Source organism: Dermacentor andersoni, chromosome 8, assembly GCF_023375885.2.
Source record: "Dermacentor andersoni chromosome 8, qqDerAnde1_hic_scaffold, whole genome shotgun sequence".
Classification (NCBI taxonomy): domain Eukaryota; kingdom Metazoa; phylum Arthropoda; class Arachnida; order Ixodida; family Ixodidae; genus Dermacentor; species Dermacentor andersoni.
Window position 1 is genome coordinate 102,652,511 of NC_092821.1, and position 67,602 is coordinate 102,720,112.

The 67,602-nt window shown below is 46.5% G+C and overlaps 1 protein-coding gene across 1 annotated transcript; it reads left to right on the forward strand.

Moving 5' to 3' along the window:
- Positions 1–2,027: 2,027 nt before the first annotated feature.
- On the forward strand, positions 2,028–26,624 carry LOC140212979 (uncharacterized). Its single transcript, XM_072284108.1, has 5 exons — positions 2,028–2,098; positions 5,712–5,858; positions 13,422–13,513; positions 23,107–23,261; positions 26,594–26,624. The coding sequence occupies exons 2-5, from the start codon at positions 5,723–5,725 to the stop codon at positions 26,622–26,624; spliced, it is 414 nt and encodes a 137-aa protein (XP_072140209.1). The 5' UTR covers positions 2,028–2,098; positions 5,712–5,722.
- Positions 26,625–67,602: the final 40,978 nt, after the last annotated feature.

The window sequence follows — 67,602 nt, forward strand, 5'->3', positions numbered from 1 at the left end:
CTTCTATCCCGTGGATTACTCCCCGCGTCGTCGCTTCTCCTGCCGTAACATACGCATTTACCAGGTGTGGTCATCCATTGATGTTGAAGGCTTTATTGGCTTGCATGACTTTGGCCGTATCGCGATTAGGGGTGGATAGCCTTGCAATTTCGGAACCGAACTTGATCCTTAGAATAAAATTGTTGTTGGTGGTTCTGTCCTGGCGTGCCTCCATGACGGCTCTTGCCAGGGACTGACTGGTAACATTCTTGAGTGTAAGCCCTTGGTATGGTCTGATGACCCCTTTCAGGTCACTCTTCGGTAGCGGTGGAAGACGCTTGCGTCGTGGGCGCCCGCGATGCGCCATGGGTGTGGATGAGCTGGTAATCGGACCTGATAGCAGCAGGCTTCCTTGCGTGGAGCCTTGCTCGTGAGCGAGATTTTTATTTTTCTTCGTGGAAAGAAGACGCTCCCATCCTGGCTTCTGCTTTCCTTTCGTCGACCACGGTAGCGATTTCCATGTTGTTGCTGATCGTAGCTGCCTTATTGCAGTCGTGGTGGCGTGTTGCATCACCCACTTCAGATGCATTGAAATCCACCTCTTCTTGCAGTCGCGACGTTGTAAAAAGTCGAGGGTTCAATGTCGCAGCCGGAGCTCTTAAGGCCGCAATGCTCGAGTGCGTGCCCGCGCGACGGTGCCGGCGCTGCTCCCCTACTCGAATGTAGGCTTAGCAGCCCGATGCGTTTTGAAGGTGGAAATTGGGCACGCCGAGATATTGTCCAACTGACCTTTAGTTGGTCTCCACAGGTGCCAGACCACTCCTTGGAGATGGCGGTGATTGTTTCGGGCCGGTCCAAGAAGGTGGTCCACCCGAAAAACCAAACATGCGGATCCCTTTGTGGGAGCAGCCGTTTCGAACGGTGTCTTCTTCTTCAACTGCGTCGGAGTGAAAGGAGCGTCTATGGCACCATGACAAGAGTACGATGATGAAGATAGAATGATGAACGCATGATGACAGAATGATAGAGCGACCACGGTGAGCAGACCATGATGGTATCACCATGGCGGTGTGACAACGAATGCATGACCGGTGTATGACTTCGAAGGCGTAACGACGACGGCATGACCAGTGTTGGATTCCAATCATATATTGACGGTACTGCAACGACCACAACGGCATCATGACGACGTGTCCATACCAGATTTAACAAGCTATAAGTATTATTGTGCCAATGGGTCAGGATAGAAGGCGTGACGACGTGGTGCATGACGAGAATAACACATCAGGTAGTTCGATTGACAGCGGAATGACCACAATGACATCACAACTAGGAATACATATCTAGTGGGCCAGGCACTTGGGAACTTGGCCTACTGCGTCGGCGTGTGAGGATAGATAGATAGATAGATAGATAGATAGATAGATAGATAGATAGATAGATAGATAGATAGATAGATAGATAGATAGATAGATAGATAGATAGATAGATAGATAGATAGATAGATAGATAGATAGATAGATGGATAGATATATATATATAGATAGATAGATAGATAGATAGATAGATAGATAGATAGATAGATAGATAGATAGATAGATAGATAGATAGATAGATAGATAGATAGATAGATAGATAGATAGATAGATTGATTGATTGATTGATTGATTGATTGATTGATTGATTGATAGGCAGGCAGGCAGGCAGGCAGGCTCTAAACGGTTGAATAAGGCAAAGCATGCTATTCGTAATAGCAGAAAATTGTTTACGTGCACCACACATATACGAAAATTTTTAACCATTTCATTTGTATATTTTTTGAGCCAGTCCTATTTGTCTCGCACTTTCAGATATATAAAATACCTACCACGATAACGATCAGCATAATCACCGCAAGCTGCTGCCTTTCTTAGTTCTTAATGTAGGATTCTGTTGCGATATTTTTGGTAAAAACAATATAAACCTGCTGCTTTTGCCAGTAGCAGTAAGCAAACTTGTTTCCTAAATGTTCCAGTGAAGCCTCTTGTGGGGTCAAGTGAGCCTGACTTGCGAGAGAAATTTGCCCTTTTAGACGTTACAGAGGATTGCTTGCTTGTGGCATTCGGTTCATGGAGCAGCAGTGAGTATGGTCACATTAACCAAACTGGTAGAGTCTCAAACAGTGTTTTAGATGCTCTATTACATGTAGGTATAACATGTCGTATGTAGCCACCTCGCCAGTATTATACATAGCTTATGTGTATTGGGAACAAATGAAATTTCTCTTTTATCTAAAAAAATGCTGCAGATCAAATGTGCCATGTTGGAATCTTTATACAGCCATGCTTTCTGTAAATGCATAAGGGTGGCTGAAACTTCTGTTTATGCTTATTTAATATGAGTGCAAAGAGAAATCACATGCTTTTTTCATGTAGATGGCGCGCCGTTCCGCAGCCGAGTATAAGCTATTCGGCAGAAAGCACGAACAGCATCAACAGGCATCCACAGTCAACAGGAGAGGCCCAAGGGTGTTCACAAATAACACTTCGCTTTGAAGTATAGACCCCGTGGAACTATTATTTAATTATATATAAATGAATAATACATAACTATACGTTGTGGTATAAAAGTCGTAAAGAGGGATTATTTACCTGAGAAAGGCTGGCTAACGTATTGATAGGAGAATGTATCTCCCTCAAACGCTCCCTTGTCCTCTGCCGGTTAATTGAGCAAGTTGGTTGGTTTGCGTCACTTGTGGTTATTGTCGGTGGCGACTGGCTTGGAGGGAAACGAATGAAAAAAAATTAGGCGTCGTCGCTTCACGTCTCAAGGAGTGCTTGCTATTTTTTGTCATTTTCTGTTATCAACTTGGTATCTTTTGTTAACATAACCATATTTTTTTTTACAATTCAATGTCACTGTAACATCTTTATGAATGGCTATGCCAGCTTCGTTCTTTTTTCTGCGTTTTTGCGTAGGCTCAGCGTATCTTTCTTTCCCATCAACAAGTTAAAAAATTTACAGAGCAATATTATCACAAGAATTCTTCAGTTTACTAGCATTTTGAAGGAGATCCAGTTTCCCCAAATGCAAAATTTGGGCGCATCTCGATTCGGGTTTTCATTTCGTGCCGTAGTGCGGCAAATAATTTGAGACCAAGAAAAAGCGAAAACACTTATTTGCAATGAGATTGGGTGACTTCCTCGTAGGGTGGAGACCTTAGTTCAGGGGCCCATAGGCTCGCGGCACTCCGCGTGGCCGCTGGATCAGCCGTCGCTGCATTTCCGGGTCTGAGCTGGTCAATGCAATCTCCCAGGTGGAAGGTGAAGGTGAATAAATGGGCGAGTAACCTGGAGGGTCTGGGCACTCCCAGGTACAATGATACACTGTGGGCTTTGCTCTACAATTGGGACAGTATGAGGGATATTGTGTGGGGTGGAAGAGGTAAAGATAAAAGAGGCAGGGAAATGAATTAGTTCGAAGCTGTCGCCACGCAACGGCGTCTTCTCGGTTAAGGCAATTATGTGGTGAAGGGGAGTGTCTCCTGGGGTCTTTGTATTATTGTGGAGTTTCAGTGTAGTTCAGTGGTTCTGTCGGTGCGTCCTATGGGTTCGACGGGTCTTCCAATGACGTCCGGTTAGCAAGCTCTCGGGCTACCGCATTAGGGCGCTTATTACCATGCAGAGAGGCGTGTCCAGGTGTCCAGACAATACGCACCCTGTGTAATGCTGTGGGTGTAATGATGTAAGGATGCGGTGTGTGTAGGTTGTCACCCTCCCTTTTGCAAAGTCTTGCAGGCGGTTTCTGAATCAGTGATCACTGTGACGGGTCCATGTGGTGCCGGCCTGGTTGAAGCGTGTACGATGGCTAGGGCGATAGCAGCCTCTTCTGCCGCGCCACTGTCCACAAGGTTGAACGTGGCCGAAGCGCTCAGAATGTCTGTACTATCCAGTACGACTAGACATAGCGCACGTTTCTGTAGGTAGTGGGCCACGTCGGTATATAGAACCGGTGCGTTCGATGTGTCACCGCCAAAGAGTCGAGCCAGGGCTTGTGCTCTTGCCTTTATTCGGCCTTTATGACGGTCAGGGTGCATATACCAGGGGATTGGGGTCACGTGAATTTTGTTGTTAATGCTGAGCGCAAGAAGTGTGCGGTTTTCCTGTTGTGTTTTTTTTTTGTGTTAGGTAACCTAGCCGGGATAGAATGTGGAACCCTGTAAGTATGCTTCTCATGTTAAATGCTCCCAGTCGATTTTCTCCTAGAACTTTGTACTTTCTTACAGGAGTACGAGTATTTAGGTTAACACTTGTCCACTGGAATATGTGCAGAGGTACCGCTTTCTAGGTCAATTACTCAAAGAGCACAATTATCATGAGCAGATGATGATTGCCGTATACGCGCTGTTTTTGGCACATCCCTTTGCTTAAACTGATAAGATATCCTGGCATGAGTGGAAGCCAGGACTATGGTATTTAATTCATGCCAGTTGCTAAAGTTATTTTGCGCGTTCGGCATGCGTGCAGCACCGATCATTCGTACGTGGCTTGTTTGAAGGTTCTGATGTGATTGCGCGTAAGCGCTTTCTCACATACTTTCAGAAATCTCGCGCGCTTTCTCTATACCGTGCAAAACGAATTGCCAACGATTACGATACTCCCTCATGCTAAAATTTAGTGCTGCCTTATACGTGTTTTCACTTCGAAGTATATTGGTTGGTGAGGACAATCTGTCTCGTGTCGCACGTTACAAACACACCGAAGTGTAGTGCGAGTGCGTCACTAATCGAGAGATCACGAGGCGCTTAGCGTGGGGGATGCTTGGGGGCGGATCATGGCAGCCACCTCAGACAGACCTCCGCTCACGCAGCGCTCTGTTTCCATATATGGTATCGGTAGACGCGCTCGTCCCATGTCATTGGTCAAGAGATGACGCCGCGCTACTCTGGCGCCATCTCGTAGCAATTGTCGCTGCAGGAGACGTCTTGCGCGGCAATACACTTTTCTCCTCTCGCTTTCGCCATACCTTCCTCCTCCGTTTTCCGCCTCATCGTTCTACTCCACCCTCCTCATATTCCCTCATCGCGCTCTCGTCGCTATCGCTGCCTTTGAACCCGTGCTGCTTTCCGTGTTCGTTCTTTCATCTTTCGCTGTGCTTGTTGTTTCGGCTACGCCGAGGGACGCCGACGCTCAAGGCAGGAATGGTCGCATAAAGATGCATTATAAAACTTAGGACATTTCTCAATAAGCTCTACGACTTTTTCCCTAAACGCTTCGCTTTCACATAAAAATTTATTAGTTGTTTATATAGTAGGTGTAATTATTTAACCAAAGTTAATGTGGCTCAATGAATCAGGAACAATATTAAGTTGGTTGCATTCTCGTAACTCACGCGTAATCTTTCTTCTTTTTAATTTCGCCCGCCTTATGAAATAGCATGTATGTATGTGTGTGTGTTGTACATGGCAATATAATTTGTATAGCCTAGTGTAAAATTTTAATAATTTTTATTTCTTCACTTTACTACCCTAAAGTCTCTAGTTAGCGTTGCATAAGGAGGTGACTTTCAGGTGATTACGTGAACCTCAATTATGAACAATGTAAACTGAAGAGAAAGATACCAAAAGAAAAAAAAGGAAAAAGAAAAAGAGATTGTTCATTTACACCAAGGTGTCCCGAATATCAGTGCTAAAAAGTTATGCAGGAATGTGCACACTTGTTCACAAGGTTTTTTTTGTCTTTTTCTTCTATTAGATTTGAAGTGTATGTTGTGGGGTTTCGATCCCGAGAAAACCAGACAGACCCGGTGTCACAAAACCGCGAAAGAGATGTCCTGTTCGGATATGGAAGAATTGTGGAAAAAAGGTGGTTCTTGCATTCCCTCTGACATGCCGGAAAGAGGTAAGAAACGATACACACAAAATCAGAGCAAGCGTTCTGAACATCTTTCACTCAGTCTCACTTTGTCATTGTACTTTTCTGCAGGAACATTATTGGTTCACAGAGTTCCTGTAACCTTTTTGACGTAGCTATGTGTAAATATTAAGGGTAATATTTTGACATGAAGTTATTTGCGGCGATGTTTCCTTTGTCAACATCATTATGCCTCTTGCCTACTTGTCTACATCTTGAACAGTTTTTCACTGTTCCCATCGTTCGCCTACCATGACGACAACCCGCTAATTGGAAGCAGAGAAATAAGGGATCTTCATAATTTTTTTCTAATAATGTCATAAACATATTTTCATAAGCACATTGTTTTGTGGGTGCAGACTTATCAGTCGCTTTGGCCTCTGCATGTCTATAACAAGGGATAACAAATTTCGCAAAATTTACTTTTGTACCCCGGAGTATGAGGGATTCGATTTTTTTCGCAAACTGGTGTATAAGAACAAATGTATGATAATAAAGCCACATGGCTAACCTGTTGCAAATGATATACTCAGAGACTGTATTGGAAAAAACTCTTGGATGTCAATAAGATGTAAATAAAAAAAAGCAACGTCTAAATTTACAAAAAGACGTTCGCCGACGATGACGTTACTTCGCAATGCAAACTTTGCGCGCAGCTCGATGCGTATTTTCAATTCGCGATATATTGGCTGGCGTGCCCAATCTCTCTTGCGCAGATGTTGAAAAGGGAGTCAAGTGTGGTGCAACTTTCTCGGTAATGTGAGGATCGGCAGAGCAAGCGCGTTGGCGACGCGTGGGTGCGACTCACAACAGACGACGTGCGCTACTCTGGCGCCCTCTCGTAGCCGTCATCGCTGCACTACACTCAACTTTTCGCCACAACCTCCTATTTCGCTTTGCCCTCGCGTCTGTCATCTCCGGCTACGCTCTGCGTACGCTTGCATCTTTCCCTCTGCTCGTTCGCTCGATAGCACCGGCACCGGCGCTCGCTGAAAGAACGGGCGTGGAAAGCTTCGCTCTAAAATTGCCCGTTTCGCCTGAGGAATGCAGTAGTGACATCAACATTAGTGGTAACCGTAGAGCTTGGACTTATCGGAATGTGTTCCAACTATTAGCGGCATCAACAATCTGCCATGATGCAGCACGCAAGGTCACTTTTCCAAGCAGAATAAACAACGCGCTGGCAGCTACCACGAATCGCAGAAAGCTGACGCAATCATGAACGCCTTCGGTGGAGTTTGCGAAGTCCCATTATGATGGCGTACGAGAAGACATCGATGACACACCGCCGGCGTTTTGCAGCGCCCATTTAAATATCAGATAAGGTCACCTTATCATTTACCGTCCAATCCACTGAACACAAAGTAGACAAATATCAGTTCAGTATGCTCGTTATATCATGCTGTATTCATGGTGCGCCTTTTGATATAGAACTAATGATGATGATAACAATAATAAAATAGTCTCTTCATCACAGTTTTTTATCTAGGCTGTAAATTTTTTTTATTGCGATAAAGACTTCTCGTTAAGGCATAATTCGTGATGCGTATATGTGTATTAGATGTGTGCTGTGAGGCCTGTGTTGTGTATGAATTGAAGCAGTGTTTTGTGGAATCTGTTGTCATGTATCCAGCGGTCATAGCTGCTTGTCACACTGTAGCGGAGGCCGGCTTGCAGTAGGAGACGCGAGCGCTCCGATTTTATACCAGTACGTGTCCATATTAGGTGGTATGCATCTGCTTCCATCACAGGAACGGAGCAGTATGAACACGTAGCACCCAGTGGTAAATGCGACCAGTTCCACCTTGCGATAAGCCGGTGTAAGGGCCACCCCGGCCTGAAGCCTCCTAAGCACAACTTCCTCCGCCCTAGTAAGGTGAAGGGGGAGGGAGCAGACACACGGTGGGGTAAGAGCGCGTGTGTCCCGCCGGAGAAAGTTTTTATGGGCTCGGAGCGAGTTAAGGGATTGAGGTGGGAGGGAAATAGGCGGAAGATTAGGATTAGGAGGGCAGTGTGCCTGCTGGTCAGCAGAAATGTTGTGAGGGTTCGCTGAATGACCTTGAATCCAGTGTACCTTGACGCAGGTAGCTGTTTCACTATTCATCGTGCGTATTGTCTCGCAAATTTCCATCGCCTTATCAACCTTCTTGAGTTCCTGAATAGCCGCTAAAGAATCAGTGAAGATATCTAGTTGCTTGATGGTAGGTAGCTTAGATGTCGCATCTTGCACAGCGTCGTGGATGGCTTGAAGTTCCATTACAAGAGCGCTGGCTTCCGTAGATAAATAGCGCTGGTGGCCGCTGATGAAATTATGCGTAGTACTCAGGAATGATGTCCTTTCGCCGTCTGGGAGAATGGCAGCATCCGTATAGACTTTGAAGGTGTTAGCGCATGATGCATCGACGATATTGTATTCGTCAATAATACATGTTGTATCGCTGCGTCGTAACTTCGTTGGCTTATTAGTTGTGATGCTGGTGAATTCCCAGGGAGGCATTGGATAGGGCTGATTGTCAATCCGAGAGCCGCGGTGAAAATGAGCATGCAACGCAGCAACAGCCGGAATAAGTTGCTTTTTTATTTCACGTGCTTTTTCACGTTGCAAAATTAGCTCTGCAATTGTGTTGAGCTGGGCATGTTCCTGTAAGGTTGGTGTCGGAGTTATGCGGGGCAGTGCTGTGATTGTGCGCATAGCATCGCGTTTAATCGTCTCCAACTGTGCCAGCTGTGCCAAAGTGAGCCGTTGAAATTGTGCCTGATATAAAATTCGTGGCTGCAAGACTGCACGCACCAACCGTCGAGCTACGTCAGTACGAGCTCCATCTGCTTTTTCTGCAGTGCGACGAATAAGGTGAAGTGTTTTTGTCGAACTCTGTCTGGTTTTATGGAGCCGTGTCCACCACTGACGGAGTGGTGAATATCGAGACCCAGTATGCGGACCTCAGAAGCCTCATGGATCCTCACTGCGCCGAGTCTAAATGTAAAGGGGTGCTGCGTGATTCTCGTGCGTCCTTTCTTGTTGGCCACCACAACATAGCTTGATTTTTGGGCGGAAATGTCCAACCCTGCTTTCCGAGCGTACTTGTTCAGCACATCAAGGGCTTCTTGAAGCTTTTGAGTTTGTCTAGATATATTTTTATGCACGGACCACAAAGTGACGTCATCTGCATAGATTAAGAACCTCACGTCTGGAATCCGATGTAGTTGCCAGGCTAGATGTATTAGAGCAACGTTGAAGAGAAGAGGAGCCAAAACCGAACCTTGTGGGACTCCTCTGTTCGATGTGAAGTATCCTTCTTGCCTTCCATCTACTCTAGTCGCAAATGTGCGATTCTGAAGGAATGAGTAGATGAATCTTATCACCCGCGATGGAACTCCCAGGTCGATGAGGTTGGCTATAATGATTTCATGGTCTATATTGTCATAAGCTTTTGTTATGTCGGTTGCTACTACCGTGCGCACAGCGTGACTGTGTGGTGAAACCTGTAAAACATCGTCTGATTAGATAGAAAGTCCGTCTTCAGTTCGCGAGTAAGAACGGAATCTAATTTGTGCAGGATGATATTTATCGTGGTGTTCAAGCCACCAGGAAACTCGTGTGGCCAGCATCTTTTCAGCGAGCTTGCAGACAGTTGAGGTTAGTGAAATTGGGCGTAAGGACTGCAGGCTATTTGGAGACTTTCCTGGTTTCGTAATCGCGACAACAATTGAATGCTTCCAATCAGGTGGAACGTTTCCAGTCTCCCATACTTTATTAATAGCCTGAAGAAGTGCGTCGAGAGCTGCTCCTTCCATGTTCTTGAAAACCTCATAAGGAATACCATCGGGACCAGGTGTTGTTCGTTGCTTCGAAGTTTCAATCGCCGCTATTAATTCGGCCATGCAGAAAGTGCTGGATATTTCGGATTTGGAAGTTGTGTCAGACTCATCAATTTCGGGGCATTTTATAGGTGATGCTTGATCGTATTTCGGGAAAAACGCTCTAGCAGCGTGTGCTGCAAATTGACGTGGCGAACTCTGCATCGCTAACCTAACGCTCGCTGCAGGGTCAGGTTGCTCATTACCGCGTTCCATTGACCGGAACGCACGCCAAAGTGCTGTTTTCAATGCCCGATCCAAGATTCTCGCACCACTCATACCATCGTCGTCGAGAAAGTTGCGTTTCGTTCCGACGCGCCTTCGCCGCTGTATGGTTAGCACGTGCACGGCTACCTGGTGCATCGGGATTCCTCAACGCATACAATTCTGCCTGACGTCACTTTACCCAAAGTTGCAAAAGGGTGAGGTCCGGTTGAGGTTGTTCCTCGTCAACTGTGGTCACAGTGGTATTCCTCCGTAGCAGGTTTTGCAAAGCGGGAAGAATTTCTGAGGGCTCTGAGGGTACTTTATCAATTGATGATTCCTGAAACTTATCCCAATGCGTGACTGTTACTCGTCGTCGAATTTTTTTTATGCACGTTCTGTGCAAACCAATCATTATTGGCATATGATCACTGCCCCATGTATCTGGTTCCACCCGCCACTGCGGCATTCCAGGACCCAACCACCACGTGAGGTCTGGAGCGTTTGTTCTAGATACTGCGGGTACAGCACAGGTAGCCACAGCGTGATGGTTCAGCAGTGTAAAAGTGGCATCGCTCATGATGTTTTTAACTTGACATCCTCTTCGAGAGTTGTACTTGTACCCCCATTCTGTATGTGGGGCATTGAAGTCTCCACCCACGAGAATAGAAATTCCCGGGTACGTAGACCGGAGATGGGCTATCCACCCCAAGTTAAAACGTGTGCGCTGCGGTGCGGCGTAGAATGACTTTAGAATGACAGGAGTCTTCACTGGTCGTGTCAGGACCCCAACAACTTCTTAATTACCACTAAACCATGGCTCCAGATTAATCACTGTGTGAGCAATATGCGATGATATATAAACTGCAGCTTTTCCCGGAGCTGAAGCCATTGTAGTAGCACGTCTATCTCTAATAGATGGGTTATGATACCCATTAAAATTAGACAGGGAGCATAGCTTATTGTGCTCTTGAATAAGCAGTGCCCATACATGCAGCTTATTGTATTCAAGCTTGGTTTTAATTTCTCCTTACTTGGAGCTTAGGCCCCGACAATTCCACTGTAGAATTCCACCCTTTGACAGCTGCTGCAGAGAATTAGCCATCATGCAGGCAATTCTGAATGAGCAACGATAGTTGAGCAAGTTGATCTAAAACTGCTGTCTAAACAAATTGGTTGACCTGTGGTGCCGGACGGGATCCAGGCGTAACGGTGACATTCGCAGTGGTAGATGCATCACGTGTTGGCCCTATTTTCTGACGACGCAGAATTACCTATTCTTTATGTTTGCGTAGTCGCTTAATCTCTCTGGCCAGTGCGTCTATCGGAGCGTTAATGTCATCATGGTCATCATCCAACTGATACAGAGGTTCCGGTAATTTCTGTTTCTTTGTCTGCGACTGCTTGCCACGTTTAAGAACAGAAGAATACAGTTGTGTTTCTGGGGCTTTTTCTTCTTCTGCCAAGAGCATCTCTGGCTCTTCTGCAAGAACCTCATAACGATTGTGTGTTGTTACTACAGTCGTTTTTGGTATAGCCTTTCGTATCCGTATTGTGGCCTTCTGTTTAGTCGGACAATTTATGCTTGTCATATCGTGCTCATCAGATTTACATAAGCCACATCGATATCGTGGTTGGCCTTCTGGTGTGAGCTTTTCTGGATCAATAGTACGCTGTTGGCAAAATGCCTGCATGTGTCCACGTTGAAAGCAGCGATAGCAGAATATTGCCCGAGGGAGGTAGGGTTTAGGTCGAAATATGCAACCATAGTAATAAAACCGTTCTGGGGTACATTGAGGGCCCTGTGCCGTCACTAAGCATGTACGGCGTTTGCCTATGAATTCAGCTGCGAGCACCCTGTGTGTCGTGGAGGTCAATTCGCAACATATTATCTCAGCGGTGTCTTCCGGATCAATGCCATAGACAACACACCTCTGTATATTATGGCCCGATGCAAAGTAGCACTGCACAGGTAGGTGTTGATCTTCTGACAGCGGGATAGATGTTAAAGTGCACATTTTCTGCACATCACTGAGAGATGCCAAGTGCACAGTGATCGAGTTGGTACATGTATATGCTGCGAACCCTTTGTATCCAGTGGTTTCAAGAGATTGGTCGATGACTCTTTGGACACATTTTGTGGCTACTGAAGTTATGTCGTAGCATGAAAGGGAGCGTATATGAACTAGGTATGATTGAGAAGGGGTGGGCGTTGGGTAAGACTGAGAGGGAGCGGGCGTAGGGGAGGCTGTGGAGGAATTGTCTGGGGTGGCCCTTACCTTTTTTGCCGGTTGCTCCGACGCGATGGCATCTTGTTGAAGCACGTTGATAGAGGGACCTTGCTTGGCTGCATTCGTCGAACCGCCAGAGGGCTTCACGTCCATAAGGTCACCAGTGTCCGTCAGCACGATTGCGGATAGGTTCACATTCACATCGCGAAGTGGACTGTCCTTCGGTGTTGCATTTTGGGTACTCGAGCTATCGGTTGCACACTTCCGCTGCATAGTTGGCATGGATGTTGTCACGCGCAGCAGTCCAGTGGAAGGTACGGATGAGGAGCTCACATCTGGCACAGACGCTTCTTCTTCGTCGGGCGAGCGCGGCGGTGCGGCCACACTAGGCCTAAGCGCCAACCGTGCTTGTTTTGAGTCTATCAGACGCTCTATCAGCAGTCTATCAGCGGGATCAGTAGGACAAGGCAAAGAAGAATCCTCACCAGAGTCCACAGGTCCCCAGAGGCTTCCGATGAGCTTCGTATCCGGATAAGGGCGAGATTTTCTTTGCTGTCGAGCAATTTCCAAGGAAGCCAAGGAAACCACGTCTGCGTGGAAACGTCGTCGTCTTCCTCCTGTATCTGTGTAAGCTTATATTAGACAATTATATCTGCGTTGAATAACTAACTTGTACAACATGTACTAAGAACGCATAGAGCAGGTACAAATACATTATTGTTGCAAGCACTACCAAATCTTAAGAGCAAAATTATAATTAAATTCGTGCACACCATTACCTGCAATACGCGTAGGTAATATATACTGGTCCGTAATACAGTTTCATAACATTGCATGATTTGCGACTGCACCTTGAAAGCATACATATACGGTATATATTGGACATTAACATGCTATATCAAACGACAACAATGCTATCTGAAAAAAAAATGTTCATCTATTTCTTTAAAGCTTTCGTACGCTGACATTGACGAAAGACCGATACGTAAAATACGTACCTGAAAACAGAGCAGCGTAGTCGTTTACATGTGAGTTAAAAGTACTCAAGATTGTTATTGTAGGGTAAATAAATTATGGCATTTGTTTACTTCTACATTCTGAGGTAATTAAAACAGAACGAGAACTGCTCACTATTCACACCACGCACTTTAGATGTTTTTCTTATAGGAGAGTGATTGTTTGAATTAAAGTTTAATATTTTTCTTATCAAAACTGATATTCAAAACCAGTGAAAACTGATATTCAACCATTTTAACAGAGAATATGCCTGAAGACCCGAAAAGGTCAAGTGAAGACAGCCCTCCGGTGACGAGATTTAGGAGTAACGTATCCGCCTCCGACGTTGTAGAGGTACGTATTGGTCGAACGGGCAGGTAAAATGATTTCGCAAATAAACAAGTAGAAGAAACATAGATACTGCTTTCCTAAGGAAACTAGTGAACGCTATCTAGGGTGACTCAACCATAAAGCTGATGCAAACGAATTATGCAGCTTCCGAAAAAGCTAACATGCTCCGAAGATGGCGGCGTGCGGCAACCCTGGCTGCAAGTGTTTAGGTGAAGGATAACTTAGGCCGAATCAAAAATAAAGAAACTGTCTTAGTGCGAGATATGCTTGAGCAGTCATTCCACTTTTGTTTTCCTAGAATTACGGCCAATATATAAATCCGAATCACGTACTTCTAATTGAATGAACGAAAATAGTATGCGCAAGATAGTAACAACACTATGCTGTTTGGGAAACATAATTATGGAACTCACGACGCTGTACGAGACAGTACAGGGGCGAGCTGCGCTGCGTTTTTGCGAGTATTGTTCTGCTTTCATTGCTACGGTCTGTTGGAGGAGCAAAGCAGTGTGCGAGATAAGGCGAAATTTCAAGTGGGCTGGGCACGAGGGCTAGAATAACATACACAAAGAGATTTGACCAAATACGGAACAAAACCTCTCTTATAACTGAGGTTGAAAAGCACGAAAAAGTCGAGGACACAAGGAAAGAAACACCACAGACAAGCGCTGACTGCCACCCCCATATTTGAAAAGACAAAATTCATAGGGAAAGGAAAAGGTAAGAGGGAAAGAAAAAAATAGTAGAGGCTTTTCACATTAGAAAGGAAGCAGATAAATGTCTCAGCACTCCCTCTCTTGCCTTGTCGGGAAAAGAAATAACATTTTTGGAAGATAGATTAAAACGTTGCAGATTTGCTGATGTTCTTGCGACTGGTGTGCGCATGCCTATGCTGAAAAATGTATGAATGTCCGGCGAATTTCAAATAAACTTCCAGCTGGCAGTCAGCGCTTGTTAGTGGTATCTGTTTCCTTGTGTCATCGTCTTTTTCGCGCTGTTTAACCTCAATTCTAAGTATGAACCAGCTAGCCCTGATCAAGATCTTACTAAAACCACTCTGTTCAAGTGAGCAACGAGATTCATCACAATGACCAAAAGAATATGTCGACAAAGTTCTGCACTGGCCGGATATTTCTAATCGCAGCACTGCTCTGTATGGGTCACTAAGAATAAATATATTGTAACAGACAACTATACATTTCTCGTCTTTAAGGCGCAGCATTACTTCCAGAAATCAGGTACTTTATTTCGCATTCTATCGAACGGAATTTCTTTTTCTGTTTTTCTGGCCGCTCATGGTTTTTGCTTTGCCTTTGTTTTATATACCTTACTGCACTGACAAACGCTTCAGCTGTTTTCTGAGCACGAGGTCGCGGGATCGAATCCCGGCCACGGCGGCCGCATTTCGATGGGGGCGAAATGCGAATACACCCGTGTACTTAGATTTAGGTGCACGTTAAAGAACCCCAGGTGGTCAAAATTTCCGGAGTCCTCCACTACGGCGTGCCTCATAATCAGAAAGTGGTATTGGCACGTAAAACTCCATAATTAAATTTTTTTTTTAAATTTTTTTCAGCTGTTTTGTTCTCCACGATGTCTCCGTTGATTGGCTCAGAACTGTACTTCATTGCAGCTTCGGATGTTATTATAAATAAATTTTGGGAGCTGCGCGCTGATGGATGTCATTTATACAGTCTCTCGTGCACTGCTGCGTTTATACACGCTGAGGTGACAACATTAGGCCATACCCTGTCGCACCTGAATTAACTGCATGAAGGATAGCTGTTTACAAGTTAATTAGAGCAAACACAGACACATCGGTATATATATATATATATATATATATATATATATCGCGAGAATATTTCTGTGGATCGAGTGGTTTGTAAGCCTTCTAGATGAAGGGAAAATATATATTTAGCAAAATATGAATGCATGCTGTACCAATACGGATTGACTTCCACTGTTTACAGCGTACACAGAAGGCAAGTAAATTGTGTGGTTAGTCTTAGCAGTTGAAGAAAGAATAGCTCTAAGGAATAAGCCGCATTGTCAAACACCCGCCATCCTGGACACGGCCGAGGTTTGACAGGCTTTGATATAATGATGTCCACGTTTGTCACACCAAAACATCGTCGTAGGCTGAGTCATTTCTGCTTTTCTTTCGGCATCATATTCTGCAATAATGATGCCTGATGACTTCATTTACATTTGATTGGATTGGAGCCAACATTATTTATGCCTGCAGTTGGGCGCTCAAGCGCCCCGACGAGGGCCTACGTCATCCTCGAAGTCACCGTTACTCGGCGCGGGTCTCCGCTCGCCGTTGCCGGCTCACTGGGTCCGTGCCTTTCGAGCACCTCCAGGACCTGCTGGACGGCCCAAAGCTGATCGTCTCGGTCGTAGCTCTTCGCGGCTGCCTCGAGCCGCGGTGGGAGCGTTCTTGATTTTGCTTCCTCTGAATATTCACCGCAGTCCCACAAGATGGGCGTGTAGTCTGCGGCCTCCCTCCGGCAGACTCTGCACATATCTGTCGGATATATCTCGGGGTACATGTGATTCATCAGTCTCTGGCTCGGTAGTGATACGGTCTGGAGATGTCTCCGTACTACCGCCTCCGCTCGACTCAGTCTCGGGTGCGGGGGTGGGAGAGTCCTACGAGCCAGGCGGTAGGCCTTCGTGATTTCTTTGTAATCCGTCATGCGGTCCTTGATTCCGAACCACGTCGGACGGACGGTCGCCGGGGCGCGGTTGGTTAGCGCACGCGCCGCTGCGTGTGCCGTCTCATTATGGTTATCATTGCGTTCCGACGCGTCGCCCGCGCGCGTCGGGAACCACTTGAGTCGTACTTTTCGTTCTTCTAGTTTGACCGCTCGCACTACGCGCTCAGCCTCCCTGCAGATTTGGCCTTTGGAGAAGTTTCGCACCGCCTGTCTTGAGTCACTCAGCACCGTGTGGCAGTCTGCGTCGGCGATGGCCAGGGCGATGGCTACCTCCTCCGCTTGTTCCGCTCCGGCGCTTCTCACGTTCGCTGCCATCCTCGTGGCACCGGTTGACGCCTCTATGACGACCGCTGCGAAGGCGTTCCGTTGGTATTCGGCCGCGTCCACGTACCGCGCGTGTTCGTCGTTGGCATGCTGGTCGATGAGCCCCCAATTTATGCGCACGCTTATGAAACACATATATTTTAGTAAGATCAGCTCAGTTTACTGAATGATGGTGTAATCTGTATTAACTACCAGGAATGCTAATTAAAATGAAAGTTTCGGCACTCTCCTGAAAGAATAATGTGCGTTGGTCTATGTCTATCAGCTACAAGAACGCAGCTAATGTATCAGGCAAAGTAACGTTTCACAATCACATTTTAAGTTCCCAGAGTAAGTTTGTTTTGCAGGAAGAGCCGATGAAATGTAGTCTACAAGACGTGTTCTGCGCATGGTCCCCTCTCTATTTGTTAGGTCGCTAAAAGAACCACTTGAGAATACATGTACCGTTCTTCATTCCCGTAATGTCTTGTTGGATGTCCTGCGTAACCACGTGCGCAAGGCGCACCTCCGCAACGAGCGTAATCTGACGCAGAGCCGTCGACCGAGGCACTAACCTCTACAACGTTCTTCGTGTCGTAGCCACTGTACCCTAAATTGTGCCTTGGGCACACAGCTTTCTTTGTGGGCACTGGTTGCAAATATACTATCGTATCAGCGTGCAATACGCTAGCTAGTTGACGAAATTAACATGCTGGTTAACGTAGCATTCCATCTGGAAAAAACTCAAAGGTTACGGTTCGAAACGCAAAAAGGAAAGATTGAGAAGGGAGCAGCGCGAGCGGACATTCTGACATTTTTTCGGCAAGCCCCAAGGACGTGCTCTGAGATAACGCGAACGACATGGACTTTACCGTCATTGCGAACAAGGCTTTTGCCACCCACACTGGCACCTTCACGCAAAAGAGACACCACCTCGGATCTCTGCTTCGCCAAGAGCATTGCTGACGCCCGCTGGTCTCGATAGCGATCACTTCCTACTGGCCGTACACTTCCCAACCGTCGGCAGGAAGACGAAGTCGTACACGTGGGTCGATTAGGACCTCTTTAGTAAGCCTCGCGTAGAACGACTCCCTCATGACGACGCCCCAAAGCTTGAGCCGTGGACGGCTCAGCTCAAAGCGGAAGTCGCTCGTGGCATTAAAACAATAAGTACGGACCAGCCCACCGACAAGAGGAGCAGCCATCTGGCCATCTGGCGCACCTGCTCGAGGTCAAACAGTTCCTCCTGGCCCGCTATAAAGGCCAGCCCCTCAATCGCAGGCTGTAAACGCATATACGAGATAAAAAGAGCATAGCGGATCACTGAAACACCATTTTCAAGCAGCAGTGGACTGAGATCTGTAACTCGATCGTCGGGCAGGTCAGTATAGGTAAGACGTGGGACCTCCTTAAGCATCTGCTCAACGACACCAACACCCTACTTACTAGTGCTATTCGCTCATGAAGATAATTCATCAAGCCAAACGGTCTGCACCACCGGAAGGCATCACCAATATCCTCATACAGAAATATTTACAACTTTTTATGGGTTCGTTGACTCCTCATACCGAATACACGATACCGGTCTTCCACACCGACTTTTCTGCCGAAGAGGTACGCGGTGCTATCCACAAAAAAACGGCCACTCCGCCCCAGGTCCCTATGGTATCACTAACAAGCTCCTGCGCAACCTGGATGACGCCTCCGTCATTTACCTCACTAACACCTGCAACAAAATGTGGAAGAAAGGTAAACTACCCGACGCCAGGAAACTCGACCATGTGATCTTCATTCCCAAACCGTGAAAGGCGGCTAGCCTAGATCACCTCCTCACTATCTCGCTCGCGTTGTGCACGGGTAAGATGGCCGAACCCGTCATTCTCAACAGGATCACTCGACACCTCGATCGACACCTCGACACGCCACATGATTGGCTTCCGACCCGAGTTATCTACACAAAATGCTATGTTACTCCTAACTCACCAGATTCTTGACGGTTGAAACACTCGGGACACCCATGCCATACTGGACCTCCATTTGAAAAAGGCATTTGATACCATCGCGCATTCGTCCACCCTGAAGGCGATCACAAACCTTGGCTCACGCGTCGGTTTTATGAGATTGTCCGCTCCTTCCATACCCGGAGCATGGCCGTCCTACGCACACGAGACCTTGTGCCGGAAGCATTCTAGCTCGAACAGCGGCACACCAACCAGGGATCAGTCCTTTCGCCGACACGCTTCAATCTCATGATGATCGGTCGCTCCAAACGACTCTCGAAGATCGACGGGTTCCGCAGGATCGGATGGCTTCATATAATCCACCCTGCAGGAGACGGTCGAAACCTCGGAGTCCTCCTTAGAACAGACTGGTCTCTAGTGCTCAGTTACCAAGTCGGACCTGTTGCCGTACTTGGGCAAACGTCGGGGCGCCAAACACAGAGGGTGAAAACCCCGGCCGAGCGCAACATCACACTCCGAAGCAGGAACGGCTGTACCGTCCTCAAGGTAGACTCCATCACGGTCCTCCGACAAATTCATGGAGTCCCGCAGAAGCAACACCCAACCGGTGCATAAGCTCAGGACCTAGACGGAGAATGCCATTCCACTCGAACGCAGAGTGGCTAACTGTCACCACTGCCTCAAAGACAGCCTGTTACGTCTCGTGCACGCATTTGTTCTCTGCCAGTTTATATATGTCGCTGCCATGCACAACCGGCTACGCACTGAGCGCAATAATCGCAAAGTCCTCATTCAAAAGATAGTGAAACGTGCCCTAGGCCTTCCGACCAACAATTCCACAAATAAATTGCTCGAGCTCGGCGTGCACCACACGCTAGAAGAGATCGCCGAGGTTCATGAGTGAACGCAGGCGATCCTGCTCACGACCACCAAGGCGGGCCGCCACCTTCTGCGCGAGCTCGGCTTCTTCTCATCGACTACCAGGGATTGACCGAAGTTGGTGCCGGTTCCCCGAATCATGCGAGGCTTCATCACCGTCACTGCTACTCCGCAAAGCAATAGAGGTAGGCTCCTTGCCCGGGCAACCGCCCTTCTCCAGCGCATAGTCATGAAAGCGTACGACATCACGTTCATGGACGCCGCCGCCTACAGAAAAAACGAGGCTGTCGTGGTCTCATCTATGCAGGGGACTATTAACTCCGCTACGGTCCTCACCGAAGACCCAGAGGTGGCATAGTGAGTAGCCAAAGACCTGTCGGTGCTCGACGACAAACGGGACGTGATTTGTAACTACTCTAAACCTGCCATCGAAACCTTCGAACAGGGCGTCGTCTCCGACCACGCGTTACGCATCTTACATAGCGCGGATCTGAGCGCCATATAGCACCACACTGTCATCTGGTTCACTGCCCATCTCGGTCGGGTGCCGGTCGCCCCACGCAACCTCAACGAGATTGCCCACCGCGCAGCGTGCGCGCTTACCGACCATGTCACCGGGCAACCCCTTCTTATCAAGCTAGAAGACAATCGGGACGCGTTGATTACCTACAGCGAAATTACATAACTCTTTTACCTGGGGCGCCGAGTCCTTCCGCTACGACACCCCAAACTTAGCAGGCCGCAGGCGCTAAAACTACGCTTACTACAGATGCACATGCACCCAAACCGTGCCAAATTACGTTTTCTATCCCGACGCGTACTTCAGCGGTACATGCACCTCATGCGGAGATACGGCGACACACATGCTCTGGAAGTGTATAAAGGCTCTTCCCGACTCTACCTCGGACAAGTGGAAGAAGTCCCTCAGAAGCTCACTACTCGCCAACCAACAATGGGCCGCCCAGGAGACCCGCGAAGTGGCCTCCAGGTACTCGGTGTCGGTGGCTACGTGGGAGACGCCTGCTACGCACTATTATGCGCGTCGTGCAGGGCCACAGTAAAATTTCGCAGTCCAGTCCAGTGATTGCCACTTAGCTTCTCGAGTCTGTGCATGAGTACGTTTATCCAGGTCAATTACTTACAAGGGACCCTGATCATAAGAAGGAAATGAAAAGAAAAATTCTAATGGGTTGGAGCGCATACAGTAGGCATTTACCACATTCTTACAGAAAGTTATTCAGTGGTTTAAATGAAAGGTATAGAATTGCTGTATTCGACTGGTGTTAACATACGGGGAAGAAACTCGAGGTCGACAAAGAAGCTCGAGGAGCAGTTAAGGACTGCGCAAAGAGCGACGGAAGGAAAAATGCTAGGTGGAAGGGGCAAGATTTGCGCCAAAACTTTTCATCTGCACCATCGCCAATGAAACTAACCCCCTACAAAACATTAGTTCGATCCATACTAGAATACGCATGCGCCATTTGGGACCCGGCTAACATAAAACTCATCAACAGCATAAAAGCCATTCAAAATCGTGCAGCGCGTTTCATGTTATCAAACTACTCCCAATATGCCAGCGTTAACTCATTGAAACGAACACTTAACTTGCCAGAACTTTCTTTCCGCGCGTAGATGCTTCCGCCTTTCGCTCTTCCATAAAAGCTTTCACCACAACCCTTTGTTGAAAGGAAAGCTTATTACCCAACCGTCCTACATATCATCTTGGTCTGACCCCAGTTTCAAAGTGGGTGTGCCATCGTCACGTACGAAAGTTTGTAGTAATACGTTCATCCCTAGCACAAGCAAAGACTGGAACCACCTTTCCGCCACTGTTGCAGCCATCCTGGATACCGACACCTTCAAAACCACCATTCATAAAACGCCACGTTAAATGTCTTTGTACCTCACACAATTTTTTTTGGTATGGTCATCCACTGCTTTCTGTAATGCTTTCAGGAATTGAAAATATTTTAAATAAATATATCAGTAAATCGGGAAGAGAGCACTGTGGCTCAGAGAGAAAACGCCGTTAGCCAGTATTGCATTGGACATTAAGAGAAAAAATGCAACTGGGCAGGTCGCATGATGCATAGGGCAAGCAACCGGTGGACCATTAGAGTTACCAAATAGGTTTCAAGGCAACAGAAGCGCCGTCGAGGATGGCTGAAAATTGGGAGAGGTGAATAAGTTGGGAAATAGGCAGGTGCAAGTTGAACTCAGCTAGCGCGAGACATGGGCGATTCAAGATCTCTGGGAGAGGTGCTCGTACTGCAATTGGCAATGAAATAGGCTGCTGCTGCTGATCAGGACGATGATGTCAACAGCGGTACAAGGCAATGGTTGTATACTTTTCAAGAATAGCGGTAAGCTGCTAGTCATGGTTTCATAATGTATGTCCTAGGCGCTGTAACCTATTTTATAGCTTTGACATTTGGAGTTTCAAATTGGAAAATACCTGTAAGATTGTGAAGTCAAGAAAGCTAGTCACGTGGTTTAGGTAGAGACGAGATGAAGGGCTTAGAAGAGGGTGTATGTGCATTCGTGTGCATGAGTATCAATGTATTGATGAGAACGGCAGAAAACTACGTGGGGGGATGAAAGTAGTAAATTTGCATACGCAAGTTGCAATCAACTAGAGTAGATTGGCAGGAGAGGCCTTTGTTATCCAGTGGACATACAACTATGCTGATTATCACAATGATCTATATAGAGTAGAGAGAAAAAGTGACATGATCACTACATGCAACACGTAGCTACGCTAGCAAACCCCACACAGATTTACACCTAAAGTTGCACTTAGCGAAACATTTTTCCTGGTACGGTACTTCTGGTCATTCTGTGCGGGTCGTGCAGGTCAGCGATAAATTTTTTCTGCCAAATTTACGTTTTCTTTGAAGAGCAAACTTTTGAGTTTCCCTTCTAGCTTTCCTTTCCAACTCAATTTAGACAGACCCGTTGGTCTACATGCGACCACTTTGCGGAACCACAAATAATACAGGATAGCCTGGTACCTGCAGAATGATTCGCCCTTTGTTTGTTATGGAGAGCACAATATAACCAATGCACATTACTCCAAAGCGCATTCCAATGGTGTATAGAAGCAGTCAAAAGCGTCCACAAAGTGCTCTCTCAAGAGTAGCTGCGTTAGAATAGGAGAAGAGGGGAAGGAGCGCTGTGATCCAATAGCAGGACAGGAGCAGTTTGGCTACGCCGAGAGCAGTCCAAGGTGTTGTGAATATGAAATGTGAAAGAAGTCACATCACTCATACGCCTATTATATTATTTTGCTTGTGTTGCTGTTGTATTTGTTCAGCGTGCGTCCGCAATGGCGGCTGAGAAGCGAAGTCCGCACGATAATTGTCCCGTTAAAAGAAAAGAAATCTGGCCAGGGGATATACTTCATCTCCTTTGCTCCGGAGCGCATCGAATGTTTCAACGGGGAAGCATGCTACCACATTCCCGCTGAGCTACTGCTTCGCCCGAGGAAACAGGAAAGAGGGCCAGAGGAAAGGTGCATTAGGAAAGAACTGTTTAAGTGTACTATCCCTCAATATAAGAACTTTTTTTTTATTTCGCCCACCGCAGCTCATCTAGTTCAAGCATAGTCACCAGCAATTTTTTTTCAAAACAAAAATAGACGAGATATCTGTGTGAGCTAGCATACCTATTCAATTTGGTCTGTTTTAAATAGCACTTCAGATGTCCAATAATTCCCTCTTGAATCACGCAGTTTCTTCGAAAACCGGAGACTATTCACCTGCAGATGATGGACATGGGTGACTGGCTTAGAAGTGACTGCGAGTGCGTAGAGTCGGCATCGCAAGCGGGTTACGATGAAGCATTGGTGGTGCGCTCACTGGCGTGTTTCGCGTACATGAATGCTTTGTGAGTAGAAATTTTTATTATTTTTCCTATAGCTAAAAACGAAACATTGAACTTTTTTTTTCAGTACTTCAAAGAAATAATGCATTTGGCGGTAACAAAATTGCAAACTGTGAAAAACTATTCTTATAACGTATGTGAGAACATTACACCGTAACCGTAAAGTGTATGCAAGGCCTGTACTCGTAATCCACACTTGAAAGATTCGTACCTCAAAGTTTCATCTTAGCGCAGCGAAAGCAGGCTCGTGAGGCAGGCTCAATACACTTATTATGCAGACGGTCAATGTGTCGCAAGGCTAACTACCATGCAGTGCAACCCGCCGTGGTTGCTCAGTGGCTATGGTGTTGGGCTGCTGAGTACGAGGTCGCGGGATCGAATCCCGGCCACGGCGGCCGCATTTCGATGAGGGCGAAATGCGAAAACACCCGTGTGCTTGGATTTAGGTGCACGTTAAAGAACCCCAGGTTTTCGAAATTTGCGGAATCCTCCACTACGGCGTGCCTCATAATCAGAAAGTGGTTTTGGCACGTAAAACCCCATATATTAATTAAATTACCAGGCAGTGCAGTTCGAAGTAGAATACCTTGGTAATAATACCAGCCCATGTGATGTGTAGTTCTGAGGGTATTTGTTGGTTTTGCTTCAACATAAATTCTCTCTTCATAACTGAGTTTGTCCTTCTTGCCTCCTTTTCGGTTTCGCGTATTTTCCCCACTGTACTTTCATATATAGATAGACGTTTACATCAACAAAATGAATGCGTAAAAAACAGTTGAACGTGCTAATTCTGTTAATTTGTGTTCCGTCTATAGGTGAGAGGTAAAATAAGAAAACACAATGCACCTGAACATAATGAGAAGGTCCCTGCCTAACACCAACCCCGAAAGTTCGAGAGCAAGAACAAAAAAATAATTGATTTTGGTGCACAAATAAATCTGCCTTGAAATTGCAATGTTTCGCTGTTGATCTTTGATCATCATCTCACTAACTTAAATTTGTGGTCTAGCGGTGGGGTGAGAAAGAACATTCTTGGTCTTGTGTTCTCGTGTGCTTGACGTTTTTTATGGTTGAAGTATGCGCCATCTCACGCTATGTACGTAAACGATATCGCAGCAAACATGAGTGCTATGTGTGAACGATATTGCAGTGCCGAAGGAAGTTCAGCGGCTATGTGTGTCACCTGCTGTCGTGGCTTAGGAGCGATAATATTGCGCTGCTAACTATGAGGTAGCGGGATGGAATCCCCGCCATGGCGGCCGCATTTCGATAGGGGTGAAATGCAAAAAAAAAAAAAAAACGCCCATGTCTCGTGCATTGGAGGCACGTTAAAGATCCCCAAGCGATCGAAATTTCCGCAATCCATCGCTGTAGCATGCCTAATAATTATACCGCTGTTGTGGCACGTAAAACCACAGAATTATACTTTTCATGTGTGTGAAGAATGACAAAAATGTGTGGCATCGAAGCATCGTAATGTTATCAAAATAAAGGGAAGCAATATGTAGGTCTAGGAAAGCATATTGCTTCAAACCTATTTAGTGTCTACATACAGTCATGAGCTTCTGATCACCGTCACTGTAAATTTTATGGTTGTGCCAAATCTGCTGGAAGGAATTTGCAGTCACGTAGCTTATTAATGTCTAGAAACCATTCAGCTTGACTCTGAGTTATTCAACATATTGAGCGCGAAGACGTACCACACCCGAGCAATTAGCATGGCACTGCGAACCTCGATCTGGCGGCGTGGTCTACATTGAGCAAGATATTCAACAGAACGATAGCGAAGTTATAAAGAAAGATTAGCAGATAGCTAATGTATATAAACGAGTTAAAAGAGAGATTTGGCATTTTAAGATTCTAAAAAGAAGGATTACTTGCGATAACTGATTTGGTCAGCGTCCACAGTTATGGCTTCATCTTAAATACACTTGTTCCTTTGTTTTGTGGCCAGAAATTTTGACAGGCAAGTCCAACCATCCATTATTAGTGCTAGCACTCTTCTATTGATTATGATTCCTTGGAGCTTACAATAGTGGACTGTTACTGACTAAAATCGGTGACGGTGAAAAACGCGGGATTTAAGTGATTTTTAATTAAGAATATATATATTAGAATATAACGTAGAACGTACATATATGCGCAAATTGAAGAACTTAGCGCCAAACAAAGTACAATTGAATGCATCATTTTTAGCGGGGGTCGGTTCTTCGTCAGGGAGTATCCCAAGCCAGCAAATACTTCATTACTCAGTAGTGGCTAGACAACGTTTTGACTGAACATATTCACTACGATGTTGCTCTTGTTAGATCCTGTGCTTCCGTGCACACGGATCGGCCAGGTACAGCACTGCGCGACCATTTATATAGGCCAATATAGAGTATTCCCCTGGTAGTGCTTCTATTGAAAACATTGTAATACTTTACCGCAAGTGAAGCTGGGGTGACGCACAGAACGCCAGGCAAGGAGAGGTGACATGGAAGGAAAAGGCAGCAATTATTACTATGGTTGAATAATGCGTACTGGTGGCCATCAGTTTTGCACCCAGCATGAAAATTGGGTTCTGGTGAACAAGTACTAGCAAGATAGAGACAGTGGCGTCCATTCAACTGAAAAAGGCCAGCACATTGGTCGTTTTTGGCGAACTTTGCGGATGAAGCGCATTCAGATGGAATAATGAACCACAATACCACTGCATGGCCGATACTTACATCACTGGATTCATTTGAGTACCATGGATCTGTTGAAACGAGAAACAAGAGATGACCTGCTCAGTGCAAAATTATGAGAGAATACATCATAAAGAAGAGCACGTGGCTATATGGTCAATTTTGCTAAGCTCTGACAACGAAGTAGACGAAGAAACTGTGAAGCCGTTTTTGCTCCTACGGTTCATGATCAAACATAATTTATAGAATGAGCGTAAACGCAATTAGGAATAGCCGTTGGTTGTACAGCATTTCTTTACAGTAATCACAAAGGCTCAATTCATAAACCTTCCAACATGTGCGTTGCATCGGAAATTTCTTTTTTTTATATGAACGTGCTGTACTACATATTTCACATCTTTAGATGCACTACTAGCGGTACTTTCATGGCTTCCGAATCAAGAAAAACTAAGTTGAAAGTTTCGGTAAAATTATTATTAAAAAATAATAAAATTATTATTCGATATGATCAATGAAAACAAATTGCACCACAGCATGCGTCTTGGCCCAAACAGCGTAAATATCAGGTACATGAAAGCGGAGAATGCATGTTCTTTTGTGATTGTTTGTACTAGTTTATTCTTATGCTTTCATGACAAGAATGGCATACAATCTTTTTTTATTCAGGACTCTTGCAAAATATAACAAGGCAGCGTAAGTATATTTCTTTAAATTCAGCCTTCTTTTGGAGAATGATACACTACGTAATAATAAGGAACCTATGTTGAACATTAGTATGTATCGCGGCATAAAATAAATGTTTGCAAAATTTTATGCTCTTCAAAGAGCATTACTAGTCGCACTCATGTGTCCTTTAGCATGAATGCCCATCTCATATTGCAAAACGGCGTGAATGTGGACGTTTTGGCTGATGTTAAAGAGCAGGGCTGTTGGGTATTTTGTAGTTCATGAGTTTTTGCACCCTTTCCCGAGCCTTCTGTGCGGACGGATGATTGCGTTGTAGCGAATTTTAGCGTAGTTGATTATCTGTGGTAGTAGTTGAGTGACTATTGTGCTGTATTGTGTTAGATTCCGGCGACGGCTCTGGCACTCCAATTGGGACAGAATAACGAAGTGCTCGTGTACCGGGCATTGAGTGCAGATTATGTGTTCCCATCTGGTCAAAATTATTCTGGATGCCTAAAATGAATGCGTCCATCCTAGTAGACTGCACAGTTCCGGTATGTGAAACTCCGCGCAGACACAAAACAATCAGATGGATCCTGGAGAATTAAGGTTCGCAAGCAACACTGTGCTGTGATGAATATCTCATTCTTGGTGTCCGAACTTTTCCTCCAACCTATGAAGTTTCGCTCTGGACGTGCGCTACGTATCCCAATGTTTGTGCACTTCAGGTTGATCGAAATGACAACCGAAATTACTCCTGTAACCTCCCTATACAGAAGCAAAATGCCATCACAGCTGAGCTAGAGCGGTGGGTGTGGAGACTGTAAGGGGTGCCCACAAAATGTCATTGCCTCGTGATTCTGTATACAGGGTGTCCCAGCTAACATTAGCCAGAGTTAAAAATTATGCAAAACCTACGCTGCTAGACAGAACAAAGGTAACGTTACTTGCTGTCACTTGGAGACGCTCAGACTATTTCTTTTATTCCGCCTAATTAAATATTTAGTCTTAATGTAGTACTCAACTTGTATAATATTATAATTATATGAAATGTGTCAACAGGAGAATTGAAGACCCACATAAGAAATCCCCGATACAGCTTTCTGTTGCTTAATACGTGCTATATAAATCTTCTTCCGGGTGTGAAAGCAGCCCGCGAATACACGCAAGGTGTTTCGAGCACCCAGTCGCGAATGAATTGCCTGGCTAGATCTTCTCAATTTTAGACAGTGTAGAAGCTAAATGAAATGAGTAAATTTGAAACTTCCTACTTTTTCAGGATTGTGCAAGACCAAATGGTAAAAATGTACGTAAGTAGTTCATCTTAAGCAAGATGAAGCGTTTTACAAGAATCTTGACGTGTTGGCGCTATATTGACGCAAACAATTTTTGTTTGTACTGTCTACACTGTAACAATCAGAAAATAACCATCACATCAACTTTTCCTTTCGCCAATGATTTGGGCAGCATCAAGATTCATGCATTTTCTAAGCGTGATAAAGACTTCCAAATTATGGAAAACACCATCTCGCTATCAATGAAAATGTCTAGAGGCAGCGGCAAAATTGTGGATTATTGTGTGTATGAAGACATGACCATGATTAGATATGGTGATGATAATAACAATTACTTTAAAAAACAATTAGGAGCTAATGTTCAATAACACTTTGTTGTGAAATGCGGTATCAAACTTCATTTTATAAATGATGACAGGTATGCTTGCTTGTGGCCATTTGTACGTAGTATTCCAAGGCGGGAATTGTCCTTGGTATTGAACCATGTCAAAATGAAATTAGTATAAAGAACAGTGAATATTATTGAATAATTCCTAATCAGCGATGATACATATAAAATTCCATAAATTCACGGCAACATTGCACGGCTATGAACTGCCACTACGTGCATCTCAGCTCGAGATTTCCTTAGAGCCCATCTCACGATCAGTGTCGGCGTTGATGCGATTAGCGTTGACGCAGTGTAGCGAGACACCGTTTTTCCAACGCAGCAACTGGCTCATACCATGTGCTCTATGCTGGCAACAAATCGATCCTTCGAACCACTGCACACAGATGATGTCTCATACCCAGTGACCCAAGATGTCGTCAAAGAAGTTAACTGAAGAACGGTGAATTCCAATTGCAGCATATCCATTGATCCCAGTTAGTCTTGCGGTTGGTTTTGAACACCGTTAACTCAGCACAGCAGTCGAGTAGAACCCATTCAACCTTAGACTACCCAGTGATATATGTTGCCCACAAAACGGTTTGAGGCAGACAGACACACAACAAGTCATACCCCGGAAAGTGTGTCAAATGCGTTAAAATGCTGATCGTACTAACACCGCCAAGTAGGTGTACCGAGAAATGGCCATTCTTAATATGTTCTCATTTGTGTGACAGATAAAAAAAAAACAGACACCTCAGCTAACGAGTACCTAGCGCTTCCCCCCATATAGCGTTTTAAAATCTTTAAAGGTGCTCATGTAAGATGTTGTATTAGCTCCGAATAGTAAAATAATGAAATAGGCATACGTGGCATGTTCAAAAATGTAAACTGCTGCTTCAAAACCACTGCAGTTCTTCTCAACAAACCAGGAATATTAGCGACTAAGAGGCCTTAGGCAATATGCCAATATGCACCTCTATTTACTACGTGCTTTTGAGATGTATTCACGATTGCAAACGTTCAAGCAACCTGAACCATTTAGAATGAAATTAGCCGGTTCTTAAATACGGACTGCAGAGACCATGGGTGGTATTTTAACAATCTGTGACAAGATTTAGCGACTTTCTTCTTTGTTCAGCAACCTGTTTTTCTCTTTAGTGAACGACGTCTTCTTTGATGTAGCAGAAATATTGGCGACATTTTTGTGAACTTATAAGTGGGAGAAATTGCTTTCAGAATAGCCTTTGAAAGCGTACTTTATCGTTTGGAAGTGATACATCGGTGGCTCAAATTGGCTCTACGACGCGTGTGCTTTCAGACATCTGTGACCATGATGCAGCAAACGTTGCCTTAACATCGGTGCTCGTCACACTGGCCTCAAAACCATGGTGTCTTTCGCAATGTTCCCAGGGTGCTCAGACACTGCGTGTTTAGGAATAATATTTTTTTAAATTATTTAGAAAACCAAGCGATTTTAATGTATGTTAAATCTTCGGGTTGTTCACTTTCACTAAATACGTTTTATTTGGTGTGCAGTGACAAGCGAAGTAGTAAATAAATTTAGAAAAAAGCTATTGCGCTCAAATTTAAAGTGAGATGTAGAACGCAAAGAGTGAATAAAATACAAATGTGGGGCTCGGCTCTTTTACGTTGGTCTGAACACGCTGCTTTTTCACCTAATGTCTATTACTAACCTTATGTCTATTTTGAGGTATGTGTGCTATTGGTAATCAGTCTTCGAAACCGTTTATCTCGAGCAAAGAATCACAGATTGTCTCTCAATATAGCCCCACAGGCTATCAAGGAGGGCATCATTTATTGAAGAATTCGACAGTACAAACAGTTAGCGTTATGAAATAGCAGGTTTGAACAAGAAATATAAATTATACAGATCCCAGGCACTGTGGAAGTCGATGTCGAAATTTCTGGGCTGCTTGCGTTGACTCGCAATAATTCACAGTGATGTCTAAGGCGAATGTTGAAGTTCATAAATAAAGTGGCGAGTTGATGGCAAAGGTTATTTGCATGCAACGCTTTCGTCTGGCTGGCCTTGAATAGATAACTAACAGTCAGACATATTTACTTAAAGTGTTGTTGCGGGCCATTATTAGTAGCCTGTGAGAAGGTTACCAATGTACTATCATTGCCTCACTCGGCGCCATTCATCGTGTTCAATGTGTTAAAACCTAAATAAATTATGGGGATTTACGTACCCAGCCCACAAGTTGATCATAAGGCACGCGACAGTGAGGGGTACCATTCTAATTTTGACCACCCGAGGTTCTTTTACGTGCACCTAAGTTTGAATACACGACAGTGTTTCCATTTTGGCGACCTGCAGCAATCCGGATTAGCCGCTATGGTAGCCTCGACCTCGAGCAACGCTACAAGTGCAACGCTATCCTAGCCTGTACCGTGGTAATTTACTTTGCGGCCGCTTCAATGGTGTCGTATAGATGCTGCAGCTTTGCGTCTGCACGCCTTAGTTCAGTTGTCTGCTTGACAAATTTACATTGTGTTTAATTTTCAACACCGTTAGAAACGAAAAGATTTTCTGTAACTGATGCCTTGCATAATAATCGCGCTTCCTTCCCTTCTTCCGTCTCTGCTTGCCTCTCCCGAACTCTCCTTCATGTATATAAGCTGCAATCTAAGCGCAGCAAGGCTCTTATTCACTCGTTTCATACCAGAATTGGTACAAAGTAACAGAAGCTGTCTACCACGGCAGGACGTTAGGCGGTGTAATGACTTCACGAGCCTATGACGAAGTAAGCTGAACTGAGAGGGGTAGGAGTTAACCATTAGGAAGTGGCTACTTAGAAGCAGCTTCGCACGTTGTTCTAGAGTAGCGATACGATAGGAACGGAATTTATATACGTTGTTACACGAGTTACCAGCTATTGAAATAAAACTGAACGATGATGAAGATAAAAATTTGTAGGGGGGGCATCGCTTTTTAAGTAGGGCGGTAGCAAATAGTCTCCGAGCCAGCTTGAGTAATCAGGAATACTGTATAAGTTTCTCATTTTATGATTTCCCTATACATTTCCTTATTCTCCTTTTCACCTTTAAATTTCTATATATACTTTGTACTGCTGCCCATGCCAAGCGCGTCCTATGAATCTCATTCGTACTTTTTCCCCAGCAACAGTTGAAACATATCATTATCTAGATCGTTGACCTGTTGATGCTTTCTTCCACAATCAATCCCGCTGCTCAGGGAATGTGTACATTACTTACGGGTCTCATTACGTGAGCAGCTTCGCATTCTATTAGGTTGCACTGAGTTGTCGATGGATTTTGGCTGCAGCAAAAGATGCTTCATCTTCTTGCGAATGTTTGCTCCGGTACATTCATTCCAATAGTGACAACTACGCTGCAACCACGTATTATCGTACAAAATGTGGGCCTAAACTCTGATTAATGAGCATTTGGCTAGTATCGTGGGACAACAGAGGGACAGGGAGCTTTGGACGACGGCATACGCATGCTTGGGTTTTGTATCTGCCGCAGCAGCGTTTACTACTCCCATTAAAATCTCTTGTTCAATGTATTTCCAGTGAAGCTACTGTAGCCTTCGCTGTGACTAGCCAAGATGGAGTCACAAGTCTCAAGTTCGTCAGCACATTAGAAGGTATGGCATTGTTCTTGCTAGTCCTTGTTCCATGGCAAAACACTGCAATTATATATTTAAAATATTTTAATGTGCATATTTTATAAGGTTGTCTACCTAACTTTTCACATATGCTTTAAAAATTTAAGAAAATTCGTTCTCCGTGGCTCGCCAGTGATTAGGAACATTTTTGCAAAAAATTTGATGATGACGTAAAATATTTTAGTGACAATCAATTTTCTGCTCCAAATCTTTTAGAACTCCTGGTAAAGTGATCAGTGGAGTTGTTTTCCTTATATATTTTAAGCAGCTGCAGTTTCGAATGGACACGAAGTGCAACAAATGCTGAGTATGCCACGGCGGCAATGCTGAGTATGCCACGGCTGAGTATGCCCTGGCCACGGTGGCCGCATTTCAGTGGAGGCAAAATGCAAAAACGCCCGTGTACTTAGGTTTAGGTGCACGTTTATGAACCCCAGGTGGTTGAAATTTCCGGAGTCTACGGCCTGCCTCACAATCAGAACGAGGTTTTGGCCCGTAAAACGCCATAATTTTTAATTTTAACGAAATGCAGCAAAGTTTTAAGCTGACATTATTTCAGGCTTGGGTGTTTCTGGGTCAGGAACCTCCACCTTTTCCACGAAAACAATGGCTGCATAGCCGTATGATCACCCCCTCGATTGACATTTATATCAAACCAAAGTTAACTTCACAAATCTGACTATGAATGTGAAAAGCCGGCAAAAGCTACACTGATAAGCAATGGACCAACTATGACCCGTGAATCTACACGCTTCATTATTGCATAAATTGTAGCTCATTATATATTGAACCAGCTTCCATGGAACCCTTATCTCTACAAAAAAGCACTGTGCTGACCTAAAAGGATTTGAGTTGAAATTTGTGAGTACGCACTGTTCACATAAAGTCTGTAGAAAAGGATAAAACTGGTTTCCCGTCATTACTAGCCTATTACTACCGACGTGAAATATATCATAACGAAATTGCTGCAGATATGCAAGCTTCCTGCTCTGCTTCGTACAAATTGCGCCCGTGAAGATAAGGTCGAAACTTCTGTACAGACCAAACCATAGCTAGGCATTCCTGCTCCGTGTTGGTGTAATTCTTTTCGGCGTTTGTCAGAACGCGACTTGCGTATGCGACGACCCTCTCCCCTAAAGTGTCGTCTCGCTGTAGGAAAATGCCACCAATGCCATGAACACTAGCATCCGTATGCAGGAGGGTAGGAGCAGCTTCATCAAAGTGGCGTAGTACTGGTTCCGATGTCAGAGCGCGCTTCAGATGGGCGAACGCAGATTCACATTCGGGAGACCACACAAAGGGAACATTAGAACCCACTAATTTCTGCAGAGGTGACGCTATTGAGGCGAAGCCTCGTATGAATCGGCGAAAATAGGAGGCGAGGCCTAGGAAACTGCGCAAATCTTTGGTCTTTTCGGGACGAGGGAAGTGCCGAACTGCCGAAACCTTGTCAGGATCAGGACGAATGCCATCTTTGCTAACAATGTGACCTAGTACCTTGATCGTCTTGCTCGCAAAATAACATTTCTTGGTGTTTAGCTGAAGTCCAGCGTTGGCAAGGCATGTGAGAACTTCATTCAGACGTTGCAGGTGCTGAGAGAAAGTTGACGAGAAAACAACAATATCATCCAGATAGCACAGGCAAGTCTTCCACTTCAGGCCACGAAGAACGGTGTCAATTATGCGCTCGAACGTTGCGGGTGCATTGCAGAGGCCGAATGACATGACATTAAACTCGTAGAGCCTATCTGGTGTTGAAAACGCTGTTTTCTCTTTATCGTCTTCATGCATAGGTATCTGCCAGTAGCCGGAACGTAGATCGATGCTGGAGAAGTACTCGGCACCCTGCAGGGAATCCAAGGCATCGTCTATTCGCGGCATAGGGTATACATCCTTGCGTGTGATCTTGTTAATTGCTCGGTAGTCGACACAAAATCGAACAGAGCCGTCTTTTTTCCGAACCAAAACAACGGGGGAAGACCAAGGGCTAGCAGACGGGCGTTTTATATTCCGTTGGAGCATGTCGATGACGTTCTCGTCAATGACGTTCCTCTCGGCTAGCGATAGGCGATATGGTCTACGGCGCACGATGGATGTACCATCTGTCTCTATCCGATGCGTCGTAATCGAAGTCTTGCCCAACGAAGCTGAATGCACGTCAAACGAAGCTTCATGTTTCTGGAGCAAAGCAAGGAATTGTTGTGACTGCGAAGGTGTCAGGTCGGAACTGATGGCAGCTGCAAGAGCTGAAGGAGATGCGGCCCGTCCGGTACAAGGAACTTTAGAGGAAGCTGGTTTAAAAGAAAAAAACAGATATAGACTCCGATTCGGTGACGGAAGCCAATGTAGTGCCTTTAGGGATGAGAATTTTTGCGGATGTCGGGTTTATAGCGTAGAGTAATGCAGAGCCATGTTTAAACCTAACCAGCCCTGATGCAAAGATAATCCCTCTTGCGAGACAGCGTGCAGATGGTAATACGAGCACGTGGCCGCAGTCAATCACATCAGACGTGATAGTCACAATGCTTTGATGGCGAGGAGGTAGCGCGGTATCTTCTGCAGCAAGAAAGTGAAGTCGTGCGTCATCTGCATGAAGTGAATATGTCATGTCGGTCATGTGGAGAACGCGTTGCCCACAGCAGATGGAGGCGGAGGCCGTAGAAAGAAAATCCCATCCTAATATGAGCTGCTGGGCACACGAACTTAGCACTGCAAGTTGTACGTAATGCAGAAGTCCATCGATGGAAATACGAGCTGTGCACATGGCGATAGGTCGAATGGCAGCCCCTTGAGCAGCGAGTAGCGTAGGTCTATCATAAAGGGTCGTAACGTTCCGAAGTCGCGAACACAATTCACAGTGAATGACTGAAACACTAGCACCAGTGTCTATTAAGGCTTCTACTTGTACAACTTCTATTACAACCAATATCACATTGCACGGACGCGATGGAGGAATTTCTGTCCTGTATTTCGATGCAGCTTTTCTTCTAAAAGCTGCATAATTTAGTTTTCCGCACGACGATCGGCGAATTGAGAAGCAGGTCTCAGTGGGGACGTAGAGCGGCGAAGGGGTGACGGTGAGTGCCGTCTCACAGGACGATACGTCTGAGCCGTCTCGGATGCTACAGTAGGCGATGGAGAGCGTCCGCGCGGTGGACCATAAGGACGGCGTTGGTCATGGAAGCTCCCTAGACGTTGAAAAGTAGCTCCGGGCGAAAAGTCATCCCGTTCGTATACGTCCTATCCGCGACGCTCGTCTTGCTGGCGCTTGCGGCAAAAACGTGCTATGTGGCCACGATAGCCGCAGTAGTAGCAGATGGGACGAGGAGGACGCCACTGCGGATAGCTGGTTTGGGTATGTGCGCTGGTAGTCATGGACGCGATGGGGGCCGGTGTTGGTTTTGGATGCATCGGTGGAACGGCGACTGGAGTAGCTGCGGCTACTTGTGCGTACGTGGATGGGGCCCTAGGGGTTATAGGGTCCGTGTATGCTGCACCAGCCATGGACGCCAATTCCTCCTTGATAACGTCTCGCAGATTGGTATCGGAGGCATGACAAGGCATAGGCCCTGCGGCTAAGCCAAGATACTGGAGCTCTTCTCGAATTATTGCGCGTATCGTTGCTCGTAAAGCAGGGTCGTCGGCAGTAGTGTTCGCAGTGGTGTCTGGCTGCAACCGTACTGATTCGAGTTCGTCAAGGCGCTGGCAAGTAGCGACGATATCAGCACCGGTAGCGGGGTTCTGGATGGCTAAATCATTGAAAGCAATAGCTCCGATGCCTTTGAGGATGTGGCGAACCCTGTCTGATTCGGTCATAGCCGGGTTCACACGTCTACAAAGAGCAAGCATATCCTCGATGTACGACGTATAAAATTCACCGGTTTGCTGCTTTCGAGTGTCGAGCGTCTTTTTTGCGAGGGCGGAACGAACAGCCGGTGTGCCGAAGATTTGGCGGAGCTGCGGTTTAAACCGCCCCAGTTCGTGAAATCAACCTCATGGTTGAAAAACCAAGTCTTGGCTACTCCGGTCAGATAAAAGGCGACGTGAAGTAGCTTGGACGCATCGTCCCAACGGTTAGCCGAACTCACTCGGTCGTAGTCGTCCAGCCAATCCTCAACGTCTTCCCCGCGAAGTCCAGCAAACAGATGGGGATCACGCTGATGTCCACTGACAACCCAATACGGGGAGGCTGGGGTAGCCGAGGCCGAGATGGTGGAAGTAGAAGTGCCTGTTGGCTCGTCCTGCGACATGCTGGCTGGCAGCTGGCACAATCGGCGACCCGATCGAAGCTCCAGGAGGTTGAGCGGGGAGTCAGAGGACGGAGGACCGAAAAGCACACTCCACCACTTGTGACGTAGCAGTTGTCACTGCGTTTATTCCGACTCGAAGATACGGCGAACCGATCACGCCCACAGCACGGATCACACTCGAGAGCCATCCCCACAAGCGATGATGAAGAAGAACCCCATATGAGCCCCACATGATGATGATCATGTACAGATGACACAGAATAGCTTATATCTGGCTACAATATCCATATCGAGAAATCTCGTATTAAATTATGCGTGCCAGGTATTATTTCATACGTGTCACGTATACATTCGTATGAGCCACGTGTACATTCTTACTAGGCAGATATCCGTTCATACGTGCCACGTATCCCTTCAATATGTGCCTCATATGAAGGCATACGTGTCCTGCATTCATTTATATGAGCCTCGTACAGAACAATGCGTGCCACATACAGAATCTAATGGCTGGTATCCATTCTTCATGCCTTATTTATAGATGCATGGGTACCTCGTAGGTGCCTCCGTGCTGTCATGTCTGGCCCGGAGCCGATGACATGCAACGAATAGGCCTTTTTAGCTATCTAAATGCAAACTTGCACGCGTCTTGTAAGAACTTTGTTACATATCTGCATGCTACATGGTTTATACATACATTATACAATTAACTGTGCAGGATCAATTGCATAGCTCATTGCGAAATATCTACACGCCGAGGCTGTTCCTTAACATACAGCAAGCTTGCTGGTGATGTTAACAGTATACCTACTGTAAGGTTTTATGAGAAACCTTATCACAAATTTTCTGTCCAGTAACAATTTCAAAAATTTCATTGTTGCATCATTTTTATTCTGCACTAGTTTTTAGAAGGAAGCATTTTACCTCAGGATGGGGTTAATGGAATGTAGGCTCAGCAGCTGCGATGAAGCTGCTAATTGTGGAGAGGTACGGAGCATAGAAAAACTTCAATGACATAATGTGGGGACAGGAAGAGAGAGTGGCAAGCTGAAATTCGAAAGATGGGAATCAGTACAATGGAAACTATTGCAAGACAACTGTGCGTGCAACTTACGAGAGAAAACATGAACCTAATTATGACATCGTGCACATTAACATAAAAGTTTCAATGACCATGAAGTTACGCCTTTGCTTTGCCATATTGCGGTATACACGAGAAAGCTGCTTTATAAAATGGTGATACCTTGTTTATATACATATATTTATACATTTTCAGGTAGTGTCAATCCACAATTATAATTTACTGTTAAAATCCCTTACTGTTCAACTTGTGTGACAAAAACAGAAAATTCTATGCTTCATATTTTTCTTGGTACAAGTACAAGGCTCATGGAAAAGAGTTAAAGATTGGCGGGCAAATATCTCAGTGTATATATGCTTGTTTTATCCGAGTGTCCCGCTTCTAGAGGTTGGCAAATCTGAAGCTTTGAAAAAACGTTTAGAAATGCATGAAACAAACTGTTTATGGTGAAATAAACGTGTGGTTCGAGCTATCACAAATTTAATTTCAAATGATGAGCGCAAAGCTGTTACTCGTACCAAACATTTGTGTTTTATGCTGCTTGCTTTTACATACGTTATATTATACAATACATTATTTAAGACCGCAACAAGCATTCAGCAAAGTAAAGGGAAGAGAGGCGGATATTTAATAAACACACAAACTACGCTTACAATGGATTGGCAGATGTTTAACTCGGAATTCCACAAGCACGTTCCCTAAGTAAATCTGTCATTTCAGCAGAAGTGTGGCATATGACCTTATGTTGTAGTCAGCAGGTTGCTGCTTATGTCATGACTTGTGCCAGAGTCCATACAAACAAAACAAACAAAACTGTGTAAAATCATTCTATCAGTGCAGGCCGACGTTATTTATTTGGTTGATGACTCACAAACTACAGGGGACGGAGGAATCAGATTTTGTGTATTCATATAAATAGTTGTACAGAGTAACTATGCGCGCCACACCATATAATATCTCTCAGTTCATGTCGAAACATCATCATGCCTACTATTAGTAATATCGCCATTCAACGTGTATATATATTTTTGTGAATAAAATGCTTTTATTGTATAACGGCTCATACCTGCAAATGCCGGCACACATTCCCGAAGGTATATTGCGTCTCTGAAGGGATTACGTTCTAGAGGGCATGGCGGGTATGTGCACGGCCCAAGACCAACGCAGAAAATCATTTCTAGAAGGTTGAAAATGTATATCTGCTCTTTATTGAGTTATCTGCTCTTTATACATTAACAGGTTAATGTATATCTCCTAAATAAGGAGCTCCACATAGGCAAAATTAATACAGAGTCATTCACAAGAGAGCCTAATGCTGCAACTGCTCCATGAGATATCATACCTGCAGCTAGTATGTTTGTTGTGCAGCACACGAAGCCCAATATTGGCGCAAGGCATTGAACGCAAGGGATAAAAGGCCCTTGCAACATACTGCAGTGCATATATGGGACACGAAGCCCTGGTACTGCCGCGCATACATGGGAAATGAGGCCCTCATATTCTTGTGTGATACGAGGCTCTCGTATTCATACGTGAGATACAAGGCTATCGTGTACATACGTGGGATATGAGGCCCTCGTATTCATACGTGGGATACAGGACACATACTCAACAATCTCGTATAGAGGTATGACACGTATATTTCAGAATTGTCAATAGGGACACTATGATACCAAGCATGCAGAATTATCCTCACTGAAACTTGTACACGTCTTCAAGTGCACAAGTTCTTTATTAAAGCAAGCATTTCTGCTGTTTCACGGTCTTTAGCTAGGCCGCTCAGTTTTTGGATGCCGTAAGGCACCCTCTCCTGGATATTGCACAACAATAAACTGTGGTGATCCTGGAAATGGGTGCAACTGAAAGCAGGCTGATAAAATTGTCTGTGTGCTATGTGGTGGCGCGTATCACATGGCTGTCGTTGGGGGGGATCCGCATGTTCGTCTGTTGTACGTTGCTTGACGCGTTGCAATGATAAATACTTTGATAACATCAAAATTGACCCGTTGAAAAAAACTTCACCTAAAGTTGAAGACGCGCACTTAAGGTTCACAGCAATTTTCAGCTTTTTCTTTCACAACAAACGCTTCAGTATACAATTAATCTGAATAATACAACTTTTTATTTCATCGGAGCGAAGTGGTTGGTGGAATGCGTAACAACAGGTTAAAGCACAGAATGCATGTATGCTTCTATATTTATATATATATATATACTGTGTGTGTGTGACCACATAAATCCAAATAATTGCCTCTCTCAGAACTGTCGATAAAGTTTTTCGTTACCATGACACCAAGGGAAGCACCGGGGATATTGGATGTAGTTGGAATGTAGAAAATTATGCAGACATGAAAGTGGGCGAAAAGATAACTTGTCGCTGATGGTAGCCGTACCCACAACCTCCGCATGCAGAGGTTACCAGTGTACTTCCGCTCATCCGATAAGAGACCCAGCCCGCACGCAGGTACCGGAATATTGGACACCCTCGAACTCTCGAGTAATTTACACCGCGAGATGGAGCCACACAGCTGAGCCGCCATAGAGCGTCATATTGATAGGTCGAAAGCACAGAAAATGTTCGGGGGCTCAAAGAAAGAGAAGTTGAGCCAACGGAGTCGTTCGTTGCGCTCACGTCAAAAATCTTAATAAGGTTTAACTAAGTGGGTCCGCCCTGATGGCTGTACAAAATGAGAGCCCTAGCTTACAGAATATCACGTGGGAAGCAAAAAGAAGGCATGGCTCAAAAACGCAGTGCAAATGCAGCATACGCTAGACAGGGCGCTCAATACGAAACCGATAGAAAAATCGGCAGGGTCGGCCGTTGCGCCTATCTCAAAAAGTCTAACACGATAGGGTTCAGCAGTTTCGCCATAGTGGCCGACGAAAACGCGAATCCTAGCATATAGAATATTCAATATGATGTAATCGGCACTGTCGCACCTAAATATGCAAGCTTTCAAGCGATAGCTCATAGACTGGAGCCAAAGCGTGGAGACTGCAAAGAAACGGAGTTAGGTCAGATGATCTCGCCGGACGCCTTTCATCAGGATGCAGGTGCTTGTCATATGCAAGCCTGTTTTCCGAGCAGCGAAGTGCTAGGGACACTAACTGTTTCCGCTACTGAGAGCAACCTGTGGTCACACATGTCAATGTGTACCCAGGCAAGTGGGACAAATGGAAGTGCTATTGAACTTGTTACGCGCAACTACAGAGTCTTTGTGTCGCTCTCCGTTCCAGATCTCATATACCTGACCGATCCGCAGTGGTTCGCAGATGAACCAGTCGTAGTGCAAGGTGCGCTTTATATAGCAGCAGGTTTGCTTGGCGCACAGAAATATTCAGAAGAGGCAAGAATAAACCCAGCAGAGAGCAATTTTTTACTACGACTGTGCAGCAGAAATGCGGCACCGTTGAGCTGGACGATCGAGTGCATAATCACTTACGGCAAGCATGCTTGATATTTGTAATCTGCGAGAAGCCAGGTGGCACAAGGAAAAGTTAGTTTTCGGGGTGAGAAATGGGAATGGGTTGGCGTGTCCAAGTAATTACGAGTCAGTACTCACATGACAAAATAAAATGTAGTACGCAGCTCATGGAAACGCACGTAAGCCAAACAGGACAACTTTGATCTGCCAGGTAGGCAATAGAGAGGCGGAGCACGCCGTTCTCTATGTGAGCCATATATTGATCTAGCACACGCGAAGAGCTCAACTCAGCCCCCATGATGTGCGTTTGCAGGCTCCACCAAAATTGTCGTGCAAACTAGGAAGTTCGAGCTCCAATTCTGAGACGGGTGACTGCCCTCAAAGCCCTTCAAATGCAGCTAACTAAGTTTTCGAAAGATGGCCTCCTGTGCTGGGAAGTCTCAACAAAAAGGGGAGTCTCGATCAACACGCTTATGGCTCAGGTGGAAATCATTAACCTCGAAATAAACTTCGCGATCAATTTTGTTTTTCTTACTAATCGAGGTTTTAGACTATGGCCTATGTTTCTCACTTTTCTGTGAGAAAATGTTTAGTCTTATGACTAATTCATGAGCGAGATAATAGTGGTGCTGCGCTATTTTGACATAAATGGGGAATTAAGCATGAGGAAGTTTATTCTGAATAGGTCATGCACTTGCCGGCGGAGCGGTTGTTTTTATTGCTATTCTGGCCGATGTTAGCATTTGACAACAAAACTGCTCGACCACAGAGCCTTACAAGGGTGCTTTCGACGGAACAAATCGCCTAACGCGAAATGGTCTCCAACCTACTACAGGACGTAAGCCAGCCGTTCGACAACCACCTGTGGCTGCGACTATCAGTGCGATCCCTGAGGGCAGCGGACGCAGTCCCCTGTTCACCAGGATCATCTCCTTCCCCCACTCCCTGTTTAGTCTAATACAACTGAAGTGCGGTCTGTGGTGGAGCATTGTATGGAGTGCGGCTAAAACCACGGCGACAGCCCAGTCATTCCAAATACACCGAGCCCAGCAGCAACCATTGAAGAATGCTAAAGAAGCTGCATTGGCTAAAAGACGCTGGTGTTTGTGGGCGCCGTCTCACGCCCTTCCCCTAGGCACGGTGACATTGTGAGGTCTGCGTGTGCGATCCACGGCTGTCTCTCACTAGCGAGTGAGATGATGAAACTTCAGGTGCGCATTTGCGCATTTGCACCTTCCTTTCGGCACGGGAGACGCCGGCTGTGTCTGTGTGTGTGTGCGCTCGCTAGTAGGGTTGTTATCGCCACTGTACCAGTGGGGGGAAGGAAATTTGTTAAACTGACTTGCATGTGTCGAGAAGTGGTCGCAAGCATATAGAGCGCACGCCTTTTCCTACTCCTCTTGGGCGAGGGCATTCCGAAAAGGGTTGGAGCACGCCTTCTTCAACAAAATTCTGCCTTCACCACGGTCTTTGTGTCGCTCTCCGTTCCAGATCTCATATACCTGACCGATCCGCAGTGAGGTAACTAAAAGTTCGTCTTTAAAAGTTCAATTATAGCCGCAGACGTTGAGTAGCGTTGGCTGGGGCGTAGCTCAGCCGCAAGTCGCTACGACAGCGACGGGAACCGGGGAGCAGCCCGGACTCGACAGGGCATCACGGCGGTGAACGCCGCAGCACAGTCTGCCTCGGAAGCGTCAGGAGACAGGGCGAAGCCCAACCACGGCAGGATCCGCCAGGCAGCCTCCTAGGACAGCGCTGTAGGCCGACGCAAAGCCTGGTTCAGCAGGGGCAGAACCAGGGTTGTCGGGACGTGGCCGACCGCTCCATTCGCAGTGCCAGAGGAGAGTTTCTCCTGCTGTCCCGCTCCGCTCAGCTTCTCAGTTCCGTCGCTCGAGCCCATCTCGCAGGACCCGCACACCAATCACGCGCACGCTCACACTTTTCGGCGCCGTACACCGACAAAAGCACTGAATCCGACGCCCGCGCACTGCATATGCCGTCCTCCAACTACAGGTATGTTACGGAAGCTCAGGTACAATAGTGGCATCGTTTTATTTCTTTAAAACCCCGTGCATGGCACTACATGAGGGTGGAGAATAAGAGAAATTGAAATAAGCGTTGTCGAGAAAACTATTTCGCTCAATAAACCAGGTAAAGTGATGGCAACAGCGATGTTGTGGCAAAAGCCATTCCAATCTGCCGCTGTGCGAGGAAGGAATGATGACGAAATAGGGACACGACATCTACGTGGGCGTGCAACATTTAGTGGATGGCCTGTGCGCAGCGACATGCACGAACGTGGTAGAATGTAAGCAGTGTGGTGAAAGGAACTGCTGTATAAATTGAAAAATAATGATCTAATTGCAAAACGGCGCCAATTGAAGAGGGTGTCAAATCCTGATCCTGCTTTCAATGATTTTACGCCGATGTCACACTGGTATGTGGAATGAATTAACTTTGTGGCGCCATTTTGTATCGAATCTAGTCTGCTGGTGAGGTAATTCTTGTGACCACGTCATTTCGATGATGCATATTCAAGATTGAACCTAACGAGGGGCGTATATGCTAATAGTTTTACATGTTGAGAAGCATTGCAAATAATATGTTCAAGAAATTTTCTGAATTTATTGCCTGATGCTGTGACGTTAGCTATTGCGAACACCAGTTTAGGTGATGCGTGATAGTAGCGCCTAGGTACTTGAATTCTTCTATGGCATCAAAGGAGATGTTAAGCGTGTAAGAGAAGTTGTAAAGATTTTGACAACAGGAAACTGACATTGATCTAAATTTAGTGAGGTTTAGGACCAATATTCAGCAGTGACACCATCATTTATTCCTGCTTACGTCTCTCTGCAGCGAAAGGTTGCAGTAAATGCTAGTTATAGAGTGGTAGATAACGCGGTCACCAGCAAACATTGGAATTTGAGAGGTAACATGCAATGGTAGATTGTTAACACGGGATCTAAAACCAAACCTTTGGAAACACCAGATGTTAGGGTAGAAAACCTTTAGTGCTGGTAATCCTTACCGTCTCTGAGCGGTAACCAAGAAATTATTTTATCCAGGTTAAGGGGTACGGTTGCAAGGTCAACTGAGAAAGATTTAATATTCGACGTTAATGGGCAAACTTTTTACGAAACGCCTTTGTGCAGTCAGGAAAGATGGTGCCCATTTATTTGTTCAAGTAAAACTCTTGCTTGGGCTAGCTGGTTCATACTTGAATGAGTAAACGCAAGGCGCGATAGACCACGACTGATGAAGGGCACAAACGACAGGCGCCGACACCTTGCCTTTACTCATTTATATTGGTATTATTAAGATAAAGATGAAGTTTCTATTGCAGCAATAGCTAACCCTTGGCAGTTATGTGAAGGCGTTCATGACGTTCTCTTTGCTTTATAATGTTCGATAGTATTTATGTAGCAGATCGTTTTTGTTTGGAAGTTCATGGGAATATCTTTTACTAAGGCTAGCGGCAACTCGTGTTGTGTTTTATGCTTCTTTCTACCTAACGTTGAGTCCGCTTTTAATATATGCGCGTCCGTGTAGGCATGGTTTAATGTGTTTTGTGTGTACGTTGTTACAGTTGGTGCTACCTTACCATTAATAAAGCAAGGAACGTGCATGCCAGCATCGCTTCAGAACCTTTTTGTACTTTTGCCTGCCTAACAAAGATGCGTTGTTTATTGCTACGTGGGCGATTACTATTGAAAGTCTAAATACTGTTCGAGGTTTCTTGGCTTTCCTCAGAACGTCGTTTCCGATTTTGGTGGTTCAGTGTAAACTTTCGCATCAACGAAGGCAATATAACTAGCATAGTAACGCATGGCAAAGTAAAGCTAGGGTGAAATCTGCGAAAATTGCTAACGAAAGCGTTTAGTGCATTCATGCTACTTCGCCATATTATCAAAACGTCTTTGATGCAGCGGAGATAGGCAAGATCTTGTTACAGAGATAATTCTAACCGCTCTCATTCTAACTGGACCATGGAAATGTTTGCATTTGTGGCGCAAAAGGGTTTCCCATGCTAGTGGTGAAAGTATGAGGATAACTAATTCGACATACTTTTGTGCTTTTACACCGTAGGTCACATCGAATCCAATAAAGTTATAAAGAATAACTAATAAAAATATTAAAGGTATTAAAAGGTAAACTTCGGCCGCCTGGGCTTGCTATTAAGTGATTTTGAGAGTTAAGGTAACGGAGACACTTTGAGACACTTACAGACCCCGCATGTAGCTAGCACGCTATGGCCAAGCGTTAGTTTCCCGTCGACAAACCAACCCGTCTCTTTCATGGTTAACCTCCATGCCTTCCATTTATCACTTTCCTCTTTCTTTTTGTCTGTTGAGAAAAGCTTCTGCAGGCAAAAAAGCTCTCCGAGCGTTTACTTCTAGAATAAGCGTTTTTTCTCTTCAGAAGCTTATGGCCGAGCGGTAAAAAGCGTATCACAGCGGTATCGCATCATTAGCTTCTCTTAGGTAGAACACGCTGCCGAGGCTAATGCATGGTGATGCTGTACTGACACAGCAGATGTGCTCTGCTTGCTTTTTTTTACCTGCACGTTATTGTTCTACACTTGATCACTCAACAAAGTTTGTCTCGTCTTTTCTATCTTGAGAAACATCGGTAATCAAGGATAATTTCTACTCTTTTTTATCCCAGCTTCGCGAACGGAAAACGCCTCACAAGGATCTCATTATGATGACACTGTTCTAGAGGTTAGTAATGAATGCCTGCTTGTGTCATATGGACAGTCATCTGATGGTAAGTGTCTTGTCCTTTTCGCCTGTGCCACAAGGTTCAAAATAGTTTCATGAGTGAAATAAGCATATTTTACGTCGGGTAACATATAGCTGTTCTTTATAGGCGCCATGGTTCCTCATAAAAATGCAGTCGCACTCACTAAACAGTTTGAATGGCCTGTACCCACAAACTATTTAACATCGTTTGGCAAGCCAAAGTTTAATGCAACCAAATGCAAAATTTTAGTTCTTTGCAGCAGATGTGATATGCACTGCATGGTGCATATGAACTAAAAAGAATAAAGCCTGCTTAATCAAATGTCCTACTTCTGTGTTTTCACACCGGTTACGGCAAGGTAAGCGTCAGTAGAAGAAAGGCTTGATATGAAACCCGGATACGAGTGGCATGGTATAGCACGCTATAGTCTAAGAATATATAGCATGGTAAAGTGACACGGCAGGACATAATCAGAGCCAAATAAAGTATGTAGCAAAGCAAACTACTTGTAGTCCTTGGAGGTAGTAATACGGAAATACGAGCGTAAGCAGAACTGGAAAGAAGGAAACAACTGAATCGCTTAATGTTCAATATAAGATATACTTGATAATATTAGTAATTCCTGTATGGAAAGGACCGATGTTACTATCACAGATTTATCAACTCATCAGATGATTCCATTTCTGACATGTTGCTAGGAGGATATAATGCCCACATCTAGACGATTCATTGAGGGCAATGTTTGCCGGATTGCTATGGACTCAGTGTAAATGTGTGAGAGAGGTTGGTTTATATCTCGCTACTTCAGCGTAACATTTAAGTTGCACATTTTACGGAACAAACAAATCTGAGTCACTTTGGGCGTAACTCAGTCTGGGCATCAAAACCGGTGCACAAATGGCATGTAACAATAAGCTCATTAATTTAAGTTAGAGTGGCGAAGTCAGCCCTGTTTGAGATTCAGTAGTTGTCGTATAAAAGTCAAAACGATTATAGGTGTTTACTGCTCTCAAGGTTACATATGTCTTGAGTTGTTATTCAATTTATGCATCCTTCTCAATGCATGACGTGTTGCAGTGCCACGATGGTAGAGAGTATTACACGTCCTGTACCGACATATTAGGCAAGCTAAGTTACCCATGAATTGATATAATTTCTACTCATGCCCGTTGTTTGAAGTTTGCTTATTCATAGTAAAATTTTACAGCTTTCATGGATAATTTGGCAGTTATCTCAAGCACAATAATATGTAGCCGTTGATTTCGAGACATGGTTGCTATGAAACGCTGCAGACTTTTAAATATTCCCTCGTGTCCATGTATTATAATCCTAAAGCCACATTTTATGCGTCCCACAATTTTCAAAAAACAACGCATCCAAAGTTCTCGCTTATTTCCACACATGCAGCTGGGTACAATAGTGCTTGAGTTAGACCCATGTGTTGACAATTTTTTGGCTGTTTGTCCAGAAATTAGAGAATAAAAATATGCTTGTAGATGAGGAATTCCTCCCGTCATGCTGTCACCGTTGATGCCGATTTAATAATATTCATTTTATTGTGATAGCAATTATATGCACACTCTAGGCACATTTTTCCCGTCACCGTCGCCTTCGTCGTGATGTACCGTATTAAGTCCTAGGGTGATAACACCGTCGCCATGCATTTTATGCTATGTGCGCGAATAAAGGCTCGCGAGGGAAGCCGACAATAAAAGCTGAATCTGGCGCGGACAAAAGAGAAAGCGAAGAGAAAACATGCCGTATTCCTTCGAGCGAACGGTCGTGAGGAATGGAATTGAGTGTGTGTGTTTGTGTGTGGGGGGGGGGGGGGGGGGTGCTCCGGCAGCGAGTGCGTGTTTTGAGCATGAACGCAAGGGGATATCTATAGCGGCTCCACAGCCACCGAAGTCCTCCATAAAGAAAGCAACAAAATCCCAATAAAGAAAAGCGTCAGGCAGGGATATACAGTCTCTCCTATTCATAGCGTGTTTACAGGAGGTATTCAGAGACGTGGATTGGGAAGAATTGGGGATAAGAGTTAGTGGAGAATACCTTAGTAACTTGCGATTCGCTGATGATATTGCCTTGCTTAGTAACTCAGGGGACAAACTGCAGTGCATACTCACTGACCTGGAGAGGCAAAGCCGAAGGGTGGGTCTAAAAATTAATCTGCAGAAAGCTAAAGTAATGTTTAAAAGTCTCGGAAGAGAACAGCAGTTTACGATAGGTAGTGAGGCACTGGAAGTGGTAAGGCAATACATCTACTTAGGACAGGTAGTGACTGCGGATCCAGATCATGAGACTGAAATAATCAGAAGAGCAAAATGGGCTGGGGTGCGTTTGGCAGGCATATTCAGATCATGAACAGCAGGTTGCCGTTATCCCTCAAGAGAAAAGTTTATAACAGCTATGTCTTATCAGTACTCACGTACAGGGCAGAAACCTGGAGGCTTACGAACAGGGTTCTACTTAAAGTGAGGATGACACAACGAGCTATGGAAAAAAGAATGATAGGTGTAACGTTAAGGGATAAGAAAAGAACAGATTGGGTGAGGGAACAAACGCGAGTTAATAATATATATATATATATATATATATATATATATATATATATGGACACCTGTACTTATATTTATCGGGCAACCACGTTTCGCCGCCTAACAAATGTTATCGCACAGCGCGGGACGCGTCTGCATGTATCCGAATATTCTGGAAAGTTATCGATGCTTCTATCCGCTGTCTGTTGTCGCCGAACCTTGTATTATCTGATTTCATCGCGTGACTCGAATGTTGTAGAACTTTGTGGAAGGAATGCGGGTCCCAACGATTAGTCTGAAACATTCGACGACTGTTGTATAAAAGCCGACGCGCTTGACCCGCTGATCAGATTTTCGACGATCGCCGACTGTGTTCGCCGCTTTCGTTGTGCTGTAAGTGTAGCCTGTTTTGTGGGCACAGGTTCGCCCAATAAAATCTAGTTTTGCATTTCACAGTATTGCTACTGTGTTCTTAACGTCACCACCACGTGACATCTGGTGGAGGTGCTATTTGTTCATGTACCGGACGCCCCCGACAAGCTGTGATCCAAGCCCGGACCGCAAAGAGAACACCAACGTAGTCCCGGACCATCGAGCAAGCCGCCGTCTTCAGCAGCTGCCCCCGGAGCACGGACTTCTACCAGAGAAGACCAAGAAGATTGTGACCAAGGCAACCCCAATGGCAGCCCCAGCGTCCCCCATTGTGCTGCAGCAGCCCAGGGAACCACCGACGTTCCCCGGTTCCACATTTGAGGACCCGGAAAGCTGGCTGGAAACGTATGAGAGGGTCGCTACGTTTAACAACTGGGCAAGCGATGACAAGCTACGACATGTCTATTTCGCATTGGAGGACGCCGCCAGGACGTGGTTCGAGAATCGAGAAGCCACCTTGACGACGTGGGACCTCTTCCGAAGCGGCTTCCTGCAAACATTCACAAGCGTCGTGCGAAAAGAGCGAGCCCAAGCTCTACTGGAGACCAGAACGCAGCTGCCGAATGAGACGATCGCGATCTTCACTGAGGAAATGAGCCGTCTGTTCCGCCACGCCGACCCAGAAATGTCCGAGGAGAAGAAAGTACGCCTACTGATGCGTGGTGTAAAGGAGGAACTTTTCGCCGCAATGGTAAGAAGCCCACCGAAGACTGTCGACGAGTTTCTTCGTGAGGCGACGAGCATCGAGAAGACACTGGAATTGCGGAACCGGCAATTCGACCGACGCACCAAGCCGACAAGCTACGCCGCGATTCAATCACTGGCCACGGACGACCTTCAAGAGACCATCAGGGCCATTGTGCGCGAAGAACTGCGCAAGGTCCTGCCTTCGTCGCAGACTGAAGTAGCTTCGATCGCTGACATCGTGAAAGATGAGGTTCAGCTATCGCTTAGGGTTTCTGAGGTGCAACCTCAATTACCGCAGCCCCAGCCAGAAGAGATGACCTACGCCGCCGTTGCACGCAGTCAACGTCCCCTTCCGCGACCACGCCAGGGCCCTGCAACGACGCAATTCCGTCTTCCGCCGCCGCCGCCGCCAGCACGCCCACCCGTCGCCCAGCGCACCTACGCGAGGAAGACGGACATTTGGCGCGCCCCCGACCACCGTCCGCTCTGCTATCACTGCAGAGAAGCCGGCCATGTGTATCGCCGATGCCCATACCGGGAGATGGGACTGCGAGGTTTCGCCGTCAATGCTCCGCGCCCGCAGCGAGGTGAACGCCCTCGCGATATCGCCGACTACCTCGCCGCTATTCAGTGGAGCTCTCGACGACCGTCGCGTTCGCCATCACCAGGCCGCTACCTGTCGCCACAGCGCCGACCATACACTGGCCCAGCCCGGGGCCGGTCAGCGAGCCCGTATCCGGAAAACTAAAAGCAGCAACCGATGGAGGTGCGGTTGCTGTTCGTCGAACTGACGAAGATCCTCCGCCGCCGACGAAGACGACGAAGATACCATCTCGACGACCTAATGACGACACGCCGCCATCCCGACGAAGTCAGGAAGCCAAGACAACACCGACAAAAGACGACATGACGACGCGATGTTCCAGCTTCAGTTCAACACGACGCAGCCGTGATCCGACGCCGACACCTAACTGCAACGCAAGACAAAGAACCACCGACCTCGACGTGCTTCTCGACGGCCACGCAGTCACCGCCTTAGTAGACACAGGAGCCGATTACTCCGTCATGAGTGGACCCATCGCCGCCCAGTTGAGAAAAGTTAAGACTGCATGGGAAGGCCCTCAAATTCGGACCGCTGGAGGACACCTAATTACGCCGACTGGGATCTGCACGGCAAGAATTAGCGTTCATGACCAGACTTACCCTGCCACCTTCGTTGTCCTCCAACAGTGTTCACGAGACGTCATTCTCGGCATGGACTTTCTGAATCAACATGGCGCAGTCATCGACCTGAAGTAAAAATCGATAACGCTGTCACAAGATCAAGCGATACCGCCGGAGAGCTGTCGTAGTCATCACGCCTTGAGTGTGCTCGAAGATCAAGTGAGCATCCCGCCGCGCGCCAGCATTATTATTTCCGTCGGCACTGAAACACCCGCTGACGTAGAAGGCGTCATCGAGGGCGACCAACATCTATTGCTCGACCGTCAAATTTGCGTCGCAAGAGGGATCGCTCGACTCCACGGAGGGCAAGTGTAAGTTATGCTAACCAACTTCAGCCAAGAGTTTAAGCACATCAACGAGGGCACGACAATCGCATACATCGAGGAAATTGTGGAAACCAGCAATGCCTTTGTCCTCTCGGATTCAGCCGCATCTACCCCGATGAGCATTGTCCCCGTACCAGACTTCGACGTGAATTCAAGTCTTCCTATGAGTAAGCAGCAACAGATCAGAAGTCTTCTCCGACAACACAAAGACTGCTTTTCGACGTCATCGAGGATTCGACAAACACCAGTTGCAAAGCATCGCATAATAACCGAAGAGAGCGCTCGACGACTCCGCCAGAGCCCTTACCGAGTTTCGACGCGAGAACGTGAAGCTATTAGGCAACAAGTCGACGAAATGCTGCGCGATGACATCATCCATCCGTCGAAAAGCACGTGGGCCTCTCGTGTAGTCCTGGTAAAGAAAAAGGACGGAACCCTACGCTTCTGCGTCGATTATCGTCGACTGAACAAGATCACGAAGAAGGATGTGTACCCAGCACCTCCACGAGATGTCACGTGGTGGTGACGTTATATTCTTGTAGTCTGAGGCTCCACCGCGCCAGCCGTCCTGAAGGGTCCTTTAAGTCAGCTAGCCAACACAATGCGTGATGGTCACTGACGACTTTGAATGGCCTGCCATAGATGTAAGGGCCGAGTTTAGCTATAGCCCAAAGGATGGCGAGGCATTCCTTTTCAGAGAGAGAGAGAGAGAGAAACTTTTATTTGAAGTAGTGATTCGTCAGTCGACGTGGGAGGGTCCCTTATTCCTTATTTCAGTGTGGCTTGGATCGCCCTCCGGGCCTGCGCGACGAGTTCGCGCTGGTCGACCAGGTCCGGCTTGGAGATCGCAGCCTCCCACATTTCAGCGAGGAGGTTTGGGTCTGCGTCTGCTGCTATTAGTTGTGGCGCTGTGATGCTTGCTCGGGCGTTCTTGCATTGCTTTTCAGTCGTAGAATACTTGCTTTCCGCTTTTGACCGCGACCGGCTAGCATACGATATCACCCTTTCAAGTCCTTCTTTCCTCTGGATTAGGACGGCACCGAGGCCTAGGCTACTGGCGTCAGTGTGGATTTCGGTATCGGCGTCCTCGTCGAAGTGTGCAAGTACCGGCGGCGACTGCATGCGTCGTTTGAGTTCTTGAAATGCCTTCGCCTGCGGCGTTTCCCGCTTGAACGCGACATCACATTTGGTTAGATGTGTTAGCGGCTCCGCGATGCGTGAGAAGTCCTTGACAAAGCGCCTATAGTAGGCACACATGCCAAGGAATCTGCGCAGTGCCTTCTTGTCTGTTGGCTGCGGGAACTTTCCGATGGCAGCTGTCTTCTGTGGGTCGGGGCGTACTCCTGATTTGCTGATCACGTGGCCTAGGAACAAAAGCTCATCGTAAGCGAAGCGGCACTTTTCCGGCTTCAGAGTGAGCCCTGATGACTTGACCGCTTCTAACACTGTTGCAAGCCGCCTAAGGTGATCGTCGAAATTTCCGGCGAAGACAACGACGTCATCCAGGTAAACAAGGCACGTCTGCCACTTCAGTCCGGCTAACAACGTGTCCATGACGCGCTGAAACGTTGCAGGCGCCGAGCACAGGCCTAATGGCATGACCTTGAACTCGTAGAGGCCGTCTGGCGTGATGAAGGCAGTCTTTTGGCGATCTCTCTCGTCGACTTCTATTTGCCAGTAGCCAGACTTGAGGTCCATCGACGAGAAGTATTTAGCGTTGCAGAGCCGATCCAATGCGTCGTCTATCCGTGGAAGGGGGTACAGAAAACACTCCGGCGCCGACTGCTTATCGCGCGCCCCCATCGATCCCCCGCCGCAAGAAGACGAGGACGAAGACGCCTTCCTTGGGATAATAAGCGCGGAAGACTTCACTAAACAGCAACGAGCAGACCCGGAGCTAAAAGGCCTCGTCGAGTATTTGGAAGGGAACACCGACGTTGTCCCTAGGGAATTTAAGCGCGGGTTGTCGTCGTTCACGCTACAAAACAACCTGCTCGTGAAGAAGAGCTTCTCACCAGTCCGCGCCAGCTACCTTCTTGTTGTACCGTCAGCGCTGCGTCCAGAAATACTGCACGCCCTACACGACGATGCAACCGCTGGGCACCTCGGATTCTCCCGGACGCTGTCGAGAATACAGGAAAGGTATTACTGGCCGCGTCTGACCGCCGAAGTCGCCCGTTACGTCAAGACATGCCGAGACTGTCAACGACGCAAGACACCACCGACAAGGCCAGCAGGATTACTACAGCCGATCGAACCTCCTCGCCGACCATTCTAGCAGATTGGGATGGATTTTTTGGGGCCGTTTCCGATATCAACATCCGGGAATAAGTGGATCGTCGTGGCGACGGACTATCTCACCCGCTTTGCTGAAATTAAAGCTCTACCAAAAGGCAGCGCAGCCCAAGTGGTGAAATTTTTCGTCGAGAACATCCTGCTGCGACGTGGTGCTCCAGAAGTCCTCATCACCGACAGAGGAACGGCTTTTACAGCAGAGCTCACCCAAGCCATTCTGCAGTACAGCCAGACAAGCCACAGGAGGACAACTGCCTACCATCCGCAGACGAATGGTCTCACGGAGCGCCTGAACAAGACCCTCGCCGACATGCTAGCAATGTACGTCGACGTCGAACACAAGACGTGGGACGCGGTCCTGCCGTACGTAACCTTTGCGTACAACACGGTGGTGCAAGAAACAACACAGATCACGCCGTTTAAGCTTGTTTACGGCAGGAACCCGACGACGACGCTTGACGCCATGCTGCCGCACGCAACTGACGAAGAGAATGTTGACGTCGCTAGCTACCTACAGCGCGCCGAAGAAGACCGACAGCCAACACTACAACCTCGGACGACGCTTCGTCGAGTACCAGCCCGGTGACCGTGTTTGGGTTTGGACCCCTATACGCCGACGAGGACTGAGCGAGAAGCTTTTGCGTCGCTATTTCGTACCGTACAAGATCATCCGACGTATTGGCGCACTGGACTATGAGGTCGTGCCAGACGAAATTTCGCATTCACAGCGGCGCCGCACACGATCTGAAGTGGTCCACGTGGTGCGTCTGAAACCCTTTTGCGGACGCTGACGAACTTCCTTATTTTTGTTTTCTTTGCTACGGGTGTTTGCTATCAAATCTGCATTTGATAGTTGCCAATGGGTGGCCGGAAACAACACTAACCCCTTCATTTGTATTTGTACAGCAATAGGTCGCTTTACTAATATAAAATTTCCCAGTTCATAACTACGGAATTGTGATGCTATCTTTCTTATATCTAAGAGTCGAATTCAACCAAATAACAATGAATGAGGCAGTGAAGGTTCCGTAACCTCTTATGCACAACTGCTATAAACAAAATGGCTAACAATGCCATGGTGAAAAAAAATAAACAAAGAATTTCTTGTGGTAGTAAAGAAATAACCATGTTTATAACGAATGGAAAATAATTATACGTAAATGAATAACTAACTTTTATACAGTACAGTAGAGAGAAAACAATAAAAAAATATTTGATTGTCTTTTAGGAACTGTCTACACCGTTATTGTGTTTTACAAAAAGAATTGCTTCTCACTTTTTTTTTCAAGAAAACACTTTATTTTGCTCTTTAGCAACTTGTCCATGCCAGAGATGACGTGAACATCAGTTTGCGTTGGAATTTAGAAAAAAATAACTTGTTAAGTGGACAATGTTCTCGCATTTCTTTCAAAAGCTTTCATTGACAAAAAGAATGCGCAACCTTTTCAATGAAGATTTAGTGATGTCTACGTATTATTGTCAGAAGCATAGAGACAAAGGAACCACCTTCAATGCATGTACTGGAGTAGTGCAGCCAGAGAGCAAAGTAGAAAGCAGCTCGTGCCAAATACATGTGCCCGTCTTGGTCTTCCTTTCTGTAATGTCTCTAAGCGTCTATTGTACTAACCCAATCCACCGGCGGCAAAAGCCCCGTCCCGGTAACGTCGGATATCTGTGGGGAGCGGAAGAGTTTGAAGTCTTGAACCTGGTGACGTGGACGATGTCACCGGTTTTCGGAGTGGAGGGCGTTCAAAGCTGGGTGGAGCGATTTCCTATCGGACGTCAGTGGCTTGACGAACCACGCGGTATGGGCCTCTGTAACAAGAAAGGAGTTTCTCGCAAAGACATACTCTACAGGATAGTGACCAAAGTAGCACTCAGGCGCGAGAAGTGCACTTCACGGTGACAGAAGCGATAGCGACGTTTCTGGTTCTTTTGTGGCACTATTAAGCAAGCATGTGCAAGTTGTCGAGCGTGGCTGGCGCGAGCGATGACATCACGGGCATATTCACTTGTCAAGGTCGTAATAGATGGTAAAAAAGTGTCTACCGGTAGCGTGGGATCATGGCCATACAAGAGGTAGGACTAGGAGCAGACGGCAATGTCAAGGCGAGAGGAATTATAGGTGAAGGCAATGCAAAATAGAACGATGTTCCAGCTGAGGTGAAACGTATTTAGCCAGCGTATCTGCAAGATTCCGGTTCAATCGCTTGGTCAGGCTACTGATTTTTGTATGGAAGTAAGTGGTGAGCCTATGCAAGATAGAGCAGAGGCACATGATGTCAACAATGACCTTACACAAAAGGATAAAACCCCTCGGTCTGTAAGCACTTCATATGCAGGTCAATGCACCAAGATTATGTCGTGTAGCAGGAAATCTGACCCATCTGTTGAATATTATGCTCCGAAAAAGAAGAGAAGAAGACGAAGTGAGAAACGAGCGTGGAGCCGAGCGTGCGCCTGCGTTTTTGAGTTGTTTTTGCAAGCGTCGAATAAAGAAGACGTTCTCTACTTCGGCTCCGCTTCCTGGTTTTCAACATATGGTGCCGTGACCAGGATATCAGATCTACAGTTGAAGACCCCTGACGATGAAGCGAGCTACCTGAAGAGGACGACCGAGCGACGCGATCAACGCGACGACGCTGCGACGAAATCGAAGAACGATCCACGTCATCACGAGGCCTACCATTCCCGACGTGATGACATGGAAAGACTACGACGGAAGCGTGCTACCGTGCGAGCGGCGGTCACCAGGATCATCAACGACATGACAACTCTTATGCAGACGGAACCAACGCCATATGGTGAGCTGACCGACCATCTTAACCTATTGAAGATAAAGGAAACTATGCTTACGGACCTTGATAACCAAGTAGAAGAGCATGTTACGGATGATAACTTTGAGGATGAGCTTCAAAGCGTCGGACAGTATCAAGAATCTATCGTCCTCGCGAAATCCCGCGCTGAACGCATTTTATCCGCTCAGCAAACAACGGCTGCGCACGCATCTCACGATGACTTTCATCAAGCACGCGCACACGTTAAGCTACCGAAGCTCGATGTGCCGAAGTTTCATGGTGACCCCATTAAATGGCCAGAATTTTGGGATCAATTTGAGTCTACTATTCACCAGAACCGATATATTACCGACGTAGACAAATTGAAATATCTTCGGAGCTACTTGATGGGTAAAGCGGAAGGCGTCATCAGCGGCCTGTCGACAACTAACGCGAGCTATAGCACAGCTATAGAACTTCTCAAAGAAAGATTCGGTCAGAAATCACTGATAGTTAACGACGACATGCGTCGCCTTCTAAACCTACGTAAAGTTCGTTCTTGCGAAGATTTCGAAGGGCTTCAAAGGTTGCACGAAGAAGTGCAGACGCGCGTGAGATCTCTCCATAACCTTGGCATCGAAGAAAAAGAATATGGAGTTCTTCTGAAAACTGCTATAATACAAAATCTTCCGCAAGAAATGGTACTCCGTTATAATCAGCGCATCTTGTCTTCGACAAATACAGGCGTTACTAGTGACAGGCTAAATGAAATGTCTGTTCTTCTAGAGTTCTTGAGTCTTGAAGTAAGAAGCCGGGAACAGACTATAATGATGACTTCTGACATGAGAGAACAAGCCTCAACAGCAAAACGACAATCTAATGAGCATTTCCAAGGTTCTGCATCTATGCTAACTGTGAAACTGACTCCAGAGAGCTGTATATTATGCGGAGACAAAAATCACTCGGTGGATGTTTGCACAACGGAACTAACATTAGACGAAAAGAAAGACAAACTACGCAAACTAGGGTGTTGTTTCCGCTGCGCTCGACAATTTCACAAAGCTAAGGAATGCCGAAACTGGAAGAGATTAAGCTGTGCAAAATGCAGGGGGCGACATATCACCACAATGTGCGACCCAAAGTGGAAGCAGAAGAATACGGAAATGCAGATAACTGTTTCCAGCTCGTCAACAGATTCACCAAAGTGCACAGTTCTTCTGCAGACCGCACAAGCTTGGGCTCTGGGCACTGGAAGCAAATGCTTTGTAAGAATGTTGATTGATGGTGGCAGTCAACGCAGCTTCATCACGAAAGAATTGTCTAGGGAGCTGAAAGCCACTGTGTTAGCCGAAGAGCAGCTCACAATCTCGGGATTTGGAAACGTTTTAGCACCGCGGAAATATTATCGAAGAGTACGAGTCACGCTGCATAGCCAGTACGACTCAAACTCACTAGAAGTAGAGGCGATAGAAGTTCCCGAAATATGCAATGACTTGTTAGCATTGACAGATACAAATGTACTTGCAAAGCTGAAAAGCAATAACTTACGTTTGGCTGACGTCAACGCAGTTCAGGCCTCGCCTGAGCCTGGAATAAGCATCCTTATAGGTGCCGACTATTACTGGCAGCTTGTCAGCGGAAGAATTCATCGACTGGACGACTCCTTGACCGCCATCGAAACTATCATAGGATCGACACTTCATGGAGATACCAGAAGTCCACCTAAGTTCTACAAGCCGGAAACCGTAAGGAACTTCAACATATGCCTAACGGAAGCCAATGTTTCCCAGCAACCGAGGTCTTCCTGGGAAATAGAACATCTGGGACTGACTAACGAAGACAGACTTTCGAAAGATGACGAACACGTCCTGAAGAACTTCGTGGAAACAACTATTAGAAGCAATGGTCGCGATCAAGTTGAACTGCCGTGGCGCAGCAATTGTTCCCAGCCTAAATATAACCGGGATATCACGTTAAAGAGGCTGGAGTCCTTGCAGAGAACGCTACATCGAGAACCAGAGTTTCAGAAGGAATATGACACTGCCATTAGGAGCTACTATAACAAAGACTACGCTGAGAAGGTCACAATGGACAGTACGAGTGAACGTATCACGTACTATATGCCACACCGAGCAGTAGTGCGACGCGACAGAACTACGACTGAAGTACGGGTGGTATCCGACGCCTCTTCTCATGCTCCAGAGTCACCTTCACTCAACGACGTCTTGTGGACAGGGCCGAATTTGAACCCCAACATCATCGACTTACGGCTGAAGTTTCGCAGCTTCAAGATTATAATTTCCGCTGATATCGAAAAAGCGTTTCTTCAAATATCGCTGGCTGAACAAGACCGAGACGCGTTTCGTTACTTCTGGTTTGAAGAAGGATCTTCCAATATTGAAGAACTGCGCATCACAAGGATTCCTTTTGGTGCCTGCAGCAGTCCCTTTCCCCTTGCTGCAACTCTGCAACACCGCTTCCAACTAGTAGAAGACAAATACCCTTCTACTGCCAAACTATTGAAAGATCTTCACAGACTGGCGGCCACTACTAGTTTGTCGGCTACTGAAGGACAGTCATGGAATTCTTGGACCGAAACTATCTTGTTCAGGAGTCCAGAAAACAAAGAAGCCGATACAGAGACAGAGACAGCGAAAAGAGAAAGCGATGCCATGAAATTAAGAAAAGAGGATACGGAACTTTTCAGATGTTGTCTAGCGTGGTATGATTTGTATTTAGTTCTGTGTGAAATATGTAACCAAGTCACAAAACCACGGGCTCTACGAAATCACTTGGAGCAGCGGCATGGGAGCGCTGACACCTTTGGTCGGGGTGACCACACTGCTGACACGTCCGTGCTCCACCCGGCGGGTGGAGGGAAGTCGTCGGGGCACAGCTCCTTGTCATTGTCGTCATCATCGTCGTCTTCAACGTCATCGTCTTCCGCTCCGCGACACTCGAGCGGGCCTGCCGGGCGCCCGTCGTCAACAGAAAAGGCTCCATCTGGGTCATCACTGTCAGGGAGGCACAGCAGTACTGTGGAAAGGCTAAAACCCAACGACCACACGCTGACCCTCGTTGTCCGGGTGCCGCGAATGCCACTTCCACGACAGCCTGAAGCCATGGCCGCCCGCAACAGCTCGCCAGGCCATCAAAAGGAATTACCTTCACCCCAGCAGCCACCACCTTACACACCTGGAGGGCTAGGACTGCTGTCTGGGCCGGGGCCAGGGCAGGCCAATCACATGCACCCGACGCATGCACCAGCAGTACGTCAGCAATGGTGGCTGCGATGGCTTCCACTGCGGCACCTACGCCCATTAGGAAGACACCTGCCAGCAAGGGTTCTACCACGAGCACAGAAAAGTGCTCATGGTGCCGACGGGTTTGCCGACGGCAAAGTTCGCTCATGCAAAGTGCGCACTTCTAGTGGCAACACGTTCCGGAGACCGGCACAGATGCGGTACCACCTAGAATCTGCTGGACAAGCTCCGTCTTGAAAAGAAACAAGCACACGCTAATTGTTCGGCCGGGAGCTGTTGAATATTATGCTCCGAAAAAGAAGAGAAGAAGACGAAGTGAGAAACGAGCGTGGAGCCGAGCGTGCGCCTGCATTTTTTAGTTGTTTTTGCAAGCGTCGAATAAAGAAGACGTTCTCTACTTCGGCTCCGCTTCCTCGTTTTCAACACCATCAGTTGTGCAGTTGGTTTGAAGAACGCGTGTGATGGCATATCTGGTCGCGTAGTTGTCAGCGACAGCAACCCATTCGGTACCCCACGCAGATAGTGGAAAAGGGTCAAGGAGGTCTCATTCGAGACGACCGAATGACACTATCGGATTTCATGTGGCTGCAGGTAAATCAGCAGGAATAATGAATGGCTTCTAGGGGCATTCACATAGCTCACTAGCTGCATTGTATCGTCGCACAGAATGTGCAAGACCGGGCCAGAAGAAGTGGAGTACTCTGTCGTCAGTACGACACACGCAGAGATGTCGAGTGGTGGGCGTGTCGTGAAGCTCCTTTAGAACGGTGGAACGGAGGTGCTTTGAGATGTCGAGTAGGAGATCGAGACCGTTGTTATGAACATTATGAGGGTACAAAGTGCCATTCCGGAGAACGAAGAGGAGTAATGAACCGTCGTCGGCCTGGTATTCAACACGATCGACGAACGCTGTGAGTGAGGCATCACGATGCTGCTTGTCGGTGATACGGAGGAGCTGCGACACGGAAAAACACAAGTAGCATTCTCGATGTCAGGGGCGTCAGGGCTGTCGGCGAGGTAACGCGAGAAACTTACAGCGTTTCGACGCAGAGATGCGGATTTGTGAATCATAAAGTAAGAAAACCCTTGCAATCTCAAATCCTAACGAGCAAGCAGCCCGTGGAATTCTTTACGAAGGAAAGCCAGCAGAGAGCACGATGATCGGCTACTACGGAAAAGCGATGGCCATAAAGATAGGGACGCAACTTGGCTACCGCCCAGACAACAGCAACGCATTGCGTTCTGTATATAACAGTTGTGCTCTGATGGTTAGAGGAGGCGGCTGGTGTAAGCGATAACGCGATCGCGGCCACACTGACGATGAGCTAGTCCAACGGTTATACCATGAGGACTGGTATCTGTACCTACTTCTATTCGGACTTCAGGGTCAAAGTGGGCGAGGATCAGTGGTGACGTCAAATGTGTGATGAGACGACAGATGCGGGGAAATTTGGGGTCCTAGGGAAAATGGCACGCCTTTCTGAAAAAGGTTAGTGAGAGGCCGGGCAATAGCGGCAAAATCTTGAACACAGCGGCGGAAGTAAGAAGAAAAACAGCCCAGAAAACAGCGAACGTCTGTAGTGACTTCGTTACGGGAAAGTCTGCGGCCGCACGAATTGAGCCTGGGGCAGGTTGTGCTCGAGACGCGTCGACAAGATGGCCCAATACCGTAATTTGGCGGTGGCCGACACGGCATTTCGATCAGTTGAGTTTAAGGCGGGCATCACGAAAAGCGTCTTGTATGGTTGAAAGACGTTCAACGTTTGAAATCTTGGTGAAGATACAATAACGTCATCGAGGTAGCACAGCCATGTGGACATTTGAATGTTTGAAGCAAAGGGTCCATCATACGCTCGTAAGTGGCCGGTGCCTTACATTATCTAAATGGCTTAACCTTGGACTAGACAACACCATCGGGTTTTATTAACTCAGTCTTTTGTCTGTTCATATCGTCGACAGTGACCTGCCAATATCTAGATCAAAGTTCAGTATAGAAGAGAAAACTGACACCGTAGAGAAAGTCAAGGACAACATTGATTCCTGGCAATACGTAGACGTCTTTCTTAGTGACTTTGGTCACATGGCGGTAGAAGACTCAGAAGTGCCATGTCGCGTCCTTCTTCTTAACCAGTACCACTAGAGACGCCCAGACAATCGAAAAAGGCTCACTGATATTTTTATCGAGCATCTTGGCATTCTCAATTTAGTTACCTGGCTCTCCGATCGAGATGCTGGATATGGCCAACTGTCAATAGGAGCGGCATCACCAATAATAATAGGACGCTTGAGAGCAAGCGAATTGCCTAAGGCGCGATGGTCAAAGCTGAAACATCTTTGTAGGAAAACAAAACACGGTAGGAGTCTTCGCCTTGTGCAATTGAACGGTGCTTCGCAATAATTTTCGCCGTTCTGGGATCAGCACAAGAGGCAGACTGTAAAACTGGTAGGCTCCGACTGTTGTCAATTGAGAATCCGGCCACGCGATGGTCTTCTAGATGCTCAAGTTCGCGAGACACAAGCTGCTTCGTTAAACCGAAGTTTACGGCAGGAATGCAAGTGCAGCTGGCCGTGATACTCATAACTATGTACGGTACTCTGGCACACTGCAGTGAAATGTCGGGCAGCGGAGTGAGAGATACTCTCCATAAGGACTGGGTGCGGAAGATGACAGTTCGATATCTGATAATGATTTGGGGGGCAGTCGAACGATGCCGGTAGGGCTTAAGCGGCTGAGATTGCATTTTAAGTTCTGGAAAGAATGGGCGGTTCGAGGCGGAGCAGTCAATAAGAGCCGAATGCGCTTAGAGGAAACTAATGCTGAGACTTAGGTCGTGCGGGCAATATGCGCACGAACTGTATAAAGGACAGCAGTGTGGCAGCCGCTGATGCTTACACGAGCTGTAAACACGATGGCGACAGGAGTACCGCCTTGCGCAACGCGGACGACGTGTGTTGATGCAGGCGTAAGGAGCCTTTTAATTTGTGTCGGAAGTCAGTGCTCATAATGGAGAAGGTGGAACCTGTGTCGATCAGCGTAGTGACAGCAGTACCTTCAACGTCATCTTCAAGAAGGTTCTGGTTTGTGGGCAAAGTTGGGATTTGAGGGCAAGGTCGATATCGCAGCTTCGCCTTTAGAAACTGCAGTTTCCAGTTTTCTGGCCTGCTGTAGGCGTGAAATGACGGCGACAGGAAGCGACGGAGCTGAGCCGAAAGGGACGGCTGACGTCGGGACGACGGCGATCAGCCGTGGAGAAGGTTCGGAGCAGAGGCGTCAGCGGTAGAACGATCCCGGTGAGAAGCATAGGGAGCAGTATGTGCAGAGTTACGGAAATATGTGCTGCTGTATGTCGGAGAATGAGTTGCTGATGCGTTGCGCCAGTGACGGGCGATGTTGCCAATGCGGCAGCAGTGGCAACAGATGGGCTTGTCGTCAGAGGGCCGCCATTCAAACGGGTTGTCGGATGTGACAGGAAATGATTTTCGGGGACGGGGAGCACCACGAGAGAAATGCTGCACGCTGATTCGTGGGTCGACGAGCGCAGGAGGTGAATAGTGGCTGGTGACACATTGGTGGGTGCCGCAGCGCAGGAAGGCGAATAGGCAGCCTCAAGCTAGCGGCGAACGGCACTAGTTGCACTGTCACATAGGATTGGCCAGAGGGGAAGGTCCTCAGAAGTCGACGTAGTAGTGGTACTCGGCAGGCGCACGTTGCATGATACGCCGGCTCTTGGCTTGTTTCATGCGGCGGCATTCGCAGATGATGGCGTCAGTACTAGAAGTGTGGCCGAAAAGCAGCAAGTTCAAGGCGTGTATGTCTCTTACATATTGTCGTCAGTTTGCGCCGAAGAGCCACGGCATCTTTTATGTATGAGACGTACTGCTCTGTGGGGTTCTGAACACGGTCAGCACGTGCCTTTTTTGCCACGACCGTGCACCCAAGGTGGCCGGTGAAGAAACAAAGGTAACGGCGCTAAGCAGACGAGGGCGGCGTAAGAGAGAAACAACGCATACGGGTGCGTTTGGGTTTCACTTCGTCCTCTACCTTAGCAGCGTAACCTTTGTTTTAAGTCATCAACCAACTAACTCTGCAAAAAGCTTTGTTAAGCCGTCGAAGAGTTCGCGGTATTTTCGTTTAAATATGTGCTAGATTGCCAATTCTTCGTCGTGGGCTTGGTACCACAAGCACGGGATGCCTTTCAGGTAAAAAATCACGCAAGCGAGTATGGTCGTTGGATCCCACCTTATATTAGTGCAGACGTTTCCTGAAACGTGGATTCATTCTTCGTCGTCAGATTCATCTAAGCCGCAAAAAAGACCAGGGTCTCGATTTGTAATGGGAACAGTGCGAACACGACGAAAACGAAGTAAAATGACACAGGACTAGCGCTGACACAACTATGACTGCTCAAACACACATAATGTATATAAGCTACAAAAGTGATCACACGGTCAATCGAAGAACGCACAACCGGGCCACCATGGTCGATTGACCATGTGATCGCTTTTGTATCTTATATACCTGATGTGTGTTTCAGTGAACATAGTTGTGAGTCAGCGCTCGTTCTATGTCATTTCACACCGTCGTCGTCTTCTTCGCGCTGTTCCAATTATGAATGTATACCAACTCACCCAACTTCCCACTTAATTCAGGGTCTCGAGCCTGGGAAATTGTCAAGACTGGAGTAGTCGGGCGAGTCGTAGCTGACGCTGAGGGGGTCTCATATCCGGGAGGCATGGTACCAAACTCAATGTAGCGACCGCTGCAGAGCTCCTTGGTGAGGACGAGGACCGCAAACCTCCACCAAAGTGTTGCGTGTGGAGAGACGCAAATGAACTAATTGCAATGTATTTACAAAAGCAGCGCAGTTAGACACCGAGATGGAAACGAGCTTGTGCCTAAACCCAGATGCCTGCCCTCGTCTTCCTTTCCAGCATGTCTCTTAAGCGACTGTCGTGCCGTCAGCATACTGAATTTTTTTTACATATATAGCCGTGCTAACTGCATAAATAAGTGTTTTGGGCTTATGCATACATACGCACTGTTATTCGTATTTTTATACATCCGAAAGATTTGTCAAAACATGAACAGTAGGTCCCTTAGGAGGGTAACTTCAAATGTGCGCTCTATTCAACGTGTATTTAACCTTTATGGTAGCGGATAACAGCCTGCATGAGCCAGGCGCACTACACAAAATTATCGGGAATCGTATGTCCTGTTTATTATGTCGAATATTATTATCTGCACATAAAAAGAACTATTCTAGAATGAAACTGCCACCTAAACTAATTTGTGACAAGTTCTGAACAAATTAAAGAATATTTTTCTGGGACGCGCGACATTTTGTACATTTTGCCTTCTATGAGCGACTAAATTGTTCTCAAATATTTTTTATGTATATCATTCTCTTATTCTTCCAGGTAGGCATAAGTGTCTGTTATGGGGGCTATCAAGAGAAGAAGTAAATACTAGTACACTATGCTACAAGAGCTCCCTGTGGTTGTGTTCAGCAGACTTCTACGACATGACGGAAACTGAAAACCCATGCAGCCTATATGAATCCCACGAAAATAGAATTCACGTTAAAGAAAGGAGAGTGGGAAGGAAGCGCTAATCATATGTCTCCGAAAATCGTTGTCCATAAAACTATGTACCCCCGAACTAGTAAGATTCTCTGCAGCATCACAATGCGATCAATTTATTCTTGTTACCCTGCTCATCTTTCTGCCATGTCGTACACAAACGTTATTTCAGACACGCCGTCTGATGACGGCTGCGGCAAGCGTGTAGCGTCTTGCAAAGGTTGTGCCAAACAGCCGATTAATGATTTAACAACTGAAGTACCCACACCTTTCTTTACTTTAAATTTGTCAACTTTACCGATTTTTAGCTGCAGGTTCTCGCAGCTGTGTCGTTGTGAAGGGCCTTGGTCAATCCTAGAAATAAAGATTATCCTGCACCCAAGGTGATGTATGAATTGTAGTGACGCGCCATGGGAGTTCCCGCCGGCGTGAGGTTCCTTATGAATTCCAAACGCGATAAGATTACATCGCACCATGTGAGCTGCATGGTGTAGGTGTCAGCCAAAGCGGGCGAGGGTGAACTGCGAAGGATGCTGGCTTGATGAGCGCGCGAGGAATGGAGCGGACGAAGGCTAAATGAGCGCACAGAGACGCGATCCAGCACGCCCAAAGGATGGGGGCAGGAGCTGAAGTGGGGCAGGTGAGCGCGCGTCTCCTTTTATAGCCCTGATGCTGCAGTTGTTGGCTGAGCGCGCGCCCAATCTTCAAGGTATTATGCGGTCAGGTAGAACGTTGGCGAGCCGCTCAGATAGACAGCCGGGATATCTGTTTGTTGTGAATTCTAGGGCGCCTAGTGTTCGAGGGCACGTAACAATAAGTTTCTGCATTATGAGGAGGCAAGAGACAGCACAAAGCATGTGATTCTCTATTGCTGAAAGTCTTCACTCCAGCGTTGCTACAGTAAGTATTCGCAGTCATTTATTGTGATCCTTCAAGTGTTGCCCAAACGTACGTGATGACATTCCCGCTAATTTTATTCTTGAACGAATGTTCAGTCATTTATACAGCCGATAAAACCCCGACAATTATTCATGTAGTTGTCTTTCCCTTCGGTATTGCTATAAATGGCTGGCGTTTTGGGCCGAACAAGGAATTGGTAACTCTTTAAATTAACTGTGCTTTGCTCAAATACCACTGTAGCCTCTTTGATTTAGCGGCAGAATTGTGCAAATTTAGGTATCCTACGATAGAACAGCATTAACAAAAGTTTGAAAAGCAGAAAACAAATCTGAAACTTTATTTTTAAGGCTACGCAGTTCTCTAATAATCTACTGAGACAAAAACTTATTTCAAAAGTGAGGTAAAGGCATTCTGAGATTTTACTTGGCAAAACCGCGATATGATTATGAGTCACACCATAGTGGAGGACTCCGGAATAATTTTGATCACCAGGAGATATTTATAGTGCCCGCAGTGCATGAGACACGAGTGTTTTTACATGTTGCCCCCATCGAAATACGGCCACTGCGGCCGGGATTTGATCCCACGACCACGTGTTTATCACTGCGATACCATAGGCGCTAAGCCACCATGGCGGGTAGAGGTGAGGTCCTTTACAGTTCTCTGATAATGAGTGCTAAGGCTAGCGCCATCTATGGTCAGTGGTGTGTACGCGGTCGTTACATGGCGGTCATTGGCTTTGTTATTTACCGGTGGTTTACAGCAAAGGTCTCGCAACTGAGCCTAATGAATTGCTTTCGACCGAAATGTTCGTTTCTTTTTCAATCAAAGGCCGCAAAGATAGCCTACAAGGTCTACGGAAAGCACAACTTGCTGTTAATTGCGCTACTACAAAAAAGCGTCAAACCAAAAAACTTCATGCCTACCAGACCGGCATGCCAAAGTACTTTGATGGACTTCTGAGTTTGAGGAAATGCGGCTCTTTTGGCGTTTTAGTTTTCAATCCGTTAGCATTTGAACGCGTTCAAATTCATGGGGCACTTCACGCATTTCTGGATGTTTCTATCAACAGGATGTGCGGCATCTAGGACGGGTTAAAAGAAGACGACGTGTGGCTGGCTAGCTGAAAATTAATGGAGACTAAACTGATCAAGGTCGTCGTGACTAACTCTACCAGGCTCATCAATAAACGCCTTCCGTAGGGGTAACAGACTGGTGCAGTGTGCGAGGAAGGACACAACGTACCACGGGGTCGCAGCGCCTAGAAATTTGCCTGAGTTTTCTCGCTGGTCTCTCGCCATCGACCATCACCATGTCTGAGAACGGAGGTGGACAAACGCCAGCGCCAGTTGTACCTACTCAAAGGTCAACGCCGGTTGGACGTATGCAGCAGTATACGGAACCCTGTTCTTTCGCGGGAAAAGCGCGCCAGGATTTCGACCAGTGAACTGCTAAAACCGTTGGGACTCAGTCACTCACCTTGAATATGGCGCACTGTTTCTGGGTGAGACAGCGCTGATGGGATGTGACAATCCTGAAGACTCTCTAACAACGTGGAAGCGCTTCTTCAAGAAAATAATCAAGTTTATTGGTGACTCCTACAACAAACAGGAACACGTGGACCGAAAAATAGCTCAAAGAGCTCTAATTCCTGGTGAAACGTACAATACATACAGGGAAGAGAACCTCAAGCTGTGCAAAAGAATGAAGTCACAGTTGACTGAGGATGACCGAGCTGTACATCTCCCCAAAGAAATTGCGGAAGATGTCGACAATTTTCCTATAGACAGAGAATACGTTGATTCCGCCACAGATGTTGGACGTCACTGCCGTACATTTGAGATCTTGCCGGCACGTTCCTGCGTCGATGAGAGCCCGTCCACCGATCTTTTCTCTACATTACGGCCGGTCGTTCGCGAAGATCTTCTGTGAAACGAGGTACTTGCACGCAACGTCATGCGACAACCTGCTGCCTGTTCTCCGCAACACACGGTGCCTGCAGCACCATGAGCTTCGTAATGACCATCGCTATGTTTCACGGACATCAACCACAGAGGAGTTCCGTGACCACATGATAGCACACTTAAGCCCGCACAAGGACATGGAGAGCACTCTCACCGTGGCAGGTTCGCACGCAGGCCGACCGTTATCCTGTGCAGCAGGCTCAGCCAT

Coding starts and splice junctions, on each gene's coding strand:
- LOC140212979 (XM_072284108.1), top strand. CDS start 5,723: ATGTTGTGGGGTTTCGATCCCGAGAAAACCAGACAGACCCGGTGTCAC. Junction 5,859..13,421: donor CTCTGACATGCCGGAAAGAG/GTAAGAAACGAT, acceptor CCATTTTAACAG/AGAATATGCCTGAAGACCCG. Junction 13,514..23,106: donor CCGCCTCCGACGTTGTAGAG/GTACGTATTGGT, acceptor TGAATCACGCAG/TTTCTTCGAAAACCGGAGAC.